At 35.1% G+C, this 68,915-nt stretch overlaps 3 protein-coding genes and 1 pseudogene across 3 annotated transcripts; 3 read left to right on the forward strand and 1 right to left on the reverse strand.

Moving 5' to 3' along the window:
- The first annotated feature begins 225 nt into the window (after positions 1-225).
- Positions 226-1,167, forward strand: OR4G25 (olfactory receptor family 4 subfamily G member 25). Its single transcript, XM_001501982.5, has one exon. The coding sequence runs from the start codon at positions 226-228 to the stop codon at positions 1,165-1,167; it is 942 nt and encodes a 313-aa protein (XP_001502032.5).
- A 9,734-nt stretch (positions 1,168-10,901) lies between these two features.
- OR4G2 (olfactory receptor family 4 subfamily G member 2) lies at positions 10,902-11,840 on the forward strand. Its single transcript, NM_001391560.1, has one exon. It carries the CDS (start codon positions 10,902-10,904, stop codon positions 11,838-11,840), a length of 939 nt encoding a protein of 312 aa, NP_001378489.1.
- Positions 11,841-41,433: 29,593 nt separating this feature from the next.
- On the reverse strand, positions 41,434-42,447 carry OR4F13 (olfactory receptor family 4 subfamily F member 13). The gene has a single exon (XM_001501987.2). It carries the CDS (start codon positions 42,445-42,447, stop codon positions 41,434-41,436), a length of 1,014 nt encoding a protein of 337 aa, XP_001502037.2.
- Positions 56,207-57,124, forward strand: OR4L24P (olfactory receptor family 4 subfamily L member 24, pseudogene; annotated as a pseudogene).

The raw sequence follows: 68,915 nt of genomic DNA on the forward strand, positions 1-68,915 counted from the left end.
TCCTTGTCTCTCTGGTCTAACTTTCGATTATCTCATTTCTCCTATTTATTTTCCTTTTGCATGCCCTCTCTGTATGTTTCTTAAGTTCACATTTTGTCACTTGAAACATATTTTCCACAAACTCATTGATGGGGAAAGAATGTGACAATGTTCAGTACCCATATTTCTCAGTTCTTCCCTAATTTCTACCTTCAGAATACTTCAGCTTCTCTTCTGAATGAGTCAATGGATGGAGCAAATTACTCTCTTGTATCTGAATTTGTACTGATTGGACTTTCAAATTCATGGGAGATGCGTCTTTTTCTCTTTTGGTTCTTCTCTGTGTCATACATGGGAATTATCCTGGGAAATCTCTTCATTTTGTTCATGGTAATTATTGACTCTCATTTACACTCTCCCATGTACTTCTTATTGGCCAACCTCTCTCTTTTTGATCTAGGTCTTTCCTCTACCACAGTGCCCAAAGTGATCTCTGATCTTTTCACAGACTGCAATATGATTTCTTTTCCAAAATGTATGATGCAGATATTTTTTATTCATGTCATGGGTGGAGCTGAGATGGTGCTCCTCATAGCCATGGCATATGACAGGTACACTGCAATCTGTAAGCCACTCCACTACCTGACCATCATGAGCCCCAAAATGTGTGTTTCCTTTGTAGTGACTGCGTGGATAGTGGGGATAATCCATGCTGTATCTCAGTTTGGTTTTGTCCTAAATTTACCCTTTTGTGGCCCTAATAAAGTAGATAGTTTTTACTGTGATTTTCCTCGGGTCATGAAACTTGCTTGTGTAGACACTTATAAGATAGAGTTTGTAATCATTGCTAACAGTGGATTTATATCTATGGCTACCTTCTTGTCTTTAATTATGTCCTATATCTTCATTTTGGTCACTGTCTGGAAGCATTCTTCAGGGGATTTATCCAAAGCATTTGTCACATTGTCAGCTCACATCACAGTAGTGATTTTATTTTTTATGCCATGCATATTTCTCTATGTGTGGCCTTTCCCTACAATATCACTGGATAAGTATTTGTTCATTTTTGTCTTTGCTATCACCCCTGTCTTGAATCCTGCCATCTATACATTAAGAAACAATGACATGAGATTGGCTGTGAGAAGACTGGGCAAACAGATTGTGGGTTCTAGTGGGATCTCATCATGAACGGAACAGACCTAGACTACAAGATGCTTCAGACTCACCAAGAACAGAGAGTCATGTGACTGTCATCATTACTGTGGTAGAACTATTATTCGGGGAGATAGTTTAACAAACATTCAACTGTGGAAATTGGTTGTCAAGCTAGAGATTACTTTATTTTGCCATCTATAGAGAAGAAATTTACTTCATTCACGTGCTTCCATTGAGAGGAGAGATGAAAATATAAAGCTAAGCTGATTTCCAGGAGTAAACTTAATAGTATTCAAAAGGCTTTTTCTGGGTGACATTTTTTGGGCATTGCTAATTGTATTGACTTTCAATTATAAATAAATACCTAAAAATTGATAAATATATCTCATAGTAAGCTTATGGATTCAACAAATAAAATGAGAGCTTGAGTAAAAAATAAATCAAATAAATTGTGACTTTTAGTTTCTATCTTAATTTCAGTTTAACTCAGAATAAGAAGAAGATCAATAACATATCACGTATGTTAAATCCTGAACATAGACTTGACTTTATCTTGTGCTTTCTCAGCTTAGGATTCTATTTTAGTTTTGTGTTTAGGTTTGAGTGACTGCAGGTAGAGAAAAAATTTATTTAATGCTATCAATACTTTAGATAAATACAATCCAGAGCTTTTTGCACTGTTTTCTGCCTCTCTATTATTCTAAAATTTAAGACCTTCCAATATTTAATCATCCAGGTTTATTTCCCCCAAAAAGGTGTAGATATAATAGTTTTTTCATAGAAGAATAATAACCCAAAGCTGTGTGTTTAGAGGTCCTGCTTTCCTTGAATAAGTTTTCCTGGTCAAGCAAAAGATCCCCCAAGAGTTACATATCTGTGTTTGATAGTCTTGGATAAATGTAAAGCCAAAATTGGTGAGGCATATTCAATTTAATTGAGGATTTTTATATTTGGAATAAAAAGTTTATTGAAATTGCATATAACTTTTTCATATATTTGTTTTTATTGCTCTGTAATCTACTCACTTAAAAGAAACAAATGTATATGTTTTTTTCATCCTGTGTTTCTCCAGAAAACTTTCCAATAAAACAAAACAAAACAAAACAAACTAATGCATATTTATTTTGGCTTGTGTTTCTCCAGAAACATTCCAATAACATCTCTGGCTTCCTCTGTGTAAATAAATTAATAATACTTCTTTAATGTTTTGTTAATCATCTGTTTGAGAATTTCTTCTTTACTTAATCATTGCTAACCACTCACTCCTTCAAATACTCTATGGGACTTGTTAAACACTAGAATCTCCTAATTTTCCTCCCACCTATTGGAGAAGTACTTCCCAGTATCAGTTTGCTGAGTTTCCCTCATCTCTCAACCATCAAACTGAATGTTCCTCAGAATTGCATCTTTGGCCTATTCTCACTCTCTATTCTGTCCCTGTGTGGCATCCATTCCTGTGGCTTTAATTACCATCTCTAGCTTTTAGCCAGGGGCTCTCAAAGTTAGGGTACTAATTCTTGAGTTTCCAATCCAGAAATCTAACAGCCTACTTACCTGATTCTTCAAAGATATCTCCAACTCAAGAAGTCTAAAACTAAACTAATCATCTTCTCCTCAAACCTGCCCTTCTTTCAGGTTCTCCAGTCACAATTATTGGCACCAAAATTTACCCAGTTTCTCAAGTGGGAGTAAAACTGGACTGCTCCTTCCCCCTGATCCGCAATATTAAATAAATCAGCAAATGCTATTAATTCCACCTTGTAAACACCTCTTAAATCTGTCCTCATATGTTTTCTACAGTGTCACCAGTCTTGTCTAAGGCTTCACATGTCATTTTTGGAATAGAATATTAAGTTACTTATGTGGTCTTCCCACTTCAAATCTTATTTGCCTTAATTCCCATTATCTACACTTCAGTAAGAGAGATTTTTAAAAATATAAATCTAACCATGTGATTGTTTTGCTTAAGACCCTTCGCATGCTTGCCACTGCCCTTAAATAAAAATATTAATTCCTTTTGAAGGTTTATCATCCAAGACCTGACTCCCATCCCCCTCTCCAGCTTCAGAGGACAACCTGTTCTCTTTCTGCAATTCTGGAGCCAGTCTGGTTTTCTTTTACTTGCCTGAAAGCTTCAAATTCTCTAATCTCTGAGGCTTTGCATTGGCTAATCATTCTATCTGAAACATTTGTCCTTCATGCTTTGCCAATTAACATCAATTCATTCTTTAAATCTCAGTTTCAACATCATTTTACCAGGGAAGACTTCCCAGAACCTGCGTTCCAGAGAGTTCCTTCTACTGTGTGTTATTATAGCACTTTCGATTACCACTTTTGTAGTGTAGTCACATTCATGATTTCTTATTCAATGCATGTCTTCCTCATTACATTTTAAGATCCATGTGAGGAGATGCTTGTCCATCATGTTTACTGATATAACATCAGTGACAGTAACAACAGTTTAGAAAATGCTCAATAAATATTTATCATTAAATAAATAAATAAACCCAATAAAGAGTAAAAAAATTTGCAATGTGAATAGTTTATTGACTAGGGTCTGAGCTTTCTTTTTACATTCAAACAAAATTCATAAGATTAAAGTACTTCCTCCCCTTTTCTTTGTCCTTTTCTCTTCTCAATTTTCTCTGCCTCTACCTCCTCCATTCTCTGTAATGAAATCTTCTGATGAGTTCCTTTTACAGGCTTATATCAATCCAGATCTTGAGCCAAGCTCAGCTGAGGCAGCCTGTAAATCATTCGTCTCATCCCTCTCTGATACCCCCAGGTCTCACAAACAACATTAACAGTTCTTGCTCCTCTGTTGCCCCAGGAGCCTTCTCCACTGCAGAGCAAATCTATGATCCACGCCCAAGGAGATAGCCCTCAATCACAGCATGCCCAGTGCCTGGCTGCCTGACTCCCTAGGACTTTATTTCTGCTTAGGTTCTCCCTCATTCATCTTAATATGTTGTTCTGCCTGGTACTGTAGTATCCCACCTAAAACAAAGGCATATCAGGACAGGAGCACATTGGCATAGTAGAATGATTTATGGGGCTTGCACTGTGTTGCAGAAGAGCCCTCTTAGGGGGGCAATATGAGAAATTTTCCTTTATTCTCATAGTAGTTGTGTTTCTTATAAGCAACTATGTTGTTTTACCTCATCTTGCATATGCTATGATTCATGCAACTGACCATGCATCCCTGTATGCTTTTAAAATATTCCTGCCTTCATTATTCTTCAGTTTTTATCCTTGCTTATAAATTTTTGGAATGTTCATATTTTTCAAAAATTAATTTGAGACCAAACATTACTCTGCAGCTATTCTAGAGAATATAATTTTCCGTTGTTTCTGAACAGGAGAAAATGAAATACAGCTCTAAACAAATACAACTCTAAACAAAGATAGGGCTTGACGCTTTGAGGCCTCCATGATAACCTGGAGATCAGATTCTTTGCATCTACATATCAAAGATAAAGCCAGTCTTCGCCAGAGAGATATACTAGACTTGTCTTGATGGGTTGTCATAGGTCCTTTGAATGATTATCTTTCTCTCAGGTAAATATGCTTCTGTTACAGACAACTCAGAACAACTCCCTACATTTTTTTTTTTTCGTGTTTGTATCTATTTTGCCGTGATCTCTTAAGAAATTGATCCAATAAAATGCAAATAATACTGTATCCAGTAAACTCAGGAAAGATAAAAGTCAAAAGAATTCAAGAGGATCTTCATCCTCACCACTCTAAATTTTGGGAGCACACATAGACATTCACGGGGAAACATTTGCTATAATTGATAGCATGAAAATAATCAATTTATTCCCCTATTATCAATTATAAGAATTACCTTTACAGATGAGGGGTTTTGTATTTATTTTTTCAAGTTTCACCCAGAGTACTATAAGTGAAGGTATGTCTCTCCACTCAGGATATATGTCTGCACCCTTATCTGTTATTCCAAGCAATTCATAGCCCCAAGATCCTCCACCCTGAATGGGGATTATTTTCCTCCAACCAATATATTACCACAAAACCTTCCCTCTTGCCCTCTGTTTCATCATCAGGCAATTCTTTCATTATGTCTCTCTTGGGGAAACGAATGTGACTCAAAGATTTAGTTCCCAGGAGAAACTAACAATGGGCTGGGTATTGGTCGTGTCTGCGGCAGCAGTAGGTCACTCTCCTATGCAGCTAATTAACTTCTTTCCCATTATGAAGAATCTTACATATAGCTTTGTTTTGGGGGGAGGCGATTATTTACAGAAATCAAGGCTAAGCTCTCTAAACTTTTCTTCTCCTAAGAATGCACAATTGTGATTAAACTGACAGGTAGGAAAGATGCCTTTATATTACAAAACTCCCCCTGTCATGGTTGCTTCCATCTCTCTAACCCCCTCAACTCCACTTCAATTTTTGCTATTCTTAAAATATTTGTGTCAGAAATTTTGTCTTTTCTGAAACACTTTTGTTCATTTAACCTATAGCATCTCTCTCCTATTCTCAAATTTCAATCACTGAATTGCATTGTCTTGTAAAATTAATTCCACACACACACACACACACACACTTTGATATTTTCAATTTATCACCTTAATGTGAAAAATTTTCAAGATTCATGTGTTTCCGACTTTTGCACCAACTCATTTTAAACTTTGCTTTCCCTTGTGTAAAACAGACATCTGGACTCAGCTATTCCCACCTTATTTGAGGACCAAACTCTGTTTTAAACCAGAAGAAGGGAATCTCTGTCCTTGACCTTCAGGATTCTGATGTGGTTCCCTCTCCTTCAATATTACTTTCCCAAAGATTTGACAGCTCCAGCCCATGCCTAGTCTGAGAGGCTATGCTCCAATTCAAAAAGATCTGGCCTCATGCCAGGGGATGGTGTGGAGGAACTGGTGGTTATAAGTTCTGAAATAGATCTGTTCAACGACTGACCAGGTTGTCTGAAGAACCAGGAAAAGGGGTTGGGAAGAGGGACACCCAATGAAAATGGAAATAATTTTTTATGGAGAGAAGGCCAATTTTATTTTAAATGAAATAAGAACTCAGGGATGAATAGTTAAGTTAGAATGACTTATTAAATATAAATAATTTCAATTAAGTTAGAATGACTCCATTAAATATGAATAATTCTAGCTTTCTTCATGACTTTTTTTTAATTAAGCAAGTGTAGAGCATTATTGAAGAAGGCTATTGGACTGGAAGTTAGGCTGACTTGTGGTTCTGTAAATGTATTGCTGTAAACACACTGGCTAGCCTTTTAACCCTACTGAGCTGTTTCTCTACTTGTAGAATGAAGTAACTGAACAAGGTAATCTCAAAGTACTTTCCCACTTCTATACAAACCTATAATTCCAATAATCTTCTTTTGTTCAATACATATCTAAATTTCCCATTTAAAGATGTTTCTCCTCAGGCCCTGAAGGACTGACAAATTTTAAATCTCCAATAGGAGATACGGCAAACTCTATGGGGACTTGGCTTCTGAAGAACTCCTGGGAGCTTCACAAAGTCACCAGTGTTTCTAAGAAGGCAGAGAAACCAAATGTGTGGTCTTTTTCTCCAAACAAGCTCTCTCAGATCATCAGGATTTCTTCAACAAGGATACATACTAATTCCAGATGTTTGTAAAAGAAAGGGTGAGGCTTCCTTCATTTATATAAATACTCACTTTTTGTTTATATATTTAAATGGGTTATCACCAGGAAGTACAAGCTTGTGGAGAAGGTATTATTAAATTCAATTTCTCTCTATATTTTTGAGAGCTACTATTTTATTTCTTATGTGAAAGATGTAGTATCCATTTCTATAACATTTTTAATCAAATATTTCTTGAGCTTTTTCTATGTGCCAGCCACCGTTTCAGGCATGTGATACAGTGTTGAACAAAGAAGAAAGTGTCCCTACATCATGAACTTTAATTTTACATTGATGTTAAGATAAAAATATTAGAACCAATCTAAGTAAAATACTGCCTGGAGGCTAAAAGTATGTTTTTGATCAGTCACTTCTTAATTTTCTAGAGGTGACTCATCTCTCAGTTAGCTGACTCATCTCTCAGTTAGCTGAACCACCATGTCCAACTACCCACTTTATTCTACCAAATCCTACTGCCATATCCATGATTCATATGCTTAAAGTCTTAACTTTTCTTCGTATCAGTGACTATTTTTCCTACTGCTTTACTGTTACTTCCCGTCTTTCCAGTCAAAATATACCTAAAACAGTGAATGATAGCTCACATAAAATTCAAACTCTTACATGTTCATAATATATCAATGTGTGTTGGTTTAAACTATAACAGGCAACCTAAGCAAAGATGTACAATGCCCCACCAATGCTTCTTTTGATCATTATCTTATCCTCCTTATTTCTCCTTTAGGATCCTTCTTCTTCTTTTGTCTTTCTTTTCATTCTCCTATTATCTTTCCAATTTATCTTCATTCATCCTCTTTCTTTATGTCTTCTTTCCTATCTGTTCCTTAGACATGCTAGTGTCTCTGAGTCCATCATGTTGATTACATTCATAGTTCCACCATTTGAATTGTGATTGTCCCATTTTAGAATGGTTAAAGATCATAAATAGATTAAATTGCATGTTATAAATGGACCTTTTGACTATTTAAGCTAATATGTTCATGTAGGGTAGTATTTTCCTTTTTAACAAACTTAATTATTGAGCAGCCCTGATGGCTTAGTGGTTAAAGTTCAGCATGCTCTGCTTGGCAGCCCAGGTTTGGTTCCCAGGTGCAGAACCACACCACTTGACAGTCAGTTGCCATGTGTTGGCAGTGGTTCACAAAGAAGAACTAGAAGACCCTACAGCTATACAGAACTATGTACTGGGGCTTTGTGTGGGGAACAAAAAAAGAGGAAGATTGGCAACAGATATTAGTAAAGGGTGAATCTTCCCCTGCAAATAATAATAATAATAATAATAATAATAATAATAATAATAATAATTCTCTCTCAAACTCCAAGGAAAACACCATTTCAGCAGTACTAACCTAATAGTACTGGGAATTTCCAGAATTGACAAATTAATTCAAAGACTTTAATTACTTTTATAAGGTGAAAATGACTTTTGTGATGAGAATCCTAAAGTATTGGGTTTATGTGTTCTATCTTAGTTTAATAGGACAAAACATTTGATCTTAAAGTGTCAACATGATTCTTCAGCCTCAGCTTTATTTCTCCAAAGACACTGAATTGGATGGTGAGCTTAAGAAATCACCAAATAACTTCTGCTCAACAGAGTAGAGGATATTCCCATGAAATCTTCCAGGGATGAGTTTATTAACTCTATCATGCTCCCCAGATTCAAATCTACTCCCCAAATCCTTTGTCCTTATGCCCCTGTGACTTGGGTGATTTAAATATGAGTGAGAAGTCCAGTGATAGCAGTATGAAAGAATTGAAAATGATAAAATATTTTTCAGAGAAAATGCAAGAAAGATTATGTAGGAGAACATCTAGATGAGAGAAGATAGAAAACAATGTAAAAATTGATCTAGAGACAACAAAAATATTTGCATATTGTATAAGAAGGAAAGAAATCATACCTAATTGTCTCTGTCTGCTGTATTCTTCACAAAGTATTATCTCTTCTATCCCATTGTACATTGCCTCTATTTATTTGACCATTTATTGTGTCTCTCTTAATATTTCCCACAGCAGCATTACTAACTTTTCTCACTCTGAACTGAATGAAACCACCAGAATATCTATTTTCTTTATTAGCTATTTCCTGGTTACCTGAATTCATTCCAAATGGCCAACCCTGGTCAAAATGAAACAGAGGAGATGCTTTGTCAATTAACTGGATGTAATACCCCAAGAAGTTTCAACTTCATCATAATTTTTTGAAAAGTCTAAGAAGTTTAATCAGGACCATTTACTTATTTAGCTATATCCTCTCCCACCTGCCTTAATAATCTCATCTATTAACCAATTACTGGCAGTTTATGAAAATGGCCGATTGGATGAGAGAAGAATTAGAGTCCTTTACTTCTTCAGTTGGTTTGTCTTCTAATAATTACGAGTCAATTCTTTTTTTCAAACATTCTTAATAAACTGTTCCTTCAACACTCCATGCTCTTTGATATTTTTATAAAAAAAACCTAATAGTTATATAATATGTGTACTGAAAGGTATTTCAAAATGTGAAACACTTTAAAAGGCTCTAAAAAAATCAAAATCATCTACATTACTTAAAATTTGACTATGTAATTTGATCACTTTTATTGCACTTAATATTATAAAGAAAAATCTTCCTAATGCTATGATAAACTCTTTTTTAAACATTTATTTTAATAACTGTATTACATCCCCTTATGTACATATATTATAATAGATTTAAACCTAATGTTTGGCATTGAAATTGTTCAAAGTTTTATCACCCTAAAACTATGTGGTGAACATTTTTGTGCCAAAAACTCTTTCTGTACAAATAGAATTTCATAAGGAGTATTATTTTACCAAATGTTATGGATTCAAGACTCTTGATACATGATTTCAAAATATTTTCTTTAATGTTTGAATCAATCTATATTTCCTCCAGCAATGTGTGAAGGTCCCTATTTCACTGAGATTTTCCCAGGTTTTTTACATTTTCCTTTTAGCAATCATGCTTACAGAAACCCTCTGAGTGTTTTTGTTTGTTTTTTTTCTGGAGGAAGATTCACTCTAAACTAACATCTGTTGCCAATCTTCCTCCTTTTTTTTCTTCCCTGCCTCACCTCAAAGCTCCAAAACATACTTGTGAATAGTTATAAATTCTGGTTTGTGTATGTGAGCTGCTGCCACAGCATGGCTACTGACAGACAAGTGGTGTGATTCCACACCTGGGAACTGAACCTGGGCCACCAAAGTGGAGCAAGCTGAAATTTAACCACTGGGCCATCAGGGCTGGCTTCAGACTTTCCAAGTTTTGATAATAATATTGCAAAAGTTTTTTCTAATTTAATACAAAAAAAGTAGTGTTAAATTCTATCTTATTTCTTAGGAGATACATATGCTAGGGGATATATATATATATGTATATTTTTTTAATACAGGCACATATATATATAGTTTACATTTCTGAATTCTATCTTCACAAGATCTGTCTATTCATCTATTAGATCTTGGAGGTTTTATTGAATGGTTTGAACTCTCCTTTTTTATGAAGATATCTCTGACACATTTCAAACTGAAGTATGATTTGAGTGTTGGCTTGAGGGGATCGTTTTTAGGCACATATAGGAAACAGCTTTCAGAAGTGTCTTAACTGTTATGCATTTCTATACTCATTTTTAACTTTTATTTAATTTTATTATTCTTGATTATAGTTTTAAAAGGATGTCTATTTTTATTTTTTAAAATCATTTTATATACTCATATACACACTTGCAATTTTCTAAGATTACCTATTTATTTATTTTTCTTTTTAATTTTTATTATATTCTTACACCTGAATTCCTAGAGTTTATTTTGTGCATTCTTTTCTAAGATCTTAAGTTGCCTGATCAGTTCATGCATTTGAATAAATGAGAGTATTTAAAGCAATAGATTGCCTCTGAGTGCAGCTTTGGTCATACTACATTAATGTCTTATACTCTGGGTTCCCATTATTTTGTAAATAGTTTACCATCAATTAAATAGAAGGTTTTTTAATAACCAATTTTAAATTATCAACATTTCACACATTATGTTCAGTGCTCAAAGTTGATTCCTTCTTTCGTTTCTTTCAGGTCACTTCAGAGTCTTCCTTTCTTTATGATTCAATGGACCAAGTAAATGGCTCTGTGGTGACTGAATTTGTGTTACTGGAACTTGCACAATCCTTGGCAATGCAGTTTTTACTTTTTCTTTTCTTCTCTCTATTCTATGTGGGAATTATCCTGGGAAACCTCTTCATTGTGTTCACAGTGATTTTTGATTCTCGCTTACACTCCCCCATGTATATTCTGCTGGCTAATCTGTCACTTGTTGACCTGGGCCTTTCATCTACCACAGTTCCTAGGATGATATCTGATCTTTTCAGTGATTGTAAAACAATTTCCTTCTACAATTGCATGATACAGATGTTCTTTATTCATCTGATGGGAGGAGCTGAGATGGTGCTGCTCATAGTCATGGCATATGACAGGTACATAGCAATCTGCAAGCCTCTGCACTATCTAACTATTATGAATCTCAAAATGTGCATGACTTTGATACTGGCTGCTTGGATTGCTGGGATGATTCATGCTGTGTCTCAGTTTGTTTTTGTCATAAATTTACCTTTCTGTGGCTCTAATAATGTGGGAAGCTTTTATTGTGATTTTCCTAGGGTTATTAAACTTGCATGCATGGAAACTTACAGACTAGAATTTGTGGTCATTGCCAACAGTGGTTTTATATCTATGGGCACTTTCTTTTTCTTAATTGTATCATATATCTTTATTCTGGTCACTGTCAGAAAACATTCCTCAAATGATTTATCCAAAGCATTCTTCACTTTGTCAGCTCACATCACTGTAGTGGTTTTGTTTTTCACTCCATGCATGTTTCTCTATTTGTGGCCTTTCCCAACCAAGTCATTGGATAAATTTTTTGCCATTGTGGATTTTGTTGTCACTCCTGTCTTAAATCCTGCCATCTATACCTTAAGGAACAGAGATATGAAAGTGGCAATGAGAAGGCTGAGTCGACAAGTTGTAAGTTCTAGGGAGATGACATAACAGATTTCATTGATAAAAGCACGAGATGAATGTCATGGACTATCAGGACCCTCATGATCACCATAAATGCCATGGAATGTGTACAATTTCATAATTGCCTTTAAAAAACTGAGACATCTACAGAAAAACAGGTATTGAATCAAAGAATTTCATTTTCAAATGAGTTGCAGTAATTGTTATTAATTGTAAAACATAAAGTATTGTATATTTCTGTCTAACCTACAAACCTAAATTGTAGTTACCATCAGTGACCACATTCAATTTTCATGTGATTATTTTATATCTCTATATAAATATATACATATACACATACATGATTTCCTTTTATCAGTATCTTCATGCTGATAATAAGCATCACTGGGAATCAGTTAATATTTCTTATAGAAACTATGTGGGTCCAATGGATAAAATAAGTTTATATAAACCAGTAGAAATTAAAATCAAGAAACAAACATTTCTCATCCTAATTATACTATAAGGTTAAGTAAATAAGAAGGCAATACTGTGTTACAACTCTTAAGGACTGTTTCCAGTCTTTGATTGTCAATGTATTTTGTATAAGGTAATTTTAGAAATAGACGTTAGCGCTTTGCATTCTGCAAAATTTGCCCATGATCCATTGTTTTCAACAGCAAATTTTTGTTGCCCTGTAATCTTACTCAAAGTATTTCTTGATTCACTCTAAAAATGTATCTATAATTATAAATGTATTCAAATGGACTTATTACCTAGAAGAAGGTACCCCACTCAGATCTTAGCTTAGTTAATGTGCCTTTTCTTAAACATGGGTGATTAGGACAAAGAAGATGACTCACATCTTTTAGGTAAAGCCTGGAAAGTCTGATGGTCAAGAGCACAATTGAGAATATTTGGATGTATTTCTATAACTGATTTAAGGAACATTAATTGTGGTGACTCAGCTCAGTTTTAACTTCTGCATGGTAATTAAAGCTTCCTAAAAAAATGGTCCATGGTAAGAAGTAAGACTTTCTTATTATTGGTCAAGGTATTTTTCCTATGTTTTCTCCAAAGTTAGTCATTAATGTCATAAGCTATCCCCATCATAAAATCTAAAGGATTATTATTTATTGTCTTGTCAGCCATCTGGATTTTAATTTCACAACTTTGTCTTATTTAATTGTTTTAGTATGATTCTTAAAACAGTGACCTTAAGACTCAGTGAGGTAGTAAAAATACCTAAGTGAGCCAAGAAATTATGACAAAAGCCCTTAACTCAAGAAGATTCTGTGTTTCCTCAAAGGAAAACTTGTGAGACTGTAAAAGTTAGCCTTCTTACTCAAAGTTCAGGTTGGCTATTTCCATATCTCTTCATCTGCCTCTGGTCACTTTCATAAATGGTTCTTAATTAATGAAGTAGTTTACTAAGGGAAAATTCACATAGATCTTATTCTCTTGGAAATTTTCTGCTTCAAGAGAAAGTGAAATACAAGGAAAATCTGCACACTTCTTTGATCTGGAAATTGTTATAGTCTCTTCCATTTATGAAGGAGGTAGGTGAAATGATGCAAGGGAAATATATTAGCAGAACTAACCAAATTGTAGCATTTTATTAATAATGAGATGTTTCTATTAGTAAGAATCCATTTGCTGGAATTCAATAAGGTGTATCTTCAGGAAAAATGGAAGGATCCTGTGAGGTTTGTTTAAATACTTAGAAGAGTTATGTGAATAATATTAGCAAGGATAGCCCTTAGTGTAAGTGTTATACAACATAGTAAGTGTTATTCAAGTGTTAAAAGTGTTGAGTTCTCCTGAATCTTCCGTATAATCTATTCTTTGCCCTCTACTTGAGGGTCCTTTTCCAATAACTCCCCAAAGCCAGTGTTCTTATCCACTTCTTTCCCTCCTTTCTGTAACCTCAATGAAACTTTGGACATTTCTTTCATATAAAGGTGTAAATCATACTCAAGAGCTGTGACGATTTTTTTGGAGAGCTTTTGATACAGTGAACTCATTTTAAAAAATAGAAAAACAAAGGTCCATATATTTTGAATGACATTCCCAAGGTCACATAATAAATTTGCGCTAGAACCCTAGTCTCCTGAATTCAACCTCAGTGAAACTTATAAACCCTTCAGGTGTTTTTCTGTAAAGAATGTTCAAAGATGTTTAAAACAAACATATAACAATCTAATGTATGAATTTTAAGTTTAATCAACTACGTGGAGAAGCTACGTGAGGAAGCTCTTCATGGTTGCTACAACCAATGCTTAATATTCTGGAGAACTTCTTCAATAAACATAAATTTAATGTTAAACATCGAATCAAAACAATTCTCCTAAAACTTCTTGAATCATTTATGAAGAGTAAGAGATGAGCTTTGAAAGAATTACAGTGGTGAAGAGTCTCCTGTAACTGAGGACCATATATTATCACTTCTCCTCAGCAGCTTAAACTCAGGAAATGAGATGTCTTAACTTACTTAATAAGAAATTCCTTTTTCCAGAGAACAGCATGTCTGACTTCTTACTTGTTACCATGGTAGAAAATCTTTTTGTTGCAAATGAGAACCCTTTGGTCAATCATCATTTTTGGTATATTTCCTATGGAGATATAACTATTGAGCTTTCCCTTCTCTCTCAGTGAAGTGAAATGGTATCACATCAGTAAATATCTAAGGTCAACTCTAAATTTCACACTTTTATTCTAAAGAAACATCCCAACCAATCACTTATGTCAGAAGTGATCTCACAATAGGAATCTTATTCTGTTTATTGTCAATTGTTAGTATTATTATATTTATTACTATGCTAAGCAAAAGAGAACTAAAATGAATGTTCATGACTTGTTTTACTGTTAGATATCTCTTTATCCTTGGAAAAAAATAGAATTGCTAAATTTTTATAAGACTTTGAATATAGTAATGTGGAACTTTAATGGACATGGCTAAGGAATGGGATTTAGTATAATGAAAAGTATAATATCCATGGGCTATGGAATAACTGTGATGAAGGAAATTGAGAAAACAAATATTACTACTTCCCCAAGAAATTTGATGAGTAACCCTCTATCCCCTTCTGTCTCCCCTGGGACCCATCAATTTCCACTCCTCTTTTATATCTTACTTGCCTATTAACTCCTAAACCTCATCCTGCCATTATTCATGGCCATGCTTCTTCATGCTGCCATTTCATTTCCTACTTCACTTACTACAAAACTTCTTGAAAGAGTACTTGTTTTCTCTCCCCAATACAAAGCGAAATGGCAGTCCAACAGTCACTTTTCAGGCTCTTATTTAGCAGGTAGCAACATACAACGGTGCCCCATCAATACTTCTACATTTCTAGACAATTGTCATTATCCTTTACCTCTTTCCAAATGTATTCCTGCTCCTAAAAGTGATCTGTATATTACAAATCTATGCTAGTGCTTATTGTAATTATTCTCAGAATTAAAGCCCTGACAATGCTCATAGTTACTCAGAATAAAAACGTTGGCATCATCTTTTTTCATCTCCCATATGTTGTTAACAAATATCCTGCTATCACTAGCTTAATAATGGCTATTATGTGTTAACTACTCACTATTTGTTAGAAATATTAAACAATTCCTCACAATTCTTCAATAGTTATTCACTGACTTCATAATTAAACACAAATTCCTTTTGTAAGTATTCCAGAATCCTTCTTAAATTTTGTCTTCTTTTAATCCCTTCACATTTTCTCTCAAGGAATTTCTTTTTGTATTTATTATCATATTTTTCATTCCACCTCTGAAGTCCCTTTATTTTATCCTCTTTACGATTTTCAACTCTTATTTTTTTGTTATTTTTCTTATTCTTCTTTTATTTTTCATTTTTAATTATATTTCGGCTTAACATTTTGATATCACCAAATGATAAGTACAAATAGCATCCTATATAAGGCTTTATGACTTCCAGCTCCTCTTTCGGAATCCTCATAAATTTAAACTTCCCCTAAGGCTGAAACACTACATTTGTTTTTGCTTTTATGCTTCTACAAAAGCTTCTGAGACACTATGAAAATTGTTTTTCAATTGCATCCCTCCCTCATCCCCCCACAAAGAAGTAGAGCAGTGGAAATTTGAGAACTTTTGATCCAATGCACTCATTCTGAAGATGGGCAAACAGAGGGATACAGGGAACTGAAATTCAGTTATATTGTTGTGATTATTATTTCTACAACACAAGTAAACATTTTTAAATGCTTATTAGGTAACCAGGGTTTCTCTGTGAATTAGAAGGTGATAAATCTTACTAAAATAGTTATCCAAACGTATTGAGCATTTAGTAAGCACAAAAACTGTGCAAAGCACTCTACATTTACTACTTCATTTGAAATTCATAATAACCATAAAAAGTGAATATAATTAGTATTCACCTTTATGAAAATGGTGAAATAAGTCTTAAAGAGGATGAGTCTACAGAATACATACAAAACCCATTCTCCTTCCATAGCAAAATTGTGAATGAGGATTTGTTTTAGTTTGATAAGAGAGAAGGTTTCCAACAGCTGTACACAAAATTATTGTGATGGACTACTAGCCTGCTAAGAATAATTTTTAAAAGGAGCTGAGGGCACACAATGGAGAAAAGAAAGTCTTTTCAACAAATGGTGCTGGGAAAACTGGAAAGCCATATGTAAAAGAATGAAAATTGACCATTCTTTTTCACCATTCACCAAAATAAACTCAAAATGGATCAAAGACTTAAAGGTGAGACCTGAAACCATAAGGCTTTTAGAAGAAAACATAGGCAGTACACTCTTTGACATCAGTATTAAAAGGATCTTTTTGGACTCCATGTCTTCTCAGAGAAGGGAAACAATAGAAAGAATAAACAAATGGGGCTCCATCAGACTAAAGAGCTTCTTCAAGACAAATGAAAACAGGATTGAAGCAAAAAAACAACCCACTGACGGGAAAAAATATTGCAAATCATATATCTGACAAAGGCTTAATATCCATAATATATAAAGAGCTCTCACAATTCAACAACATCAAATCAAACAACCCGATCAAAAAATGGGCTGGAGACATGAACAGACATTTCTCCAAAGAAGATATATGGATGGCCAATAGGCATATGAAAAGATGTTCATCATCGCTGTTCGTCAGGGAAATGCAAATCAAAACTACAGTAAGATATCATTTTACACCCATTTGAATGACAAAAATATCTAAAACTAATATTAACAAATGTTGGAGAGGTTGTGGAGAAAAAGGATCCCTCATACACTGCTGGTGGGAATGCAAAGTGGTGCAGCCACTATGGAAAGCAGTATGGAGATTCCTCAAAAACTTAAAAATAGAACTACCATATGATCCAGCCATTCCACTACTGGGTATCTATTCAAAGAGCTTGAAGTGAGCCATTCCAAAAGTCCTATGCACCCCAATGTTCCTTGGAGCATTATTTACAATAGCCAAGACATGGAAGCACCCTAAGTGCCCATCAACAGAGGATTGGATAAAGAAGATGTGGTATATATATATACACAATGGAATACTACTCAGCTGTAAAACAGAACAAAATCATTCCATTTGCAATAACATGGATGGACCTTGAGGGAATTATGTTAAGGGAAATAAACCAGTTAGAGAAGGATAATCTTTGTATGACACCACTCATAGGAGGACATTAAAAATGTGGACAAAGAGAACAGATTAGTAGCTACCAGGGGAAGGGTGGGGTGAGGGGTGGGCACAAAAGGTGAAGTGGTGCACCTACAACATGACTGACAAACATTAATGTACAATTGAAATTTCACAAGATTGTAACCTATCAATAACTCAATAAAAAAAAAAAAGTCTCTTTTAGGGCAGTCATAGAGTCCTTCTGGTCCTGTACTTAGTCTTCAGATGGGAACTGAAAGCCTTGAACTTATCATTTTGCTTCTCCAAGATCTCCAGTGCACCTATAAACAACCAATCAAATTCATTATACTCCTTATTTGTACTAAAATATCCTCATAGCAATTCCTTAATCATCTGAAGCCTTGCCTTCTATGGGCACTCAATCACAAGTGTCTACAGGTGATAATTGATGTCACTGTTTTGCCACTGCATGCTAAGGACTATCAGTATCCCCTTTACTGCTGACAACAGGATCATTAACAGTTTTAAAACTAACTTGATCAGAAAACTAATTCCAGACATTCTAGAGAACTCATTTTTCATTGAGATATAATTAACATATAGTATTATACTAGTTTTGTGTGAATAATCTAATGATTCAATATTAGTGTATATTGCAAAGTGATCACCACAATAAGTCTAGTTAACATCCATCACCACACATAGTTAAAATTTTTTTTCTTGTGATGAGAACTTTTAAGATCTACCTCTTAACAACTTTTAAATATACAATACAGTATTATTAACATTTTACCCACCACACACCCTCCCCCTCTCTGCCCCTGGAAACCACTAATTTGTCCTCTGTGTCTATGAGTTCACTTTTTTGTTTGATTATTAGATTCCATACATAATTGAGACAATACAGTACTTTTTTTTTTTGAGGAAGATTAGCCCTGAGTTAACATCTGCTGCCACTCATTCTCTTTTTTGCTGAGGAAGACTGGCCCTGAGCTAACATCCATGCCCATCTTCCTCTACTTTATATGTGGGATGCTTACCACAGTATGGCTTGCCAAGTGGTGTTATGTCTGCACCTGAGATCCGAACCGGCAAACCACAGGACACCGAAGCAGAACGTGTACACTGAACCACTGTGCCACTGGGCCGGCCCCAATACAGTACTTGTCTTTATCTGACTTATTTCACTTAGTATAATTCCTCAAGGTCAATCCACTTTGTCACAAATAGCAAGATTTCCTTCTTTTTTATGGCTGCATAAAGTTCCATTGTAGACATATACTGCATTTTCTTTATCCACTCATTCATTGATGACACCATTCTTTGATGGACACCAACACTTTTATTGCTTCTATGTCTTGGTTATTGTGAATAATTTTGCATTGAACATTGGGGTGCATATATTTTTTTGAGTTAGTGTTTTCATCTCCTTCAGATAAATACCCAGAAGTGAAATTGCTGGATCACATGGTAGTTCTAGTTTTAATTTTTTGAGGAACTTTCACACTGCTTCCCATTCTGTCTGCACAATTTTCATTCCCACCAACAATGTACAAATGTTCCCTTTTCTTTAGACTCTCACCAATTCTTATTATCTCTTGTCTTTTTTTATGATAACCATTCTAGCAAGTACAAGGTGATATCTCACTGTGGTTTTGATTTGCAGTTTACTCAATTTTGTGATGTTAAGCATCTTTTTGTGTACTGTTAGCCTTCTGTGTATCTTCTTTGGCAAAATGTCTATTCAGATCCTGTGACCATTTTTTAATCAGATTGTTTGGGGCTTTTTTGCTATTGAGTTCTATGAGTTCTTTATAAATTATAAATATTAACCCCTTATCAGACATATGACATTTCATTTTGTTGATTTTTTCTTTTGCTGTAAAGAAGCTTTTCAGTTTGATGTAGTCCCACTTATTTAATTTTTCCTTTGTTGCTTACACTTTTGATATCACATCCAGTTTCTGCCAAGACCAATGTCAAGGAGCTTATTCCCTGTGTATTCTTCCAGGAGTTTTATAGCTTCAGTTCCACATTTAAGTCTTTAATTTATTTTGAGCTAATTTTTGTAAGTGGTGTAAAATAGAAATCCAGTAACATCTCTCTGCATGTGATTCTCCAGTTTTCCCAGCACCATATGTTGAAGAGACTGTGACAGTTTGACTTATTTGATTGACTGCAAGCTTATACTCAAAGCTAGCATACATAGAAGGAGGTTTATCTGTCAGAACCACCTTGGTCTACTGTAGAAGAAGGTATTCAAAGGCTGAGGGAGATTGCAATGCTGTTCACTCATTTCCTTCCATGTTTCTCATGAAAATCCAGAGAACACTACCTTCATCAAGTCTATAAGAAATAAATTCAGGAAGGGAGTTCTAGCATTCTGGAAAAGCTCTATGATTGCTATTTTCTCTAGACCAGCAATGACAGCATTGCCTTTCAACTTGGCTCTCTGAATTCAATGGGGATGATGAGATACTGGAGTTGCAGTGGCCAAGTGACAGCATTTAACCGCCAGATATAAAGTGGGTGTGGTTACCATAATAGACAAGAGAACCAAAGCAGTAATTAAAATAGTTTGATCTGACAACACATTTGGCACTGGATAATTAATCATGATGTCTCTAGAGCTGAAATAAATGGGTAGCCTGTTAAAGTCTTAGCTGATTTATACAAGCAAAAAGTCTCTAGGTTTGGCGATCAGAAATGTGACTTAAATAGGAACCATAGAGATTCACATCTCAACAATGTCTAGTCTTGAGCCAGTTAACAAGTACAGAGCCCTTTGAAAGAAAAAGGAGACTGTGTCTCCTTGAAGTAGGGCCATAGAAGGACCAATAATGTTTACTGTAAATATTTCTTATAGCTTTCCTTAAAGCAAGGATCATTTACCAGAGTGATTGTATGCTGGCCAGGGAGAAATCACCAGACTTATGGAGAATTACTTGACACTAGCTCTGAAAATATGCTAATTCCTAGAGACTTGAAATACTATGGTGATCCGCCAGTCAGAGGAGGGCCTGGTAGAGTTCAAGTGGTAAATGAACTTTTGCTCGGTTTCTTCTCAGAGTGGGCCCACTGGGCCTCAACTCACCCTGTGGTTATTAGAAGAGTTCTAGAATTCATTGTTGGAATATACATACTCAGCAAATGGAAGAATCTCTGCACTGGTTCTCTGATACACAGGATATGAGATATTATACTATCAGTAGCCTAGTATAAGCTGCTAGAACTGTCTCTATATACTAAAAGAAGAAACTAAAAACAATACCAAATTCCTGGTGCAATTTTGGAAATTAAGACACCATCATAGATTTTAAAAAATGCAGGGTTGATGATTCCTATCATATTCTTATTTACCTATTAGCCTGTGCAGAAGACAAATGGATCTTGGAGAAATAAAGTTAATCAAGTAGTGATTTAATTGAATCTTCTGTTCCAGATGAATTTAATTGCCCTGATACCAGGTATACAGCTATTAATCTGGCAAATGATTTTTCTCTATACCTGCTAGCAAGGATCATCCTCAGCAGTTTGCTTTTAGCAGCCAAAGTCAAAAATAAACCTTCACTGTCCTATCTCAGAGTACACCAGCATCCCAAGTCCTATGCCGTAATTTAATTTTCAGGGACCTTCATTGCTTCTCCATTCCAAAGAACATCATCATGCCTCATTATATTGTAAATATATCCATTAGACCTGCTAAGCAGGAAGTAGTAACTACTTTAGATACATAGGAAAGATATATATATATATATATATATATATGTATATATATATATGTCATAGGGTGGAAAATAAATCTCAAAAATATTCAGGGGCCTCTCACCTCAGTGAAATTTCGAGAGGTACAGTGGTCTGAAGATGGCCAAGATATCTTGTACAAAGTGGGCAAGTTGCTGTACCACTGTATCTACCGCTAAGAAATAGGCACAATTCTCTGTATCACTTAATATTTTGGGGGTAACACTTGCCTCATTTTTGCATGATATTCCAGTATAAAACCCAAGTAACCCAAAAGATTTCCAGTTTTGAAAAAGGCCTACAATCAGAGAAAGCTCTACAGCAGCCCCAGACTGCCTTGAAAACTGCTCTGACACTTGGTCCAAATGCTCCAGGAAATACTGTTAAGCATCTATGACATAGAGGGACACTGCATGCTGCCTTTGGAAGGTGTCTGTAGGGGAATCACAACCCCAGACGTTTAGAATTCGGAAGCACACAAATGCCATCTTCTGACTAAATCTACTTTTAAACATTAATCTACTTTAATATACTGATCTCCTTTTGCTTTTTTGGTGAGGAAGATTGGCCCTGAGCCAACATCTGTACTGATCTTCCTCTATTTTATATGTGGATGTGGGATGCCTGCCACAGCATGGATTGATAAGCAGTGCGTGGGTGCATGCCCGGGATCCGAGCCTGCAAACCCTAGGCCACCAAAGCGGAGCACACGGACTTAATCACTACACGACTGGGCAGGCCCCTATACTAATCTACCTTTCAGAAAAAACTTTTGACTTGCCTTCTGTACTTCAGTAGAGATGGAACACTTCAACGAGTGTCGTCAAGATGCTGGGCAACCAGGGCTTCCCATCATGAACTTGGCAGTGTGACCCACCAAGCTATAAAATTGGATGTGCACTGCAGCTCTCCATAATCATGTGGATATGGTACATACAAGATTGGAAATGTCCGTTACATCTATCATCTTGCACCAAAATATCTAACATCTCTGAATCTCAGTCACAAATACTAGTAGCTTTGCTTGTCACCCTCACAACTGAAAAGATCTCCCTCCAAATAAGAACATAATAAGCTAATAAATTATTAATAGCTCTTTCACTAGTTATTATTTTCAGTGTACCATCAGCTTTTTGTCCCCATGAGAGAGAGACCCATAGAGGTTATATTTTCTCTTTCACAAACCATTCTTTACACCCACTTAATCATGGCATCTCAGATTCTCTCTTTAATGTTAAAATAATCAAGCACCCATAAATCACCTCCAGGGGGAATCCTCCACTTAAAGTTTCCTAGTCATGGTTACTTAGTTTTGCTTAGGGATAACAAGCAAAAAATAAAAAAAATTAAAATATTCTTCTAAATATATATTATTCCTAGTGACATATGGTTAAATTTGGGGACTTCAAACTTGAAAACTATATCAGAAAGTTCTTATCCTTGGTGCCATGAAATAAGAACAACAGAAGGCCCAGTTTACGTTACACTTGAACTGCCTCTGTATCAATCCTAACTTCTAGTGAGACTTCCTACCATGAACTTGAGCATTGTTTACCAACTGAGTTTTTTGTTTGCAATGTTTTAATAAATAGACTTTACTTTTTATAACAGTTTTAGGTTCTCGGTAAAAGTGGGCAGAAAGTACAGAGTTCCCATGTAAACCCCAACACACACTCACCCCAAAACTCCCCCACCATCAACATCTCATGCTATGTTTTGCTACAATCAATGAAGAACATTGACACATCATTATTTACTGATGTGCATAGTTTACATTAGGGTTCATGCTTGGTGGTGCAGATTTACAGGTTTTACAAATGTATAGTAACATGTATCTACCCTTCAGCATCATATAGAATAGTTACACTGCCTTAAAAATGCCCTGTGCTCCATCTGTTGATCCCTATTTCCTTCTCCCCAACCACTGATCTTTTTCCTGTCTCCATAGTTTGCCTTTTCCAGAATGTCATATAATTGGTATCATACAGTATGCAGCCTTTTCAGATTAGCTTGTTTCACTTAGTAATATGCCTTCAAGGTTCTACCATGTCTTTTTGTGGTTTGATAGTTCACTTATTTTTAGCACTGAATAATATTCCATTGTATGGATATACCACAGTTTATTTATGCATCCACCCATCGAAGGGCATCTTGGTTGATTCCACTTTTGGAAATTATGAATTAAACTGCTATAAACATTCATGTAAAGGATTTCGTGTGGATGTCAGTTTTCAACTCATTTGAGAGAATAGCAAGGATGGTGATTTCTGGATGGTATGTTAAGAGTATATTTAGTTTTGTAAGAAACTTCCAAACTGTCTTTGAAAGTGAATGCACCATTATGCATACTCACCAGCCAAGAATGTGTGCTCTTCTTGCTCCACATCTTCATAAGCATTTGTGATAGCAATGCATTGGATTTTAGCTATTCTGATACATGTGTAGTGGTATCTCATTATTGTTTTATTTTACAGTTCCCTAATGATGAATGATGTTGAGCATCTTTTTACAATCATTTTTTTTAACTTTCCTTGTCTCATAATTGATGTTTAATTTTATCCATCTTTATTGAGGTATAATGGGAATTAAAAATTATATATGTATATTTAAATTGTACAACATGACATTTTGATATACATACAGATTATGAAAAGATTAAAAATCAAGCTATTAATATATCCCTCACCTCACATAGTTACATCTTTTTGTATGTGTAGTGAGAACACTTAAGTTTTGCTCACTCTCTTAGCAAATTTCCTTTATACAAACAGTAACATTATAGTCACCCTGCTGTACAGTAGAGCTCCAGAACTTATTCATCCTACGTAACTTGAATTTTGCACCTTTTAATTAACATCTGTCTTTCCTCCTATACCCCAGACCCTGGTAACTGCCATTCTACTCTCTGCCTCTATGAGTTCAAAGATTTTAGATTCCACATATAAGTGAGATCATACAGTATTTGTCTTTCTGTGCCTGGCATATTTCACTTATCGTAATATCCTCCTGGTTCATCCACGTTATCACAAATAACAGGATTTTCTTCTTTTTTAAAGCTGAATGATGTTCTATTGTATGTGTGTGTGTGTATATACATGTGATATACATATACGTATTTCTCACATTTTTGTTATCCATTTATCCGTTAACACTTAGGTTGTTTTTCATATTTTGGCTACTGTGAATAATGGTGCAATGAACATGGTAATGCAGGTATCTCACAAAGATGCTGATATGGTAGTTCTAGTTTTAATTTTTGAAGAACTTCCATACTGTTTTCCATGATAGCTCTACCAATTTACATTCCCACCAACAGTGTACAAGAGTTTTCCTTTCTTCACATTCTCATATACTCTCATTGTCTTTTATCTTTTTGATAATAGCCACCTTAACAAGTGTGAAAGTGATATATCATTGTTGTTTTGATTTGCATTTCACTGATGATTAGTGGATGTTGAGCACCTTTTCATATACCTGTTGGCCATTTGTATGTCTCCTTTTGAGAAATGTCTACTCAAGTCCTTTGACCATTATTTGATCAGGTTGTTTATTTTCTTTCTGTTTAAGTGTAGGTTTCCCTTATATATTTAAATAGATATTAACCCCTATTGGACTTATGGTTTTTAAATATTTTTTTCTCATTCCATGAGTTGTTTGTTTAATCTGTTGATCTTTTTCTTTACTGTGCAGAGACTTTTTAGTTTGATACAATCCCAGTCTATTTTTGCTTTCATTGCTTGTACTTTTAGTGTCATAGTAAAAAAAAAATCATTGCCTAGATAAATGAAAAGGAGTTTTCTCCTATGTTTTCTTGAAATATTTTTACAGTTTATGTTTATGTGTTTAATCTATTTTGAGTTTATTTTAATATGTGTTATGACACAAGGATCCAATTCCATTCTACTGCGTGTGATATCCAATTTTCCCAACACCATTTATTGGAGAGACAATCTTTTCCCAATTCAGTATTCTTCGTGCCTTTACTGAAGATCAGTTGACCATATATTTACGGATTTATTTCGGAGCTGTCTATTCTGATTAATTAGTCTATTTGTCTGTTTTTATGCCAGTACCATAGTGTTTTGATTCCTATAGCTTTGTAATATTGTTTGAAATCAAGTATTGTGGTGCCTCTAGCTTTGTTCTCACTCAAGAGTGCTTTGGCTATTCAGGATCTCTTATGGTTCTGTAGGAATTTTATGATTATTTGTTCTATTTCTGTGAAAAATACCATTGAAATTTTCATAGGGATTGCGTGGAATCTATCATAGATTGCTTTGAGGAATGTGCACATTTTAACAACATTAATTTTTCCAATCCATGAACACAAGACACCTTTCAATTTATTTGTCTTCTTCAATTTCTTCTATCATCTTATAGTTTTTAGATCTTTCACCTTCTTGGTTAAATTTATTTGTAAATATTTTGTATTTTTTAATGCTATTGTAAATGATTATCTTAGTTTCTTTTTCAAATAATTCATTGTTAGTATATAGAATGCAGCTGAGTTTTGTATGCTGATTTTGTATCTTGTAACTTTACTGAATTCATTTATTACTTCCAGCAGGTTTTTGGTCCAGTCATTAGGGTTTTCACATACGGCATCATGCCATCTGCAGAGGCACTTTAACTTCTTTCCTCCTGGTTTGGGTGCACTTTATTTCTTCCTCTTACTTAATTGCTTTGGCTAATAGTTCCAGTAATATGTCGAGTAGTTGAAAGTAGGCATTCTTTTCTTGTTCCTGAACTTAGAGGAAAAGCTTTCAGCTTTTCACCATTGAGTATGATGTTAACTGTAGGCTTGTCCTTCATGGACTTTACTATGTATAGATATATTCCTGCTATATCTAACTGGTTGACAGTCTTTGTCATGAGAAGATATTATATTTTGTCAAGTGCATTTTCTGTATCTATTGAGATGATTGTATGAATTTTTATCTTTCATTCTGTTAATGTGATATGTCACATATTTTGTGTATCCATTAAATTATTGTAGTGAGCTATTTTTAATACTTTGCCTTTTATCTTTTATGATAGGATTGAAAATGATGTATGCACCACTTTTAAAGTATTAGTATATTTGGTATTTAACTATATATTTACCTCCACTAGTGAGCTGTTAAATTCATATTTTTCATCCTGCTAATTAGGGTCCTTTTGTTTCAGGTTGAAGAACTCTGTTAAACATTTCCTGTAAGGCAGATCAAGTGGTGATGAACTCCTTCAACTCTTGTTTGTCTGGTAAAGTCTTTATCTGTCCTCCATTTTTGATGCAAGTCTTTGGCAGGTATAGTATTCTTGGTTTGCAGTATTTTTCTTTCAATATTTTGAATATATCCTCCAACTCTCTTCTGGCCTACAAGGTTTCTGCTGAAAAACTTAATGGCAGTCTTACAAGGACTCCTTTGTTTAAGAAGAGTCACTTTTCTCTTGCTTCTTTCAAAATTCTCTTTGTCTCTGGCTTTTGACAGTGTGGTTATGCTATGTCTCACAGTAAATCTCTTTAATGTAAACCTATTTGGAATCTTTGGAGCTTCATGATTCTGGATATCCATTTTCTTCTCCAGATTTGGGAAGTTTTTAGCCATTATTTCTTTAAATAAGCTGTCTTCCTCTTTCTCTTTGCCTTCAGGGCCTCCCATGATGCATATTTGTGTTCACTCGATGGAGTCCCATAGTCCATGAGGCTTTCTCCACTCTTTTTCATTCTTTTTTGTTTTTGGTCCTCTGGCCAGATAAGTTCAAATGACCTGTCTTCAGATTCATTGATTCTTTATGCTGCTTGATCAAGTATGCCCTTGAATCCCACTAGTGAATTTTTCAGCTCAGTTATTGTATTCTTTAACTCCAGCTTTTCTGTTTGGTTCTTTTTTCTATCATACCTATATCTTTCTTGATATTCTTATTTTGTTCTCATTTGCTTCCCTGATACCATTTGATTATTTATCATGTTCTCTTATAACTACTGAGCTTCTTTAAGATGATTATTTTGAATTCTTTGCAAGCAATTCACAGATCTACATTTCTTTTTGATTGGTTGTATATATTTGTTTTATTTCTTGGATTGTGTCATTCTTCATGATTCTTTATGTTTATTGTAGGTTTGTTTTGTTGTCTGTGCATTTGAAGAAGGAGCTTCCTCTCCTTGTCTTTATAGATTTGTTTTGACTGGCAAAGACCTTCACCAGTCAGCAGTGCTCAATACAAAGCAAGATAAAGACCAATCCCTCAGAAAATGTGCTTTGAAATTAGAGACAAGGCCCCTTTTAATTTCTGCCCTCCCTCCTGAAGTAAAAGCCTCAGTTCTGTGCTTTTTCTCAATCACATAAAACTGTGGCACCTGGAAGGGGATACCCACTCCTTTTCTTTTTTGCTAGCTGAGCCAAAAGACCAAGCTCTTCCAGTTTTTTGACTCTTTGTATGAGCAAGATAGAAATATTACAAAGGACACTTTGAATTTCCCGGAATTAGGCCCCATTTACTTCATTCCTTCCTTTCTAGAGGAAAAAGCTCAGTTCTATGCTTATTCCCAGTCTCACAGAGCAGCATGAGCTGTAACTGAATGCCTTCCCCTTTCCTGTGTTCTGAGTTGTCACAAGCGACCAGGCTCTGCAGGTTGTTCAGTGCCCAATATGAGGTGAGATAAGAACCTGCTGTCTTATGGACAAAAAAAACAAGTCTCCATAAATTTCAAAGGATTCAAATCATACAAACTAGGTAATTGACTATAATGAAAATAAATTAAAATCAACAACAGAATAATAGTTGGAAATTTTCCATAAGAATTATAATTCATATGTTAAAGAAATTAAAAGGAAAACTAGAAAGTATTATGATCTGAATGTAAAGAAACATCTATCCCACATCTGGAAATATCATGGGTCCATGTCATAATTTTTATCTTTAATATTTATACATAGTTTAGAGTCCTTAAGAGGAGAAAAATAATCTGTTTATATTTTCCAGGAGATTTATCATTCCTGTTCCTTCTTAAGTTCAACCCTCTTCTGGCATTTATATTTTTTTCTGAGTAAACTGATATTTGTAGCATTACCCTCTATGTAATGTGTCTCTTCTCTTAGGCTGCTTTCTGGATTTGTCTTTGTCTGCAATTCTGTGAAGTTTTATTAGAATGATTCTAAGCATGGTTTTCTTTGAGTATATTCTGCTTGGTTTTGCTGAGCTTTTTGAGTCAGTAAATCTGTCTTTCAATATATTTGGAAAGGTCTCAACCATTATTTTTTCAAACTTTGTTCCTATACTAATCTCTTTTTTATTTATATCTTTATAATCTCTGTTATCCAGAGTGGGCATGTTTAATCTATGTTCTTCAGAGTAGATCATGTATATTGATGTATCTTCAAGTTCACTGTCTCTTTCTTTTGGCATCTCCATCTGCTATTGATCTCATCCCACAAATTTTTATTTCAAATATTGTATTTTGAAGTTCTAAAGTTTTCATATCATTCTTATTTATACTTTCTGTATTTTTGCTGAGAACTTTTGTATTTCTGTTCATTTAAGGCATCTTTACCCTTCTTATAAATCATAATAATAATAGTTACTTTAAACTATTTGTCAGCCAATTACAGCATCTTGGTAATATTGTGTTAGTATCTGTTGATTATCTTTTCCCTTTGGAATTGATTGCATTTTCTTGATTGTTGCATGTCAAGTAATTTTAGATTTTATCTTGGACGTTTTTAATATTATTTTGTGAGACTCTGTGTAATGTTAAAGTCCTGTGGAAAATTTTTTGTCACTGACTGATTGTTTTAGTAGGCAGTAAATTAAGCTTTATCTTTGCTTAGGTTGCTTACACTTCGGTATCATATCCAGAAAATTGTTGCCAAGACTGATATCAAGGAGAATTTTCCCCATGTTTTCTTCTAGTAATTTTACAGTTTGGGTTCTTACATTTAAGTTTTAATCAATTTCAAGTTAATTTTTGTGATAGTGTTAGATAAGGGTTCAATATCATTCTTTTGAATGTGAATATCCAGTTTTCCCAACATGACTTATTGAGGAGGTTATTTTTTCCCCATAAAGTATTTTTGGCTCCCTTGTTAAATATTAGTTAACTGTATAACCATGAGTTTATTTCTCTGCTCTGAATTTGTTACATTGGTCTATGTGTCTGTTTTTATGCCTGTGCCATATTATTTTGTTTATATAGCTTTGTAATAAAGTTTGAAATCAGAAAGTATGATGTTCCAACTTTGTTCATCTTTCTCAGATTGCATTGATTTTTGGAGTCTTTTGTAGTTCCATGTGAATTTTAGGATTTTTTAAAATTTCTGTTAAAAGTACCCTCGGATGGGGCCAGCTCTGTGGCCGAGTGGTTAAGTTTGCGTGCTCCGCTGCGGCAGCCCAGGGTTCAGATCCTGGGCGCGGACATGGTACCGCTCATCAGGCCACGTTGAGGCGGCGTCCCACATCCCACAACTAGAAGGACCTGCAACTAAGATATACAACTATGCACTGGGGGGGGGGGGGGGGGGGGTTGGGAAATAAAGCAGAAACAAAAAATTGGCAACAGTTGTTAGCCCAGGTGCCAATCTTAAAGGAAAAAAAAAAAGTACCATTGGAATTCTGATAGGGATTGCATTGAATCTATAGATGGCTTTGGGTAGTATGGACATTTTAAAATATTAATTCTTCCAATCCATGAACACCAGATATTTTTCCATTTATTTGTGTCTTCTTCGATTTCTTTCATCAGTATTTTGTAATTTTCATGTACAGATTTTTCACCTCTTTGCTTAAATTCATTCCTAAGTATTTTATTGTTTTTGATGTTATTGTCAATGAGATTGTTCTCTTTGTATCTTTCTCAGATAGTTTATTGTTAGCGTATAAAAATACAAGTAAGTTTTGTATACTGATTTTGCAACGTGCAACTTTACTGAATTCGTTGCTTAGTTTCTAACTTGTTTTTTGGAGGAGTCTTTGGAATCTTTTCTTGCCTTGTTGCTCTGGCAAGGACTTCCAGCAATGTGTTGAGTAGGCATGGCGAGAGTGGGCACCCTTGTCTTTTTCCTGATCCTAGTAGGAAACTTTCAACCTTTCCTCATTGAGCGTGATGTACACTGTGGGTGTGTCATATATGCCCTTTATTATGTTCAGGCATATTCCTTCTATAGCAAATTTGGTGAGAGTTTTTATTATGAAAAAATGTTGAACTTTGTCAAGTGCTTTTTCTGCATCTGTTGAGATGAGCATATGATTCTTTTCTTTCATTCCATTAATGTAATGTATCATATTTATTGATTTGCATACAGGCATCAAATAATCACACTGTACACCTTATACTCACATGTTATATTTCAATAATATCTCAATAAAGCTGAAGATATATATAATCTATTTTCTTAATTTTAAAATTCTCTGTCTTTACTGATGGTTGTTGAAAAGAGGAAAGACTTAAAAATATAATCATGCAACTAGTTAAACTTGGAAACCATACTTGCAACAGAGAATTGCAGTAGCTCACCTACATTATAATGAAATATGTTTGTTGTTAGAAGCAGAATTCGCTCATTAAACTGTAAAACTACTCGCTACTCTCGTGATAAATGAACCCATCACCATTAAGTTTTGTAGATTTCCTTGCAAGTCAGAAAATTTCAGCCCCTGAGTCTACTGTTCATTTTGAAGTCCCCAAAACTACGGGTAAATTCAATTCAAACACCAAAAATCTCTTTTCTTTCAGAATGTGGTGTCTGCAACTCAGATAGCAATTCCAATAGAAGGTAATCAAGCACACAACTTTAGCACTGAATCACAGGTGCACAAAAACCTTAAAGCTGCCATACTTTCTTTGGAGTTTTCAAAGGGAACCTCCTGTCTTTGCAACTAATCTCTAATTTGAGATAGAGCCAAATAGTTTTATTTTGTTCTGTTTTTCTTTTTCCTGTAAATTTGCTGGAAAAATTAATGAGATAATGAAAAGGAAATTCATGCAATTACTGGGTAAGGATCCAAAGTCATATGACAATCTGAAAAGCTGTATTTCCACTTATGAAATTTTATCAGACTCTCAGTATCTAAAAGCAGTTTTAGGAATTGAGAAAAGTAAATAGGAGCAAAAATGCATAATAAAGTCTGAGGAGCAAAAGCATATCACAAAAAATGACCACAATGAACCATAGCTGGCCAGTGATGAACCAAATCACAGGAATGTTGAAAATGGACAAGCTGTACCACTACCCAAGTCTAAGTTAGCAAACATTCCAGAAGATATCCCTGAGCAAAAACCTCAACTAAAATTTCTTCAGGGAGTCACTACCATAGCAGTCGTGAATAAAGTCTTTGCCTCTAACTAGTTTCAATTTTCATTTTGTTGGTGTTGCAAAAAAAAAAAAAAAAAGAAACTAAATAAATAAATTAAAAAAATAAGAGACTGAAAAAGTGTTGAACGGAAACATTTTATTAAATGCAATCCAGCAACAGACTGACAAGATTGCTAGTTTGGAGGAAAATTGAAGAAAATCAGTAAGTCTGTTAAAGCCAAAAGGCCATGATCTAACTCTGTCCCATTTTTGTAAAACAAAGTCTCTGAATTTGCCTGATTGGTTGGCAGTATCCAGGTAAATGGGTTAGGGAAACACTAACTCACTGGGCTGGCTGTTGGTGGTCTACTACAGGAGAGGAGTCAGATTCTAGATCTGCACATGTGTCTGCAGGGCTAGTTGGCTAGGATAATTTTCAAAAAACTAAAATCACAATGCTCATACAAAGTCATTAATTAATGAGGGAACTGGTAAGATGTTAAAACCAGTTTAAATGAGGATTTGACTTACAGAGACTTATATTCTCTGTTGGAAAAACTGTATTTGCACTGCCATGAGCAGAAATGATTTCCATTACTCTGAACAGGAAATATATGGATTATTATCAGTTTTCTACAAGTTAACTTCTAGCTCTATATGTTTGTGAAATAGGCTAGTCAAAGAGAAAGGCCTGCATTTGTACAGAACCACATAATCCCAGAGGAGCCCCTAGACAATGCCCAGTATTCCATTGAAAGCACATCCAATAATCTCTTTGCCAATTTCCAAGTCATTCTCAATTTTTCCTAACAGAAAGTATTTCCCTGTTACAGAGACCAAGACCTGATTAGATTGAGGTAGAGAACATTGTCTCTCCTCCAGTGCAGTCAAATGATGTTGAAAGGAGAGGAAAATTCTCCTCCGGTCATTCATTGGCCAAATCTAACTGCCTCACTGCAAATAAATGATCTGCAAGAATCCTGAAAGTGCTGTCCCAATGTGATTGGGTTTGAGTGTATTCTGCATGAAATAAAGTTATAAATACTCAGTTGAGTTCTGAGGCTGACCCAACGTGAATCAAGTTTCTCTACTTGATCCTGATATAATAGAAATAAACAGAAACATTGTTAATGTGTTTTGCAGTGCCTTCACCTCAAACGCTCTTGCTGTACAAGCAGAAGCTGATTTTGAAGTGGGAGGAGGAGGTGGTCTAGAAACAGCTATCCCTCTAGAGAATTGTCATCACAAATTTTGGAAAGGTGGAATTGTTTTGCTTTTTCTCTTGCTAAAAATTATAACTGAATTCTCTGTCTTTGGAGCTTGGTGCAGCTATGGGAACAACTGTTTATAATCACAATTTTCTCTCCTCTTCCTTTCCCATTAGCCTAGCAAATCACAAGTAATGAATTTCTTACTTGAGGGTTATTTCCTCCCATTAACAACTAGTGACTTATAGAAAGTTAAAACCCAGTAAAGTGCAGCCAGTATGTGTTGTTCATATGGATAAAACATAGAAATAAGGTAAAAGGCCAAAGAATATAGAGAAACTTGTATTTAAGTATGTTGAAAATATAGAAAGTAAGAGCTGATGTGAGGGAGAACAAAAAGGGTAAAACTAAGTTACCGAATAAGTCATCCTTTGGCCTCTAACCAGACAAAACTGACTTAACAACATAAACTAACTGAAGGAATCTTTCTCATTTTAACCTTAAAATCAGCAAAAATCCTCTTCTGGCAAAGGAAATTGGGTAAAAGCCAAGTCTATTGATAGGAAGTGGTAAGAATGGAGCTGCAAAATGCTCTATTTTGACTATATCTTTTTCCTTTTAGATGAGGAGTACAGGTTAATGAAAAATTATCAACTTCCTTTGAAAGACAATTACATGAATGCAAGGTAACTAGACAGAATGTTTACATGAATTTGTGAGAAGGTACATTTGTTTTTAAAAAAGGCTGGATGTCTTTACTCATTTAGGATAATTGATGGATTTTGAATATACTAGATTTTAAAGGCCTTAAAACTAATCAAATTGTGTTATCGCAAATTGAGTTATTCATTAAAATCATTAACTTGATGGCAGGTTTGCTGTATTAAAAAAAAACAAAAACAAAACTGGGGCCCACCCAGCGGTGCAGGTGTTAGGTTCGCAGGTTCTGCTTTGGCGGCCCGGGGTTTGCTGTTTCCGATCCTGGGTGCAGACACTGCACCGCTTGGCAAACCATGCTGTGGCAGGTGTCCCACATAGAAAGTAGAGGAAGATGGGCATGGATGTTAGCTCAGGGCAGTCTTCCTCAGCAAAATGAGGAGGATTGGCAGCAGATGTTAGCTCAGGGCTAATCTTCCTCAAAAAAAAACAGTAAAGAAAGAAAATAAAACATTAAAAAAATTTTAAAACCTTACTGAGTGGTAACTAATTTCAATAAAAGATAGAAGTACTCTTTCATCTCAATGACAAGACTCAACTTGATTCTTTATGGTTAGAACTCCAATAAAAATAAGAGACAAACACTAAGCTGCAGACACACACTAGAAAAAAGTGTCTAACTTCCATTGAATCCTGATTTGCGCCTACTGTCACTATGATTTCTGATCTGATAAAAAGAAGCAAATAGCCATCTGCTTTCCTATTTTCTAAAGGAAAGATGAATTTTAAAATTAACATTATGAATGTTAAGAGTTAGCACATTTGGAGACTTTTTATACTAACTGTTTTGGTTTATAATGCTAGAAAAATTACGGTATAATTGTTTTGTATCTTCAGTTTAGGAATTTCCTGAATAAAATATTTTAAAGTATTCATTAGTAAATTTAAGGATTTTTATGGGGACATATCCTCCTCAAGTAAAGAAATCTGCTATAATGTTAGTAAATAGTATTATTGACTTATTGCAGCAAGGGCAAACATAATTTCAAAATAATATTTAATTAGAGGAAGTGCTAATCTGGATTTTATGGCTTATGAATTGACCTCAGAAGTGCTTACAGCAGGCTGTCAGAAACATGGAAAATCTTTGGATCAGTTGATGTGTTAAGGCAAGAGTTGATGCAGGAAAGCCTAGGTTTTGTGCCAAGAAGGAAGTGTTATGTGAATCACAAGATGTTCCCTGGTTGTAGTTACACAATTGACAGAGATGGTTGTTCTAGCTGTCAATCTTACATAACTGATAATTATGCTTTGGCCAGAAGGTCAGGAAAAAAGTAGCCTCACTATTGATCTATAGCATTGTCAGGTTCAATAGATGGCATTGTTGTCACAGTAATAACAATTTGAAGTCTAATTAAGGGCTGATCTCCATGCCCCTTTTGTCAGATGATGAGTTGTTGAATCATGTGATATGACATTAGCTGTATAGCAGCATTTAAAACTTTGGAAATCACTTGTACTTACAATGCATAGAAATTCAAGAGAAGAATAATGATTAAACATTGCAGAATGCGTCAGAGACATTATTAAAAATTACCAAACTCAGACTAAAGTAATGTGTCCCTGAATATATTTACTTACCTTGGGGAGCCAGGTAAAAAAAATAATAATTTTAGAGATTAATTGTTCCATCTGGCTCATATATTTATCCAAGTGCAAGAAAAAATTTTGGTTGTAATACAGGCATAACTTGCTTAGCTAATAGAAAGTCAAAAGCTATTTGGTTGTCCATTATCACACAAGCTAAAATGTTTAGATTTGCCTATTGAGCCTCAAGAACTGTCAGAGTTTGCATTGGCCCCATGACCTAGCAGTTAAGTTCGATGTGCTCTGCTTTGATGGCCCGGGTGTGATTCCCAAGCACAGACCTACACCACTTGTTGGCAGCCATGATGTGGTGGTGACCCACATACAAAATAGAGGAAGATTGTCGCAGATGTTAGCTCAGGGTAAATCTTCCTCAAGCAAAAAGAAGATTGGGAACAGATGTTAGCTCAGGGTAACTTTTCCTCAGCAAAAAAAAAAAAAAGAAGAAGAAGCTCTTAGAGCCATTGATAACTTTGGCTAAGATTAAAGCAAATTTCTGATCATGTTTTCCAATTAACAATTTCCCTAAAGGAATCTCCACTTGGATGATACCATAAAAAGTAAATCAGTGATGCTCTGGGAAATTCTCCAGGTTTTAGGTCATGCAATTGTTTCTTGGGAGGATGAGGAAAAAACATTCAGACCTGTTGATAAGATCGAGTATATTTTATGAGTTCCTTGTAGCTTTTGGCCATATCTGCTTGCAACAGAGTTAGTCTAAGATTAGATCTTACTGTTAGATGCACAGATTGGCTTGTTACTAACCTATAGGAAGAGAGAGGATGAGCTGGGGAGGGTCAAATATTTCTGAAAGTTCGACTAATTTTAACTTGAAACTTCCATTTTTCTTTCCTACTAGGCCAGAAGATTGCAGAGAGTATGGATAGTGAAGTTTTTGTGCAAGTAATGATGACTTTGCAGTGCTCTTTAATGAGAGTCTCGTGATTTCCCAAGTGGGAAGCACAAAACAGTAAATTTTCACCGGTGTCAGAGCCACAGAGAAAGATTTTGACCATTCTGAAAAGCATACAAAAAAAATATTCATATCCCATTGAAGAGATTAGTAATAGGGAGTCAATTTGGAAGTAGTGAAATGTGCTGTGAGATTTTGCCTCCCACATATGTCCAATCTTGAGTGTTTTGCAGGATTATATTGTTGGAAGATGAGATGTATTAGAGTTATTCTAAGGAATTTTCCTAAAATTTCCCTGGCACTATTAATTTATAGTGATGGCCATTTTTTTCTTACTATGGTGGTTGAACTCACATGGAATAACAACAAGATTCTACTTGAAATCATCTAGGGCTACAAGACCAGTGCCCCGGAAATACTAGATTATCTTCATGTAATTTACATCCATATCACTTTCAATATTCTTTTTTTGATGTTGGAAACTAATTTGGGAATTCTTTGATGGCCCCTTGGAACTCTTACAAGTCCTATTTGGTGGAAGTATTACAAAGGGCTTGTAAGGGCTTTATACTACTACTCCCTGCAATGAGGCCTTCTCATTTATAAAAAACTCCATTGTCCATAGCATCTCCAATATTCTGGGGTAGTGGAAAAGACAAATGTAATTCTTAAAATTCTTCAAAATTAGTCAAACTTTCAGGAACATTTGAACTTCCTTGGCTCAGAGTCTCTCTCCTAATAAGATAACTAATTACAGTGCCTTGTAATTGAACATGGTCCTTTAAATTTTACCTAGTGTGGAGACAGTTAAGAAGGGAATTTGCAAATCCTTGATCAGAATGGGTGAGGTACACCTCTAAAAATGTTGGTTCATACTAGCTTAAAGTATAATAATAATAAATGCCGTACATCAGGAGACCCAACTTCCAGGTTGCAAATAGTCATTTTAATTAAGTGACTACTAAGAGATAAAAATATAGGTGCCTAGGCCACATCCAGATCCAGGGATCTTCATAAATTTCTTCTGTGACTTGTACTCTTAATGAGCTCTTTCCCTTGGCTATATCTCTGATTTTAGAAGCATAATAATCTAATCAATCAGCACCATATAGATTGATCAAAGAGCATAAAATGAACTTGCCCTTTACTCCAACTGTTGCTAAATCTACATGAAGGAAGCCTTCACCTCATTTCATTCTTTTTCTCCCTTCCACTATCTTGTGATGAAAGTAGGCTGTTTTTCTTTCTCCAAAGACTCAATTCTCTTCGACTATAAATTTCCAAAGTCAAGGGCAGTTTATGGTATTTATATGCCTTCTATGCGTAACTCGTAGAACACTCCTGTACATACAGTCGACAATCAGTTATTGTTAGGAGGCACATAAAACAAATGTACTAAATCTTTCATATTTTACCATGTAAATATTGTCATATTTGACTGCTCTATAAAAATTATAAGAGGATTTTAACTTTCTTTTGTATGACTGGATTTCAGTATTTGCCTCGAAGTCAGCCTTCAGGATACTGTTGGTAACAACTCCAGTTGGTCTCACTCTTATTTTTAACAATAACTACCCAAGGATAAAACTGGAATCAACCAGTCCAAAGTGTGTTTCCTCATGAATTATGCAGAGAATTATGGATTGCCATTATGAGCTCCATTTTTAAAGGATACAGCAATTGCATGTGAAAGCATCATAGTATCCCCAGTGGTACCAAACTCAGAGGTTGACCCAAACTCCTTCAATGAATGAAAGATATGCAGACCACTCAGACACACTTTCCTATCAGAGAGAATGGTAAAATGTATAATGATCTATAGGTTCACTAAAGACACACTAATAAAAACGCAATAAAATTTTTGAGACTAAAACTCATGGCTGTTAGAATTATTTTAAAGGTCAGGTATAAGGCAAATAAATTACCACCAATGATTACAATTTACACAGACTAGCAAAATACTTTTGTCAAGGTTCAACATGAAAAATCTGTGAAGAATAACAAATTTTAAGAGATTTTTAAAGTGTGTTTGACTATTTTAGTATCTTCTTTCATTGTTACATGATTTGTTATAAAAATATAAAAATTACAGATAAATGCAAGAAGATAAAGAAAACCACATATATCAACCCTCCAGGGAGAAACATCACTATTAACAGTTTGGCTTATATATGTACGTTGTTTTAAAAATCAAATTTTAAATCTTGTTTCGTTACCTCCCTTTTTACTTATTAATCTATCTTGAGCAACTCTCCATTTTATTAAATATGCATTATATAATAGCAGAGATATACGTATATACCATAATTCCACCGTGTTCACAAGATAATTTATTTAATTTAGAATTGTTTTACCATCAACAAGGAGCTGACATAAATATAGGGGAGAAAAAGAAAATAGACAAATTGGCCCTAAATGAAGAAAGGTAAGCTAGGACTCTCCAGGATCAATATTAAATAAATTTTATAAGAAAAAAATAAGATAATGATTAAAAATCCAGCCTCTGGAACCACACTGCCTGGATTTAAAGTCAAATCTACCATTTACTAACATTAGATAAATTACTTAACCTCTCTGTGTTTTTGTCTCCCAATCTATAACTGAGGATGATAATAGTATCTGTCTCAAGGATTGCTGTGAAGATTAAATGAGTTAATACAGGTATAACTAAGAGCAATGACTGACACATAGTATGCACCTTGAAAATATTCACCATTGTTACTTTTACCAATGAACTAAAGAAGGAAGTAAACTATTAAATCTTCATTTTGGCAGGTGACACAAAGTAATGAAAGTGCATACCACAATACTATGAAAAGACAAGTAATGGAGATCCATCACAAGATGTTTGTGTGTGTGTGTGTGAGAGAGAGAGAGAGAAAGAAAAAGAGAGAGAGAGACAAAAAGAAGTACAAAGTAGAAAGTAATTATAACATGCATTATAAGATAAAACTATTTTATATTTAAGCCAATAGACTCCAAGCAAATGGTTATATTCTACCAAAGAAACCCAGGCTAATTTTTAAATAATTAAAGCCTTTTCAAATATCACCTCAGTTAGTCATAACCATAAACCTATGAATTCTATTGTAGCCTTTGAAGAAACCGAAATTCAGAGAGGTTAAGTGACTTAAGTAAGATAACCCAAAAAGTGAGCCAGTGCTGTTGGGACTAAAATCTCTGAATTTTAACTGTAATTTTGTGGGATGCTATACTGCCTTTCATTTTAGATTCTTGTTTTAAAACAAAGGCTGTGATATTTGACGGATTAGGAAAATCTATATATTGAATACCCCAAATTTGGCCTGCCTTCTGGTTTTGTAAATAAGTTTTATTGGAACTCAGCAATGCCTATTCATTTACGTGTTGTCTATGGCTATTTCAATACTGCAACAGCAGAATCGAGTGGTTGCAACAAAGATCATATAGCCCACAAATCAAAAACTATTTACAATCTGACTCTTTAAATAAAAAGTTTGCCAACACTTGATCTACTTGACTGAAAATGAAGTCGAGAACATTCTTTAACATATGGAGCAAAGTATGAAAGCAAAATTTGTTAATCAGGATGTGTAAGAAATCACAGATCCTAAAGATGACTGCTATTTTTTACTCATAACTAAAAGGCTGACATAACAAAGCAGAACAAGTGAAAAGAGAGATATGGGATACAAACAGATAATGAAGCATGATTTTAATAAATGTACCAATTATAGGGCAGGATAGCTTAAAAACAGTAGTATGTTTAGCCTGGGAAACAAACTTATTTACATCACAATTTGATATGTGTGAAAGGTGTTATTCAGTTATTTGGAAACTGCAAAGTGAAAGTTTATATAATCTTTGATTTCTATACCTTCGATATAAAAATTTCTCTTTTTTTTCAGGGAAGAATGACCTCCATTCTCGAATGATAACAAAATAGACTCACCATATAGGTGACAAATGTCCACAATCACTCAGTAACATATAGTAGAAAGATGGTTCCAGTTCCGGTTCAAGATGGGGAGGTAAGATGATCCTGAACTCACTTCCTCCTACAAACACACCAAATCTACAGGTACATATGGAACAATTTTTTCTGAAAAAAAAAAAATAAATAAAAACTGACTGAGCAACTCCTATGCTGGGCCAAACAGGTCAAGGATCCAAGGAGAGAAAGCACACTCTAAGCCAAGAGGAGAGGCTGGGACACAATCTTGCCTTAACCCCCCCAATCCCCAGCCTCTGTTCCCATTCCCCCCTCAACCCCTGTAACCCAGACTAGAGGGAACTCAAAACCCTGACCTTCTCTGTGAGGAGAGAATGATTCCAACCCCACATTGGGCAGCTTCAACTTTTAAGACCTGTACCTGAATGACAAGGCCCCAAAACATCTAGCTTGAAAAACAGCAGGACACTTGTCCAAGAGACTCACAAATCTATAACAATCTGAGAAACTGCTCTTAAAAGTTTCCTGCGCTTGGACTCACCTGCCTCAGGGTCCAGCATGGAAGCTGCAGATGAAAGCCGCCCAGACTTTGTGCGGAAGAGGCTTATTTGCTTTCTGCTTTTCTTGGAGTGTAGACCTGAGGGGCAAGCATGTGATTTGATACACATTTGGAAGCCTACTGGGGCATTATCCACTCCCAGGGACAGAGACTGGTGGGCGCCATCTGCCTACTCTCCCTTTGCTGCTCCAGAGTGCCAATATCTCCTGGAGCAGAACTTTTCCCCGTCTGGTGTCCTTTTTTTTTTTTTTACCTCTGGCGTCTCAGTCTTTATGATTGCCACCCAGAGGATGCCCCTTGATTGCCTGGCTCTGGTGGCCAGGGAGGCTTGTGTTCCTGTGTCCCACAGGATGGTAACAATGGGAGAAAGAGTCCTTGGAAGGCTACCACCCCCAGGGTGCTGCATAGACAGCAGATTGAAACAGACCCCCAGTCTTTCTGTGAAAGAGGCCTATTTTTCTTGTCCTGGAGCTTAAGCCTGGGGTCAAGCTTCAGGTTTAACCCACATTAGGAGCCTACTGAGGGATATGCTCTGAGGGAAAGTAGACCCTTGCACAATGTTTGTGCACTCACGTCTATGCCTCACTACAGCTGACCGATATCTCCTAGATAGGAGCTTATATACTTGTCTGGAACCCCAATTTTTGTGACTCCATCCAGGGGACACCTCTAGAGTGCCTGGCATTGGTGGCCAGAGGCGCTTACACTTGTGTAAGTGTATATATTTGCATACTTTAAAAACTGTTGCCCGATGATCTGTCTTCCAATCAACCTGAATCTAGGTTCTGACTGAGATCCTCCTTTTAGGAACACTAACAGGTCTTGGCACACCCTCAACTACTGGGAGCTATTAAAAATAAAATAAGCTGCTTGGACAATTACAAAGGCTTGAGAGACAAACAAGAGCTAGAGCAGGATTGAACGGTGAGGTTCATCTCCTACAAGAGGCCACTCATTCAAGACTGGGAGAGATAGCTGTTTTATCTAATGCATAGGAACCAACACAGAGTCAAACAAAATGAAGAAGCAAAGGAATATGTTCCAAATGAGAGAACAAAATAAAACCTTAGTAAGATGGTCCCGTCTTCATGAGAATTGGCTATTAGGGCCAGAAAATTTATTAATAGTCACTTGGAAACTTTTTGTTTCAATAAACACATTTAGTGATTTTTTTCTAAAACCCATAAGCTGAGTGAACACTCTCCTTATTGCCTTCTGCATCTCTCTGTTCCTGAATGTGTAAATGACTGGATTTAGAAAAGGAGTTAAAACTGCATCAAATATGGCTAGAAATTTATCCAGATGTGTTGAAGGAGAGGGCCACATATAGAAAAAAATCAATGGATCAAAGAATAAAACCACCACAATAATATGAGCTGATAGAGTGGAAAAAGCCTTGGATAAACCACCTGAGGAGTTTTTCTGAAGAGTGGCCAGAATATAGACATAAGAGAGGACGAGCAAGAAGAAAGCACCCAAGGAAATGAACCCACTATTAGCAGTGACCATGAACTCCAGCCTGTAGGTATCTGTGCAAGCAAGTTTGATGAGCTGAGGTATATCACAGTAAAAGCTATCTAATACATTAGGGCCACAGAAAGGCAAGTTTACCACAAAACCTAATTGAGTCAATGAATGAATGAAACCAATGGTCCAGGCAACCACTAAAATCAAAATGCACATTTGTGGGCTCATTATGGTCTGGTAATGGAGAGGCTTACATATGGCCACATATCTGTCAAAGGCCATAGTGATGAGCAGCACCATCTCAGTGCCTCCAACAGCATGGCTAAAGAAGATCTGAGCTATACAGCCCCCAAAAGAAATGACTTTCTGCTTCCTGAAAAGATCACAAATCATCTTGGGTGCTGCAATTGAGCAAAATATCAGGTCTATGATGGAGAGATTGGCTAATAGAAAATACATGGGGGAGTGTAAATAAGGGTCAGAAGTCACAGTGACAACTATGAGGAGGTTTCCCATCAAACTAGACATATAGAAAAGAGAAGAAAAGAAAAAAAGAAAAAGCTGGATCTCCCAGGAATTGGAGAGTCCCAGGAAGACAAACTCAGACACCACAGAGTGGTTGGCTCCATTCATCAGCTCGTTCAGTAGGTTCAATCTCCTGTTACCTAAAGGAAGAAAATGACACAATTCAAATTAATACTATTATATTGATACCCTCTGTTAAAAAGTATATGAATTTTGGAAGTCAAGTATTACCTGAGCATTTCACAAAAATTAAATAACACCATTTTGGCTACTATTACTATAGTTACACATGAAAGTAGCTGAGTTGCCCAGTAGCCTTGCTAACACAAGGAATGGTGAGTGATCCAGTGGACTGGTACCCATGGGTGCACCTAATGAAACCACAGAAAAAGGGCATTCAATGTTAAATTGTTTTACCAGTATGATCAACGTCAACCATCCTCTCCTTGGAGGAGTAATAACTAGTGACATATACTAGACAGGCAAAAGATGACAATTGCATGACAAAGAGCCTTATAAGATCCTGTGACTCTGATTATGTTGCTCAAGCCAGAAATTATCCTTCTTTTTTTATACTTCCTAAAATATGGTTAACTTTAATATCCAGATCAAATATCACCTCATCTGTCTAACATTCCTCAAGACCCACCTATACATCCACATTTACTTACTATATTTAGAGTTAGTCATGTGACTATTTCCTCCATAGGATTATACACTACTCAAGGTTATAATTCATCATGCTTTTCAATTTTTATCCCCATAAAGTAATTTGCAGATATTAAGTGGTGAACAAAAAGACTTTTGAGTAAAGGAATGATTGGACCAAAGTAGTTCCCATCTAGTGACTCGTTCCATTCAACAAATATTCATCAAACACCTGCTTTGCTCCAGGAAGAGTCCAAGCACTAGGGATATAGCCAAGAACAAAATAGACAGAAGCCCCTATCCTCATGCAGTTGCATTTTGTCAGAGAAAGAAAGAAAATTTAAAAATAAATACTCAAAAAGATATATAGGGTGTTAGGTGATAATTCCATAATGGAGGAAAATTAAGCAGGGAAGGGAAATAAGGCAGTATGGGGAGAAATTTTATAAAATACAATTGATGGGAAATTTCTTGCTGATAAGTTGACTGATTAGAAAGCTAAAGAAGGTGAATGAGCAAACCATGAAGGTAGTTGGAGGAAGAATATTCCAGGCAGGGAGAACAGCAAAAGTAAAACCCTTGGGTTGTGAGCTCACTTAGTGTGTTTAAGGAACTACAAGGACGTCATTGAGGCTAAACCTGAGTATGTGGGGAAAAGGTTGGGGGTGGGGAGTATAGGAGGGCCTTAAAAACTATTCTAAGGATGTTCGTTATTATTTTGAATGAGATAAGCAGCTGGACTTTGAACAGGGGAACAAAATCTAGCTTACACTGTTAGGGGATCACTCTGGCTGCTGCATGGTGAGTAAACTTCAGGAGCCTCAAGGATAGAAACAAGGAGATTATTAGAAACTATTGCAATAATCCAAGCAAAGACGATGATGACTTTAATCAATGAGGAAGGTAGAGGTAGTGAGGTGGGGGTTATATTCTGGATATATTGAGATGATGCGTGTTGAAATTCCAGGGCTATAAATAACCCTGGCCATTTGGAGATTGGTAAATAGTACACCTCATTGCAGAGGGTTCATATTAAGAAAAATTAAAAAATTCAAAACCTACAAATTTATGGAAGGCACTAATAGAGTAAATATACATTTAGTCACCAAATTTAGTAAGGACTCTATAATAAAGAGGCATCTGAAGCTTGAAGAAGGGAGTCTGAAGGAAGAAAAAGTAATCCCTTACACTGCAGGTGGAAAGCTATGAAACTCAATAGCACAAATAGTGGTACAGGCTGATAATGTTGTCACAACCCAGTGGGAATTTTTGAGTGAAGAGGACAAAATATTCTCTGTTTATTTTTTTTTTTAGAATCTAAGTCATTTACCCCTCTTTATAATGTAACCAAATTATCAACCCCAAAATGCAAATAAAGAGTAAAATACTGGAGCAACAGAAAGATCAGTTTCTACTTCCAGCCAGAAAAATCTCAACTTAGTTATTGTCAGGACTGCATGTGCCCAAAAGACAAAACGTCACCCTGCTATGGTTGGCTACATTGGCCAGCTAACCAAGGGCAGACCAGATTGCACTTTAACAAAGATTCAGATATAGTTCATAAAGAATGTATTAGCCACTTATACTACAATGAATTGCAAATTGTAGAGAAGTCATTCTCTCTCTGGTATGTACATTTATCCTGCAAAGACATCTAGAACTGTGATAAAAGTCTGTGTGTACCCAAGTGAAGAACCCCAGAGATGAACATTCGAATATTACTAGCAAGTGTCAGTTTTACCTCTATTTAAGAAGTTTACTCTGCATCTCTAATTTAGGCAGAGAAGTTATGCTCCTTAACCTCTCTTTATAGGTAGATAGGTATGGAGAATTAAATGTTGAGAAACATTTTGCCCTGGAAGTAAAGAGCTAATAATTGTCAACACGATAGTATAACAACTCTGCTGTCACAAACCTACTAATTACCAGAAACCTTAGCAAAAAGGAAATTGCAAATTCCTCCCACTTCTACCCATGGCCAGTATGCAAAGAATTCCTATACTCAAAGTTTTATAGAACTGAGTGAGGAGGGGGAAAGCATTTGAAGCAAGATTCAAATGATTACTTGAATGCTAGAATTAGAAATACATAAAGAACCATGACATTCCATCAACACTCTCCAGAAGCTGAAGGAAGATAGGCTTCAATCTAGAATTTAAGAGAAAACAACACTGGAGCATCAAAAAATGAAATGATGTAAGCAAAAGGATTGTAAAAATAAGGGACCTGTATTATCTGCTGCATGAGTAAATCAGTACAAACGTCTCACATCCAGTTAGGTTTAATGAAATATCATATATCTTAACGATTGGCAACCTTTGCTTGTGCTATAAACCATGAAAGGTCTGTGCTTAAAAACTAGATAAGTAATAATAACCTCAATTAAAAGTGCTCTAAAATTTTTGTTTAGAAAAGGAAACATAGGCCCCCCAAAATCTATTTTGATCAGTTGATTAAAAATTGCAGTTCTTTCCATCCTGGTCTATACACTGGCTCATTTTTAGCAATTTAATATTTAACAACTACTGTTTTAAAAAGAGCATTTGTATTAAATATCTCTGCAAGTCCTTTTAACAGAAACTGCATGATAGTAAAAGCAACAAGAAAGTCTAACTAGCTATTTGGCTGAATAATTTACCTGGATGAGGATCTATCACATGGAATAGCAAGTCACTGTAGTGCAAAAGAGGTCAACCACAAGTTGAGATGAGTAATCTCCTGAAATATAAGATCTCCTTTTGGAATTGAAGTAAGAATTACCTTGAAGGAGTATATTAGTAATGATCAAGATGGGGAGAAAATTCAGAATACATTCAAAATACATCCCTAATGTGTGCACCTTAATTGTAGGATTTATCAAATGCAGGGAGATTATGCCCATTTAAGTCTCTTTCATTAAACCAGTGTTCTTGTTGTGGATGCTTTAATTCCCCACAAGGGACATTTGGCAATATCTAGAAATATTTTTGGTTGTCACAACAGGGGTGAGGGGGAAGGGAGAGCAGAGTTGTTACTGGCATCCAGTAGGTAGGAGCCAGAGATGTCATTACGCATGCCACAATGCACAGGATAACAGTATATCCCCCACAACAAAGAATTACCAAGCTTCAAATGTCAATAGTGCTGAAGCTGAGAAACTCTGCATTAAACTGTAAGTTTCTCCAGGGAAAAGTCAGAGTCTTGTATATTATTCTATTCCCCCAATGTCCCCCAGCATCATTCCCATCACATGAAGTGCTTCTAATTAGTGTTTGTTGAAGGGGCAAATGAGTAACTGGATGAATGGATGGATAAAGGGAGGGAGGGAGGGATGATGAATAAGCGGACAGACAGATGGATGTGAGAGGAGCAAAGGAAGAAAGATCGCTAATTAATTGCTAGCTAGTCATTTTTAGAAACACTAAGAGCCAATAATGACCACAATCCATAAAAATGTAAACCTCATGAAATAATTCATTATCTCTACACAAAGAACTTGTCCATATACCTAATATATTGCCTAATTTTGTAGATAGAATTTTCCTAGGCACCCAAGCAATACATCTGGAAAATAGTATACTAATGTGCTCAAGGGTTAGACAATAAGAAATGACAGGTTTTTTCACATCCTTATGCAAATTATTTTTCCAATCACTTTTGGGGAGCAGGAGCTAACTCAACTCTAGGTATTTAAGCAACCGAGAGCTTTGGTAGTATAAAAAGCCACATAAATTTGGAACATTTGATGCTGTCCAAATATAATGATCCTAAACGAGATAGAGTGGAAGGAAGAATTGGACAAAGAAACAGGAAAAATAGGGAGTCTGGATAGGGTTCTGAAAATTTAAAAAGGAAAAGGAAGCAAAGCAAAGAAATGAATACTAGAAGACATGACCATGTATATGGCTTGTATCTTCAGACTTTCAAAGAAAAGGTTGATCCTGGTTGAATACACAAATTAGAAGAAGAGATCCAACTGCCCAGAAACAGTGATTCTGAGCCATTTTTGCTCTGAGTAAACTGAGCCTCTTCTAAAAGAACACTTTGAATCTTTTGTTCTCTAGGACTTTCATCTACAACGATATTTTTCTTCATTAAAGGTCATTAAAGGTAGAATGACCCTTGACCATTTTCCCTCTGAAAACAACCATGTGTGTTGTAGATTTACATAGATTTGGTTAGTCTCCCAGAAGAGATTCTCATCCATTTTAAAGTTTGCAGTCGAAGAAAATAGAATGAGTGTCCTACTAATAAACCTGCAGAAATAAGTCAGTGAGCATAAAAAGTGAGTTCCTGGTCCAGCACAGATAAAACCTCGGTGGCATATCTAAATCATCTAAGACATACTATTTGGGAAGTCAGAATGTCTCCTGTTTGGCTCTTCCTATGCTTTATCAATTCAACAGTCTGAAATTTCTTCCCTGTTTCCAACTGAATGTTCTGGTTCTTTATTTTAAGCCTGTATCCACTTTCTGTTGCTCTGTGAAAGTGAAATAAAGATTTTGTCAAAAACTCTTTTAAATAAGTTATTTCTGTACTTGAATTAAGTAACCAAATTAAGTTCTCCCTTTCTTTCACCTTTCCTCTTGAGATCAATTTCCATACCTCGGATTCCTAAATTTGTTATTTTCTCTGAACCCTATCTACATCTATTTGACATTATAGTGGCCAAAATTAGAGAGGGAGGAAAAAACAACTAAATTCCCAACAAATGTAGACCATGGCAGAAGGATTAATTCCCCTTTAATGCCATTACAGCAGTTTTTCTACATAACAGTTGAAAATAATGACAGGTGTGTAATTAGATATGCAAGTGGAGTCAGGTGAGTTCTCAGGAAGACAGTTTACCAGTCAAGGCTTCTCCAAAGTCTGTGTGCATTGTTTTATTTTAGCCCCAAGCAATGCCATGGGGGACTAGTCTCTAGCAGATTTCTTCCTTTATAACTTTTCTGTAAACTAAGAAATAAATCAGAATAACTGGTCTTGACTTCTAACTTCTGTGAGTTATTAATTTTCATTCACTCCAATCAAAAAGGTTAATGAGATAAAAAGTAAATCAATTCTTTTCTAAGTCATGATCTAAACCCCCAACTCCCTTGCCTATGCTAAAGACATTGCATTGTGCTAACCGTGACTCTTCTCCATAGCTTTAGTTTCACCCTGGAAACCTAAGACACATGTCTAGAACCAGATAAAATTCAAGGTCAGTTATTTGCCTTTCTCCACAATCTATAGCCCGTTATGTACTCCCTAATATTATCTTTTCCTTCTTCCCTACATTATAACCTACTTAACCATAACCACAATTTTATTTGACATCTGCAAATGGAGATTCTGCTAGTAAAACTATTTTTCTGAAACTAAATTTAATAGATCAAGACCACGTTTTTCTTTCCTATTGCTGCTTGACGTTCTGTCTTTCCATCCGCCTGATCCGAGGCCACAGTATCTTCAGGGAATTAGAGTATCTTGTCAATTGAGCTTCTTCTTGTGTCACTGCTACTATGCAAAAAGTTGAAAGAATTTAAAAAGGTAATTAATTAATAGCACTGGAGAATAGTGACCAGATGCTGCTGCAGAGACCTGGATTGCTAACTTAGCGCATGTGGTCAGGGAAATTGTCCCTGGAAACCGATTGTTTTAGAAAGAATAACTGAACGAAAATCTTGTAATGAGTCCTGGAGAGGAAACAAAACTGAGGCTGGGTGTTTCAAGAACATCACCATTGGTAATTTTGCTTGTCAATTCTGACTTGCTCATTGGTGATTTCAAATGAGGCAGAATACCTAGGGGGTGTGACGGCATTTAATCAAAATCATGTGGCTTTCACTATAAATTTCAATCAGCTTAAGCACACGTAATGCTGAATAGACAGAAGAAATTGCTTGAACCTCTTTCACATTACAAAAATTAGCATGGGAGGGATTACCAGGGCGGGTGCTTGTTCACGTTGTGTGGTCAAAGTAGCTGAGACCTGAAGGGTTGGGGGGAGCCAACATGGGGTACACAGGGGCATGGAGAATGTTTCCAGCAGAAGGAACAGCAGACAAAGCCTGGAAGTGGGAGGAAGCCACGCAACATTTACCCTTCAAAACATGGTAAAATCTCTCCTTTTCCAGAAACCTCTCAGGATTGACCATCAGCACAAGTTGATTATTCTATATGTTTTTGGCACTTTCAGGACCTCCACTGAAGCAAAGCCAGCAAGGAAATGGCATAAAAATAAAATCAATGAAAGATTTACTTTATAAAAGAATGATTCCATGTAATATTCCCTTTTCAAAAGGAACTAATTCCATAAGTGTGAAATAATGTCCAGCACAGCGTAGGCCCTCAATAAATGTTTGATAAGAATGGATGATTATATTTATTAAAATACAGGAAACAGATGTCCACAATTCACTTTGAAATGCATCAAAAATGTATTGATACATGGCTAGATGGATATATGTGTGATAAAACAAATATATTAAAGTGGTTTTTTTCCTAGTTATTGAGATTTTATTGATGCATAGCGTTGTATAAGTTTCAAGTACAACAAAATGATTTGATATATATATATCACAAAATTATTACCACATAAGTTTAATTAATACCCATTGTTTCATATACAATTTTTTTCTTGTGATGAGAACTTTTAAGATCTACTCTCTTAGCGACTTTCAAATATACAATAGAGTATTGTTAAATATAGTCAGCACACCTGTGCATTAAATTTCCAGAACTTATTTATCTTATAACTGGAAATTTGTTCCTTTTGACCACCTATATCCATTTCACCCACCCCCCAAGCCCCCACTTCTGATAACCACCAATCTGTTCTCTGTTTGCATGAATTTGGGATTTTCTTTAGATTCCAAATTTAAGTGAGATAGTACAGTATTTGTCTTTCTCTGCTTTATTTCACTTAGTGAAATGCCCTCAAATTTCTTCTATTTTGGTATAAATGGCAAGATTCATTTCTTTCTTATGGCTGAATAATAATCCATTGTGTATATGTACCACATCTTGTTCCTGCATTCATTAATCAATGCTCTCTTAATTTGTTTTCCTGTCTTGGATATTGTAAATAATGCAGCAATGCACATGAGGGTACAGATATCTCTTTGAGATAGTGATTTCATTTTTGTCAGATATATACCCAAAAGTGAAATTGCTGGATCATATGGCAGTTCCAGTTTTAATTTTCTGAGGAAACTTCACACTGGTTTTCATAGTGGCTCCCAATTGACATTCCCACCAACAGTGCACAAGTACATATTTTCTTGTCCTACTGATAGCAGCCATCCTAACAGGTATGAGGTATTATCTCATTGTGGTTTTGATTTATGTTTCCCTGATGACTAGTGATGTTAAACATATTTTCATATAACTGTTAGCTATTTGAACATCTTCTTTGGGAAATATTTATTCAGGTCCTTTGCCCATTTTGTAATTGGACTATTTGCTTGTATGCTGTTGAATTGTATGAGATCCTTATATATTTTGGATGTGAACCCCTTATTAGATATGTGGTTTACAAGTATTTTCTCTCATTCTGCTGATTGCCATTTCATTTTATTGAAGGTTTTCTTTGCTGTGCAGAAGTTTTTTAGTTTGATGTAGTTCTATTTGTTTATTTTTGCTTTTGTTGCTTGTGCTTTAGATGTGATATCCAAAAAGTCATTGCCAAACCCAGGTCAAGAAGCATTTCCCTGTTTGTTTCAAGGAGTTTTGTGGTTTCAGATCTTACATTTAAGTATTTAATTCATTTCAAGTTAATTTCTGTGAGTGGTGTAAGGGGCCTAAGTTCATTCTTTTTAACGTGAATACCCAATTTTCCCAGGGTCATTTAATGAAGAGACAGTCTTCAGAATGATAGAATCTCTCCAGTGACTTAATGATAGAAGCTAAGTTGTTGGTATGCAGATATTCTCTATAAAATTCTAAAATTATTTTAGAAAGGGGTCAAACTAAAGAGACCATTAACCTAATATAGATTGATATATACATAGCTTATTATATATGAACTTCATGGTAATCACAAACCAGAAACCTATAATGAATAATTAACAAAAAGTTAACAGAAAGGAGCCCCAATATAATACTAAATAAAGCCCTCAACCACAAGGGAATAGAACAAGAGAAGAAGAAAGGAACAGAGAAGAATTTCTAAAACATGAAGAAAAAGAGTGACAAAACAGCAATAAGTACATACTTATAAAAAGCTACTTTAGTTATCAATGAACTAAATGCTCCAATGAAAAGACAGAGGGTGGCTAATTGGATAAAAACACAAGACCCATATATATGCTGCATACAAGAGACACACTTCAGACCTGAAGACACTCACAAACTGAGAGTAAAGGGATGGAAAAAGATACTCCATGTAAATGACAGTGAAAGAAAGCTGGGATAGCAATACGTATCAGACACTATAGGCTTTAAAACAAAAATTGTAACAAGAGACAAAGAATGGCAGTACATAATGAAAAAGGGAACAACCCAACTAGAGAAAATAACACTTGTAAAAATCTATGCACACAACATAGGAGAACCTAAATATATAAAGCAATTATTAACAGACGTAAAAGAAGAAATAGTAACACAATAACAGTAAGTAAATTTAACACTCTACTTATACCAATGGATATATTATCCAAATGGAAGACCAATAAGGAAACATTGACCTTAAATGACACATTAGACCAGATGAACTTAGTAGATATATACAGAACATTCCATCCAAAAAGCACAGAATACACATTCTTTTCAAATGCACATGAAACATTCTCCAGGATTGATCATGTATTAGGCCAAAAAACAAGTCTAAATAAATTTAGTAAGACTGAAATAATACCAACCATCTTTTCTGACTATAAAGGTACGAAAATAGAAATTAACTACAGTAAGAAAATCAGAAAAGCCAAAAATATATGGAGATTAAACAAAATGTTAATGGAAAATGATGGGGTCAATGTATAAATCAAAGGAGAAATAAATAAATTCCTGGAGGTAAATGAAAATGAAAATACAACATGCCAAAATTTTTGAGATTCAGCAAAAGTTCTTCTAAGAGGGAAGTTTATAGCAATACAGGTCTTCTTCATCAAACAAGAAAAATCTCAAATAAACAATGTAACAGTGGACTTAAAGGAGCCAGAAAAAGAAGAACAAACAAAGCCCGAAATCAGTAGAAGGAAGGAAATAATAAAAATCAGAACAGAAATAAGTGAAATAGAGACTGAAAATCAATAGAAAAAAATCAGTGAAACCAAGAGTTGGTCCTTCGAAAAGATAAACAAAATTGACAAGCCTTTAACTAGACTCACCAAGAAAAAAAGAGAAAAGGCTCAAATAAATAAAATCGCAAATGAAAGAGGAGAAATTACAACGGACACCTCAGAAATACAAAAGATTATAAGAGAATACTACAAAAAGCTGCATGCCAACAAATCAGATAATCTAGAAGGAATGGATAAATTGTTAGAATCATACAACCTTCCAAAACTGAATCAAGAAGATATAGAAAATTTGAATAGACTAATCACTGGTAAGGAGAGTGAAACAGTAACCAAAAGCCTTGCCCAAATTAAAAGTCCAGGATCAGATGGTTTCCCTGGTGAATTCTAACAAGCATTTGAAGAAGACTTAATACCTATCCTTCTCAAAATCTTCCAAAAAATTGAAGAGAGGAAGATTCCTAACTCATTCTATGAAGCCAACGTTACCCTGATACCAAAATCATGCAAGGACAACATACGAAGAAGAAAATTACAGGCCAATATGACTGATGAATATTGATGCTAAAATCCTCAACAAAATACTAGCAATCAAATAGAACAATACATTAAGAAGATCGTACTTCACGATCAAGTGGGATTGATTCCAGTGATGGTTCAACATCTGCAAATCAATCAAAGTGATACACCACATTAACAAAATGAAGAATAAAAGTCACACAATCATCTCAATAGAGGCAGAGAAAGCATTTGACAGGAATAGTATCCGTTTATGATAAAAGCTCTGAATAAAATGGGTTTAGAAGGAAATTACCTGAACATAATAAAGGCCATATCTGACAAACCCACAGCCAATATCATTCTTAATGGAGAAAAACTGAAAGATATTGCTCTAATAACAAGAACCAGACAAGGACACTTTCACTACTCTTATTTAACATAGTATTGGAAGTCCTAGCCAGAGGAATCAGGCAAGAAAAAATAAAGAGGATCCAAATTGGAAAGGAAGAAGTGAAACTCTCACTAATTTCAGGTGCCGTGATTTAGTATATAGAAAACCCTAAACAATCCACCAAACAACTCTTGAAAATAATAAATAAATATAATAATGTTGTAGAACACAGAATAAGCATACAAAAAATCAGTTGTGTTTCTATACACTAGCAACAAGGTAGCAGAAAGAGAAATTAAGAATACAATCACGTTCACAAGTGCAACAACAAAAATAATAGAATACCTAGAAATAATCTTAATCAAGGAGGTAAAAGATGTGTACAATAAAAGATGTATACACTGAAAACTGTAAAACCATCTTGAAAGAAATTGAAGAAGTTGGGAGAGAGGAGGGTGAAAGAGTAGATTAGGCATGTGTTTGTCATGATGGGTTGTATTAGTCTTTGGGTGGTGAACATGAAGTAATGTACACAGGAATCAAAATATAATTATGTACACCTGAAAATTATGTAATGTTATAAACCAAAGTTACTTCAATAAAAAAAGACTCAAAATAGAAAAAGTAACTAATTTTTTGACAAAGAATAGTACAAAGAGTTTATAGACCTCTGAATCCTTTCCCCAGAGGCAGCTACTACAGTTTCTGGTTTAGCCTTCCAGAACGTTTGTCTACATCTATATTAACACCAGCCTTTGAACACTCATAATGTAAGTACATAAGTACAAAATATAAGAACAGTTGTATGAACTGAGAACTAAATAAATATTTTTGGAAAGCTTACTTGGGAAAGGAAGGAGAGAAGTAAGAGAAACAAATATTGGGAAATCCATTACATAAATGAATGCCAGATTTCCCTATGAAATAAAATAAAGGGCCAAAACAAAGCTTTCTTAATAAATTTATGCTTAATTGTATTAATTTCATATCCAAGTTTTTCTGTTGTTGTGTCATACGTTGTAAAATTCCACGTAGCAAAGGTATTTGTTCCAAAATTATAGTTGGCTTTTTCGTTCTGTCTAATAATTATGTAGCTATATCGTTTCAGCAAAGTGCATCTAATTATTGTAATTACTGTCACAAAAGCCTCAAAAGAAAAATTCCTGCCCACTCACATGATAATCATGTAACACAACCTTTTAAAGGAGGTGTGGTGTGATGGTGGCCCTATGTTTGCTCCTCCAGGGCCATAGTCCACCATTTAGCATTCATTCTGTATACTGCTGGAGGTTGACCTAAGGAACCTACATCATTTTCATCTTTAGTTTCCCTAATTTGTAGTTATTATCCTTTTCTTAAAATATATAAGATAGCAAAGCAATTGAGGGAATTAAGGTTGGATAACGGTGATAAGATAGTTTGACAATAGCCTGAGTAGAAATTAAAACAAGGAGAGAATTATAGAACATTGAAGAAAAATGAAGACACATCCTATGCATCTTTATATCTTAATAAAATCCCTTTTCTAAATAAACCACTCTTCCTATTCTCTGCTCTTAATTCTTCTTATAAATTCGCACAGATACTCTAAGCTTTGTCCTTTGTGTTTACTGACCATAAGAATTGCTTTTACTTTTTAAGCATCTTAAGATAATAACAACCAAGACTGAAGTTGTATTTGAAAATTGTCACTGGGAATTGGTCTCCATTCTTTTAAAATTCTAACAGGTTGCATGCACTGTTTATTGATTTAAATATTTTTTAATAAGGTTATTATTATTTTTTGTTTGATAATTATGTCTCTCTGGATTGTACTCCTTTTAGAAATAGGGGATTGATTCATTCTGTATAAGAAAAAATATGCAGTTAATTATAACGTAGACTGATTTGAACACACTTGTTGAATCATATCTACTATGTTGCATATGAATGGAACATTTATATGTTCCAAATTAATTCAATCTATACTTAATAACTTGACCATTAATATATTTGCCTTTAATTTTGGAGGCATTATGAGGTATTGGTATAAGCCCAGATTCTGCTGTCAGACTGAATGGGCTTGAATACCAGCTTGGATTTATGTGTAACAATAAATTAGTCATTAAATAATTCTATGTCATAGTTTCCTTAAATGAAAAATGAGAATAATAATAGTACTTACCTCATGGGATTCTTGTGAACATTAAATGTGTTAATGCATACGAAAAACTTAGAACTTAGCATATTGGAATCACTTAATTGTTTTTGATCATTTTTGGTCACTCTAGATCCTATGAACAATGTCCAAAAAGCCAAGAAAAGAAGACTTAGTATGATAAATTACAACTAAAGCAAAATCTATGTGTTAGGATTGAATAATTTCCCTATTTACTTCTAAGCCACCACATATGTATATTTAGGCACAACACACAAGCTCCTCACTATGAACAATGGGAATATAAAGATCTGAGGAAAGAAGCTCAAAGACATCTGAGGCTGAGTGCATGTTTCCTGAAATTCTCAGTATAATAAACATCAGAAAATAAAAATGCAAAGTGACTTTTAAGGAATTCGGACTTTCTCTCATGTATAAATTAGCCTCTAATTGTGTGTGTGTGTGTACATTTGTTTGTTTTAGAACCATGGAATGACCTTTGTAAACTACTTCAGAAATACTAGACAATACAGTTCTCTCCTCTTCCAAGTTTTACATTCCTTTTATATCATAATAACATAATCTCAAGGGGTGACAGGTATAGAAAATTATGGTAAAAGGCAAAATACATACTCATTTAATTACTTACCTAATTTTTCTACATGAATAAAGTAGTGACAAAGTCGAGATCAATTGATAAAACAGTATCATTTGACAGAATAAAACCACAGAAAATGAAACTTCCAATCTTCAAATGTTTTTTATTTACTGCGTAACTATAAGACGCTGTTTCAAAGTGATGTGACCCAAAAATAACCTCAAATTTTAAACAATAATGTGCTGGTATATTTAATATTATATGCTTTCATATCACCAACTATTATCATCCAATAGAAATATAAAAAAAATTGGTGCTAATTATGGCTTTTTTCTTCATTCTCTTTGCATATAAGGACTTCTAGAACCTTTCTGAGTGGAGAGAATGGATCTGAAAATGGATCTGTAGTGACTGAATTTATTTTACTAGGATTTTCTACACCATGGGAATTTCAGATTTTCTTCTTTGTGACATTCTCCTTGATCTACAGTGCTACTGTGTTGGGAAACATTCACATTATGGTCACAGTGACATTTAGCTCCACCTTTCATTCGCCTATTTACTTCCTCCTTGGATACCTCTCTTTTTTGGACATATGTCTCTCCACTGTCACCACACACAAGATGATCACAGACTTGCTCACTGAACATAAGACCATCTCAATGTGGACTGCATGGCCCAGATGTTCTTCATGCATTTCTTTGGTGGTAGTGAGATGACTCTTTTGTTAGCCATGGCCTATGACGGATACACAGCCATATGTAAACCCCTGCACTACAGGACAGTCATGAGCCACAGGTTGCAGGATGGGTTGTGATACTTGCATGGATAATTGGTTTTATACACATTATGAGCCAGATGGTATTAACAGTGAACTTTCCTGTCTGTGGCCTTAGTGTCATAGCCAATATACTGTGACCTTCCCCTTGTGATTAAGCTTACTTGTTTCATACATATACCCTGGAATTACTTGTCATTGCTGACAGTGGACTGCTCTCATTTATCTTTTTCATCCACCTGCTTGTTTCCTACACTGTCATCCTGGGCACTATACAACAGAGATCATCTGGAGGGCTCTGAAAGACTGTGTCCACATTGTCTGTCCAGATCATTGTGGTCACTCTGTTCTTTGCATCTTGTATTTTTATCTACGCCTGGCCATTCAATAGTTTTTCAGGCAATAAAATCTTTGCTGTATTTTACACTGCTATCACATCTTACTTAACCCTATTATTTACACACTGAGAAATCAGAAAATGCTAGGGGTCATGAGAAAATTATGGTTCCAACATGTTAGCTCCACACAGAACTTCTAGATTTTAGCACTATATCATTAACACAACCTTCAAATACTACGCTAACAGAATTTGAATAGATTATACATAATGCATAGTTTTGTTCTTCTTGTGTTTCAATCATAGCCAGCACAGGAAAAATTAATAATAAAGTATTTTAAATTTATAGTTAATGCTGTTATAACACAATGATAATTAGTGACCTGCAACAAAATACACATATGAAATTGTTGAATACTTTTCTATAGGGATTTAATATATGTTTATTAATGATGAAGAAAATATGAAAAAATATGTGGTGAATACTATTAAACATGGTTTTAATAGATAAGTATTGTTAATGACATTCAAAAAGTTATATTGTCATTAAATAAATTAGTCTGAACAAATCATGATTAGCATAATGTTAACAACAATGGGAAAAATATGATTCTAGTCTCTTGAACCAATGAGATGAAAAGTAAGAATAAACCATGAAATGTGAGAGTATAGTGAATATAAGATCCCTAGGGGGCGGAATAAAAGGGCAATTTCAATAGAAGAAAGAACAGCCTTGAAACCAAGTGCTCCAAGAAATATAAGGATGCACAGCTAACATTCAATCTTCAATAAATAAAAGTAGAATCATACATCTTGATTTTATGTAACATATCATGTAACTTTTTCTTTAGCGTTTACATAAAACTACAATTAAATTTACTCCTGGTAGGCTTGTAATCCTTACTGGAATTATAAGCTAAATCTGATGTGTTTGTGAGTTTTAAGGAGCGGGGCAGTGCATGCTCAATTGGGAATCCCATACTTGTTGATGATTAACCTTAAATATTTTCTTCCAATGACAGACACCAATATTGCTCAAGTCTCAATATTACTTGCTTGACTAAAACTATTTTGTGTCATTAAGACTTAGACCCACATAATTTAAAAACATTTTATTGAGATCACATTACTTATAACGTTGTGTAAATTTCAGGTGCACTTTATTATATTTCAACTTCTAAATAGACTGCATTGCGTTCACTAACAAATTCTAGTTTCCATCTGTCACCATACGTGTGTGCCTCTTTACCCCTTCTTGCCTCTCTCTGCTCACTTCCCCTCCAGTAACCACCAATCTGTTCCCTTTATCTATGTGTTTGTCTATCTTTCACATATTAGTGAAATCATTTGGTATTTGTCTTTCTCTGACTTATTTCACTTAGCATAATGCCCTCAAGATCTGTCAATGGTGTCACAAATGGCATGATTTTGTCCTTTTTTTATGGCTGAACAGTTTTCCGTTGTATGTATATAACACATCTTTATCCATTCAACCATTGACGGGCACTTGGTTTGCTTCCAAGTTTGGTTATTGTGAATAATGCTACAATGAACATAGAGGTACATATATCTTTTTGAATTAGTGTTTTCATGTCCTTCTGAGAAATCTCCATACCCTTTTCCATAACGGCTGTACCAGTTTTCATTCCAACCAGCAGTGTAAGGGTTCCTTTTTCTCCACACCCTCTACAACACCTGCTATTTCTTGTTTTTTTTTTTTTAATAGCCATTTTGAAGGGTATGAGATGATATCTCATTGTAGTTTTGATTTACATTTTCCTAATAATTAGTGGTGTTGAACATCTTTTCATGTGCCTGTTGGCTATCTGTATATCTTCTTTGGGGCAATATCTGTTCATATCCTCTGCCCATTTTTTGATTCGGTTGTTTTTTGTTTTCATGTTGTATGAGTTCTTTGCATATTTTGGAAACTAATCGGTTATCAAATATACAAGTTGCAAATATTTTCTCAAGTTGGTGAGTTGTCTTCTGGTTTTGTTGATGGCTTCCTTTGCTATGCAGAAGCTTTTTGTTTGATGTAGTCCCATTTGTTTAATTTTTCCTTTGTTTCCCTTGCCTAGGGGGACATAATATTAAAAAAGACACTGCTAAGACAGATGTTGAAGAGACTACTCCGTATGCTTTTTTCTAAGATTTTTAAAGTTTCAGTCCTTACATTCAAATCTTTAATCCATTTTGAGTGAAATTTTGAGTATTGTGTAAGATAGTGGTCTACTTTCATTCTTTAGCATGTAGCTGTCGAATTTTCTGAAAACCATTTATTGAAGAGATTTTACTTTCTCCATTGCATATTCTTGTCTCCTTTCTCAAAAATTAGCTGTCCATAGTTGTGTGGGTTTATTTCTGGGTTCTCAATTTTGTCCCATTCATCTGTGTGTCTTTTTTTCCAGTAACATCTTGCTTTGATTATTATAGCTTTCTAGTCTATTTTGACTTCAGAGAGTGTGATACCTCCAGTTTTGTTCCTTTTTCTCAGGACTGCTTTGGCTATTTGGGGTCTTTTGTTCTTCCATATAAATTTTAGGATTCTTGTTCTATTTCTCTGAAGAATGTCATTAAGATTCTATTGGGGTTGCATTGAATCTGTAGATTACTTTAGGTAATATGGACATTTTAACTATGCTTATTCTTCCAATCCATGTGCATGGAATACCTATCCATTGCTTTATATCTTCTTCAGTTTCTCTCTATAATGTCTTATAGTTTTCAGTCTATATGTTTTTCATATCCTTGGTTAAAGATATTCCAAGATATTTTATACTTTTTGTTGCAATTGTAAATGGGATTGTATTCTTGATTTCTTGTTCTGCTACTTCGCTATTAAAGTGTAGAAATGTGGCTGATTTTTTACGTTGACTTTGTATCCTGCATCTTTATTGTATTCATTAATTATTTCTAATAGTTTGTGGTAGATTTGGGGGGGTTCTATATATAGAATCATATCATATGCAAATAGTGACAGTTTTACTTCTCCCTTTCCAGTTTGGATGCCTTTTATTTATTTTCATTGCCTAATTGCTCTGGCTAAAATTTCAAATACTATGTTGAATAAGATTGGTGAAAGCAAGTATCCTTGTCTTATTCATGTTCTTAAAGGAATATCTTTTACTTTTTCACCACTGAGTATGATATTGGCTTTGAGTTTGTCTTATATGGACTTTATTACGTTGAATATCTTTCCTTCTATACCTATTTTGTTGAGAGTTTTTGTCATAAATGGATGTTAGAATTTGTCAAAGGATTTCTCTGCATCTATTGAGATGATCCTGTGATTTTTATTCTTAACTTTTTACTGTGGTATATTGTTTGATTGATTTGTGTGTGTTGAATCGCCACTGCATCTCTGGAATAAATCCCACTTGATTGTGTTGTATGAACCTTTTAATGGATTGTTGTATTCAGTTTGCTCATTTTTTTTGAGGATTTCTGCATTTATGTTCATCAGTGTTATTGGTCTGTAATTTTCTTTTTTTGTGTTGCCCTTGTCTTGTCTTACTATCAGGGTAATGTCCGCCTCATAAAATGAGTTAGGAAGCATCCAATCTTCTTCAATTTTTCATAATGGTTTGAGAAGAATAGGGATTAAATCTTTCAGTGTTTGGAAGAATTCACCAGAGAAGCCATCTGGTCCTGGACTTTTATTTTTTTAGAGGTATTTGATTAATGTTTCAATCTCTTTATATGTGATTGGCCTATTCATGTTCTCTATTTCTTCTCCATTAAGTTTTGGGAGATTGTATGATTCTAAAAACTTATTCATTTCTTTTAGGTTATCCAATTTGTGGCTATAGAACTTTTCATAGTATGCTTTTATAACCCTTTAGATTTCTGTAGTATATGACTTATTTTCTCCTCTTTTATTTCTGATTTTATTTATTTAAACCTCCTCTGTTTTTTTTTCTTAGTGAGTCTGGCTCACTAAGTGCTTGTCAATTATTTTTCATCTTCTCCAAGACCGAGGTATTAGTTATATTTATGCTTTCTATTGTTGTTTGCTGTCATTATTTTTTGTGAAGAAGATTGTCTCTGAGTTAACATCTGTTGCCAATCTTCCTCTATTTTGTAAGGGGGTTCTTGCCACAGCATGGCTTGATGAGCAGTGTGTAGTTCTATGCCTGGATCCATATGTTAATAAGTGTTATGTCTTCTTAGTGGAATCTCCCTTTTATCATTATATAAAGTTCATCTTTGTCTCTTGTTATCTTTTTTGTCTTGAAGTCTAATATATGTACAGTTACACTCACTTTCTTTTGGTTGCCATTTGCTTGGAGTATCATCTTTTCCCCTTCACTCTGAGTCTGTTTGTCTTTATTGCTGTGATGTATCTCCTGGAGGCAGTATATTGCTGTGCCTTGTTTTTTCCATCCAGTCACTCTGTGTTTTGATTGCTGAATTCAACCTATTTATATTTAGAGTGATTATTGATACATGAGGATTTCATACTGCCATTTGATGTTTTGTTTTCCTGTTGTTCTACATTTCCATAGCTTCTTTTTTTTAATTTCTGTCTGCCATTTCAGTTTGGTGGTTTTCTGTGATGTTTTTCTCAGTTATATTTTCATTTATGATTAGCTACTCCTCTCTGATATTTTGTTTTTGGTTAACATGAGGTTTGTATAAGAGATCTCAAAGACATCTTATCTCCATTAGCCTATGTAGGTTCTGTCCTTTTTCCTCTACCCCTTCTATGTTTTTGTTGTCATAAAATATTCTTTTCTGAGTTGTGAATTTGTGATCAAATTGAACTGATTATAGTTAATTTTGATGCTTTCTTTCCCTTTGCCTTTATGTTATAATTGTTTTCTAACCTATTCTGATATTAAGTTGCAATTTTCTGATTCTGCCTGTCTACTTATCACCTTGCTGAAATCTTGTAAACCATTTCATTTTCATCTCAGGTAGGAAGGCTCCTTTCTACATTTCCTGTAAGGCAGGTCTAGTGGTGATTAACTTCCAGAGCTTTTGTTTTTCTAGGAAAGATTTTATTTATCCTTCATATCTGAAGGATAACTGCTGGATGTAGTAAACAAAGGGCTGATGATTTTTGTCTTTCAAAAATCATATTTTCTGCTAAGAAATCCACAGAAGCCTCATGGGGGTTCCTTTCTAAGTTATTTTTTCCTCTCTAGTTGCACTTAATATTCTTTCTTTGTCGTTGAATTTCATGTTTTTAATATAGTATGCCATGGAGAAGATCCTTTTGTACTGATGTAATTAGGAGTTCTATTAGCTTCATGTACTTGTATACTCAGTTTTTTCTCAAAGTTTGGTAAGTTCTCAGCTATTATTTCTTTCTTTGAATAAATTCTGTGTTCCTTTATCCCTCTTTTCACCTTCTGGGATACATATTATCTTTCTGTTACTTTTCATAATTGACTCAGATATTTTTGTACAATTTTTTAATTTTTAAAAAAATTTTAGTTCTCGCTCCTCTTCCACCTCAATCATTTTTAGATTTAATCTTTGAGCTCTGTAATTCTTTTCTAAATATCTGCTCTATTTTTAATGTTTTCTACTTTATTTTCCATCTCATTCATTGGGTTCTTCACTTCCAAAATTTCTGTTTGTTTTTTTTTAAGTCTCAATTTGTATGATGTGCTCCTTCTGTTCATTAATTAATTAATTAATTAATTATTCATTTTCAGATGTGCATTGTAATATATTTAGAATTCTGTGTAGATTACATCATGCTCACCACTCGAAAACTAGTTATAGTCCATCCCCTCACATGTGAGCCTAATCACCCCTTTTGCCATCCTCCCTTTCCACCTTCCCCTATGGTAACCACCAATCCAATCTCCACTGCTAGGTGTTTGATTGTCATTGTTTTTAACTTCTACTTATGAGTGAGATCGTATGGAATTTGACTTTCTCCCTCTGAGTTATTTCACTCAGCATAATACCCTCAAGGTCCATCCATGTTGTCACAAATGGCTGGATTTCATTAATCTTATTCCTGAGCTCATTGAACTGTCTTTCTGAGTTTTCTTGTAATTTGTTGAGTTTCTTCATGCCAGCTACTTTGAATTCTCTGTTATTTAGATTGCACTTTTCTGTGACTTCATGTTTGGTTTCTGGAAAGTTGTCATTTCATTTCTGCTGTGTTACTGTAGTTCTACATGGTACTTGATGGATTCATCCTCATCTGGTGCATTTGTGGTAGTAACTACGTTTCTTGTTTGGGAAAAACTTTGGTTATTTTGATCCTGAGATGCATCTGGTTGCATTTGAGAGGCTACACTTTCCACCCTCCACTTCTTCTGTTAGAGGCATCATCAGTGCTCTCCTTGTGCTGCTTGTGCCTCCAAGGTTGCTGGTGACTTGCTGCTTATGATGTCACTGCAGTCTCATTGTTGCCATTGGGATCACCAGGTTGTGAGCACTTCTGCTGTTTCTGGGGTCACTTGGCTCTTGTGTTCCCCCACTAGCTCTCAGTGGTCTGTCCACGGGCTCAGGTTCTGTTGCCCTCCTGTACTACTGCTCCCAGGTTTTCTGAGGGTGCTGGCAGCACAGCTGTCTGGAAAACTGGGTTCACAAATGTCACAGTGACTGACAGGGGCCTGGGGACCTGAGGACATGTATGCAACCCCCACAGCTGGTAAGGCAAATGTCAAGGATGCCATCAGTGAGAGCTAAGTCACAGGTTCTGCTGTGGTTCCTGAAGCTTCAGTTCACATATTCCACCTGCCACCAATGAGCAGTGACTAAGCACAGAGTGAGTTTCCTTGATGCTCACTTGTGCAGCTTCTGGTAAGTGGTATGAGCATGCGTGTTCTGAAAACTCAGGTAAACATGCTTTGCCCAAGCTGGGGAAATCCACATTTTGGATACTGTCTCCACTGTTAGAAAGACAGAGCCAGTGCTGAGGGAGGGACGAGCTGGGTCACTGGCTCCTCTCTGTGTCCTAAATCCTCAGGATGTGTAGTCCACCCACCACCTCTGGGTTGTGGGGGAGGCGGCAAGGGCTAAGCTGCAAGTGATGTATCTGTCCCTGCAGCATTTGTTCACAGGCTTGCTTTCTAGTTTAAGGATCTGTGTTTTGGATTGCTGATGCTTGGGGAATAGGAAGGGGCTGTTCCCCTATTTCCACTGCCTCCTGGAGGTCTAGTCACCCACCTTCAGGTGTATAGATGCATAGATCTCTTAGGCATTCTGTTGTGCTTTGTAGGGAGTCTCTTTTTGGCAATGGATGTCCAATTGTTTGTAACTTAAAGAGGAGAGGCAAAGGGAATAACTCACTCCACCATGATGCTGGTTTTGTATTCTCTATATCCTTAACTGTCCTTCAAAACCCTACATAATATGGCCTGCCTCTTGGAAATTTGTTACAATTCATTAATTTTTTTTCATAAAGTTTGTATCACATTGGTTTTCTTTCAAGTTCTCCAAAGCAGCAGACATCATCTTTGGAATATTTCCAGGCTGTTGCCTTCACCTGGAATGATCTTCCATCATCTCTTCACCCAGCTAACTCCCTCTTTGAGTATAAAACCCAGATAAAATATTAAATTTTAGAACATCTTTCATCCTTGGCAGGTTTAGATTTCTTTATTTTACTCACTATAGCGTATTGCTAATTTCACCCTTTGAATAAGTAATAATAATTACTGTGAAATTATAGGTTAATGTCAGCTTTGTCTTTCAGCTATAAATTCCATACAAGTGCAGTATCTATTGCACATATTGGCACACAGTGTATCATAGACACTTACTGAATGAATAAAGAAAGGATGAAATAACCATAGTGTAGCAGAATATACTCAATTTGACCTATAAGTAAGGAATACATTCACATCGTTTATGAGATAATATCTATTAAAAAGAATAGAGTATACAAGAGTATATGGTGCTCACATATCTGAATGATTGAATTGCAGGGATTAGAGCTCTATAATTAAATCACAAGAGAATGAACACATTAAAAATTTAAGAAAATGCAAGAGAAGACACAAATCAAGTCCAGAATATTTCTTTAAGAAATTATATCCAACTCTATTTCTACATAGTAAACAAAACATCCCAGTCTTACATTATAGCACACCCTATATTAAAGGAATCTTAACCACTTATAATTTAAAATACACATTTGCTTGTAGGTGGGATTATATTTCAGTTGAAAAAATATTATATAAGATTTTCGTGACTGTCAGTACATCACACTCAAGATCCTGAATCCCTCTGTTTACAAAACATCTAAAACTGCTAGAATCATTTAAAATTACATTTTAATTAATGACAGATATTAAAAGGAAGTTAAAAATTACACCAGAGGCCAAGTGTGAAGCTTGAGCTCCATTCCAGGAAAGCAAACCAGCACTGAAGCATTGCTCACTCTGAGAACATCTACAGAATACCATTGCCTAGAGAGCCTACAAATAGAACTGTGAACTTGGGAGAGAACGGTGGCCTGGGCTTTGAGCCTGAACAGGGTTGAAGACCGACTGAAGGCCATGCTGAGGGCTCAGATGCTGAAAAAAAGAGAAAATTAGAAGAAAGCCTTCCTAGCAGAAGCAGACAAAAGGAAAAAAAGTCTCTCAAACTTGATTCTTGGTGGAGATGAAACTAATTGTTTCCCTATCCAGAGATTGGCTTGTCATCACATTCTTTGTATGTTCCAACACACAAAGGTGAGAATTTTCTTTTAATTTGATACTTAAAGTTATAGGTTATAGTGATGTTGATCATCTTTTCATGTGCTTATTTGCCATCTGTATATCTTCTTTGGAAAAATGTCTATTCGTATCCTCTGCCCATGTTTTGATCAGGCTGTTTGTTTTTTTGTTGTTCAGTTGTGTGTGTTCTTCATATATTATGGAGATTAACTCCTTGTTGAATATATGAATTGCAAATATTTTCTCCCATTTGGTGGGTTGTCTTTTTGTTTCGATCTTAGTTTCCTTTGCCTTTCAGAAGTTCTTTAGTCTGATGAAGTTCCACTTTTTAATTTTTTCCTTTGTTTCCCTTGTCTGAGAAGACATGGTATTCAAAAACGTCCACTTAAGTTCAATGTCAGTCCACTATCAATATTTTCTTCCAGGATTTTTATGGTTTCATGTCTTATCTTCAAGTCTTTGATTCATTTTGAGTTTATTTTTGTGTATAGTATGAGATAATGGTCTACTTTCATTCTTTTTCAAGTGGTTGTCCACATTTCCCAAGACCATTTATTGCAAAGATTATCTTTTCTCCACTGTATTTTCTTGGCACCTTTGTCAAAGATTAGCTGTCCATAGTTTTGTGGTTTTATTATTGGGCTTTCAGTCCTGTTCCATTGATCTGTGAACCTGTTTTTGTACAGTACCATGCTGTTCTGATTACTATGGCTTTGTAGTACATTTTGAAGTCAGGGATTGTGATGCCTCCAACTTTGTTCTTTTTTCTCAGGATTGTTTTAGCTATTTGGGGTCTTTGGTTGCCCTCTACGAATTTTAGGATTCTTTGTTATATTTCCAGGAAGAATATCATTGAAATTATGATTGGGATTGCGTTGAATCTGTGGATTGCTTTAGTTAGTATGGACATTTTAACTATGTTTATTCTTACAATCCATGTACATGGAATCTCTTTCCATTTCTTAATGTCATCGTCTATTTATTTCAGTAATGTCTTATAGTTTTCATTGCACAAGTCCTTCATCTCCTCTGTTAAATTTATTTCTAGATATTTTATTCTTTTTGTTGCGATTGTAAATGGGTTTGTATTCTTGAGTTCTTTTTCAGTTAGTTCATTATTAGAGAATAGAAATTCAACTTATTTTTGTAAGTTGATTTTGTATCCTGAAACTTTACTGTAGTTGTTGATTACTTCTAATAGTTTTATGATGGATTTTTTAGCATTTTCTATATATAAGATCATGGCATTTGTAAACAGTGAGAGTTACAGTTCTTCATTTCCTAATTGGATTCCTTTTATTCCTTTCTCTTGCCTAATTGCTCTGGCCAACACCTCCAGTACTATGTTGAATAGGAGTGTTGATAGTGGGCACCCTTGTGTGGTTCCTGTTCTCAAAGTGATGACATTCAGTTTTCCCCCATTGAGTATGACGTTGGCTGTGGACTTGTCATATGTGGCCCTTATTATGTTGAGGTAATTTCCTTCTATCCCCATTATGTTAAGAATTTTTATCATAAATTGTCATTGGATCTTGTCAAATGCTTTCTCTGCATCTATTGAGATGATCATGTGGTTTTTATTCCTCATTTTGTTAATGTGGTGTATCACATTGATTGATTTGCAGATATTGAACCATCCCTTGTGTAAATCCCACTTGATAATGATGTGTGATATTTTTGATGCACTGCTGTTTTCGGGTTGCCAATATTTTGTTGAGGATTTTTGCATCCATATTCATCAGCAATATTGGCTTGTAGTTTTCCTTTTTTGTCTTGTCCTTGTCAGGCTTTGGTATCAGTGATTTTTGGCTTCTAGAATGTGTCAGGAAGTGTTTTGTCTTCCCTAATCTTTTGGAATAGTTTGAGAAGGACAGATATTAAATCCTGTTTGAAAGTTTGATAGAGTTCTCCAGGGAAGCTGTCTGGTCCTAGACTTTAATTTCTATACATATCTATTAAGTCCAACTGGTCCAACGCTTCATTTAATTCCACTGCTTCCTTGTTGACTTTGTCTGGATGATTTATCCATTCATGTGAGTGGAATGTTGAGGTCCCCTACTACCATTGTGTTATTGTTAATATCTCCTTTTAGATTTGTTAATAGTTTCTTTCTATACGTTAGTGTTCCTGTGTTGGGTGCATAGATATTTATAAGTGTTATGTGTGTTCCTGATGTAGTGTCCCTTTTGTCATTATAACTGCCCCTCTTTGTCTCTCTTTACCTGTCTTATCTTGAAGTCTACTTTGTATGCTACAAGTATTGCAACACCTACTTTTCTTTTTGCTATTAGCTTGGAGTATCATCTTCCATCCATTCGCTTTGAGTTTGTGCTTGTTCTTGGAGCTGAGATGTGTTTCCTGAAGGCGGCTTATTCTTGGGTCTTATTCTTTAATCCATCTCTCCACTCTGTGTCTTTTTATTGGAGAATTCAATTGATTTATGTTTAGAATTATTATTGATATATGAGGGCTTAACACTGCCCTTTTATCACTCATTTTTTAGTTCTCCTGAATTTCCTTTGTGTCTCATCCTGTTTCTTTTGGTCTCCCAATTGGGTTGTGTAGTCTTTTATGCTTGGATTCGTAGTTTTCTCCTTATTTATTATTTGTGTCTCTGTTCTCCTTTTTTGTTTAGTGGTTGCCATGAGGTTTGTATGCAAAATCTCATAGATAAGATAGTCCATTTTCTGATGGCCTCGTATTTCCTTAGACTAAACCAATTCAGACCCCTCTCTCTTCCCCTCCTATGTTGTTTTTGTCACATTTTATTCCATCTTGTGTTGTGAGTTAGTGGTTAAAATGACAAGATTACCTTTTTTTGGTGTTTTCCTTCCCTTTATTTTTAATGTTATACTTGAGTATTTGCTAACCTGTTCTTATGTATAGCTTCAATTTTCTGACTTTTTCTACCTATTTATCTCCTTATTCTGGGGTTTGTAACCCTTTTATTTCTTTTTTTTTCAGGTATGAGGACCTTCTTGAGGATTTCTTGTATTCCAGGTCTGTGGCTACAAGCTCCCTTAGCTTTTGTTTATCTGGAAAAGTTTTTATTTCTGCATCAAATCTGAAGGAGATTTTCATTGGATAGAGTATTCTTGGCTGAAAGTTTTTGTCCTTCAAAGATTTGAATATATCATTCCAGTCTCTCCAAACCTGTTAGGTTTCTGTTAAGAAATTTCTTGAAAGCCTGATAGGGGTCCTTTATAAGTTACGTTTTTCTGCCTTGCTGCCTATAGTATTTTATCTTTTCATTGACTTTTGCCAGTTTCACTACTATATGCCTTGCAGTAGGTCTTTTTACATTGAAATATTTAGGACATCTGATAGCCTATTTCACTCTGATTTCCATCTCC

The sequence above is a fragment of the Equus caballus genome, chromosome 1 (genome assembly GCF_041296265.1).
Source record: "Equus caballus isolate H_3958 breed thoroughbred chromosome 1, TB-T2T, whole genome shotgun sequence".
Lineage (NCBI taxonomy): Eukaryota > Metazoa > Chordata > Mammalia > Perissodactyla > Equidae > Equus > Equus caballus.

Bases quoted from the DNA above. Each gene is read 5' to 3' on its own strand.
- OR4F13 (XM_001501987.2), bottom strand. From the start codon at position 42,447: ATGAATGGAGCCAACCACTCTGTGGTGTCTGAGTTTGTCTTCCTGGGA.
- OR4G2 (NM_001391560.1), top strand. From the start codon at position 10,902: ATGGACCAAGTAAATGGCTCTGTGGTGACTGAATTTGTGTTACTGGAA.
- OR4G25 (XM_001501982.5), top strand. From the start codon at position 226: ATGGATGGAGCAAATTACTCTCTTGTATCTGAATTTGTACTGATTGGA.